Here is a 72,089-nt window from a genome sequence, read left to right as displayed (position 1 = left end):
AGGGCAAACATATCATTAGTTAGACCTAAGCTTGAGTACATCTATTGTGTCTGGAACCCTCACAACAAAAGTCAAAGCAATCAAATTGAGATGGTCCAAGGAAGAGCTGTCCGCTATACATGTAATAGATACCATAATTATTATACCAGCTGTTTCTCAAATATGCTCGAACACATATATACAGTGGCCTACATAACAATTGAGACGAATACAAACAAGACTAGTGGTTTTCTATAAAATTATACACCAACGTTAAGCAATCCACACTAAAGATTTTCTTATTAAATCAGACAGCAGAACAAGATATAAACATACGAATCGCTATAAACAAATTCAAACCAATAAAAAATTCTTACAAATTCTCATTTTATCCGCACACAATACATTTGTGTAGTACAATGGAGCCTACTTCCAACACCAGCAATCCTTTGTACAACAGTTGACGGCTTCAAAGAGCAGATTTCTATATCTGCTCTTTCAGAAATATTTTGAATTTAAAAAATGAAGATGTGGTATGATTGCCACTGATATATCTCTCCACAAGAGACCAAATGACACAGAAATTAACAACTATATGTCACCGTATGGCCTTCAACAATGAGCAAAGCCCATTCCGCATAGTCAGCTATAAAAGATCATAAAAGGCCCCGAAATGGCAAATGTAAAACAATTCAAACGAGAAAACTAATGTACAAAATAATGAACGAAAAAAAGTATGATACACAGAAATAAACGACAACCACTGAATTACAGGCTCCTGACTTGGGACTGGCACATACACAATGTGGCGGGGTTAAACATGTTAGCAGGCGCCCAACCCTCCCCTTAACCTTAAATAGTGGTGTAAAAGAGGGACGAAAGATACCAAAGGGACAGTCAAACTCATAGATCGAAAACAAACTGACAACGCCATGGCCAAAAATAAAAAGACAAACAGACAAATAATAGTACAGATGACACAACATAGAAAACCAAAGATTAAGCAACACGAACCCCACCAAAAACTGGGGTGTAACAGTACAACATAAGAACAAACTATAAAAATCATTTAAAAAAGGCTTAACTCTTACTTGTACATCCCCACAACAAAAAGACACTAAGTACAGACCTGAGAGCTCTCGCAATTACTGACAGCTAGTTCAAAGCCAATAACAACTAATAAAATCAAAGTACTGAAGTACTGAACATCGGATGACCTCAAGTTGTGTTGGATTATGAATAAATAACGGGTGTTTATATAATACCTGCCAGACAGATATGTTCACCTCTCAATATAGTACACATTATATAATTTGCTATCATATCTGAGATATGGACTTGAACTAGGAAACTTAACTATGTGAATTATCCATGAAATGTTGACGAGGTCGAATGAGAACTGTTAGACTAGCATTATGACCTTACTAGTTGCACACATACAAAAATCATTATCTTATTACTTATAATAGAGAATCAACATAGCAAATAATTCTTCTATTAGTCACTGAACTATTAAAATGAGGTCAAAACAATCATATTAAAAACAGATAAATTTTAATAGTGGGGCGAAAGATACCAGATTAACAGCAAACTCGCAAACAGCAAAATCGAAAATAAACTGACAACGCCATGGCTAATAAAATGCTCCACTGGGCGCAGCTTGATACGACCGCAGAGGTCGAACCCTGAACAGTTGGGGCAAGTATGGACACAACATTCAAGCTTGATACAGCTCTGAATTTGGATTGTGATTAAATGTTTGACACAGCATAGGTTTCTAACACAGAATGAATGTGGTCTAAGAACTTATTTTTTTTAATTTACTAATCTTTTTAATCTAAAGAATTCAATTTTTTATGAAATGAAACAAATTTTAATTTTGGACCCTTTTGACCTCAATGGGACCAATTTGATAACAGGGCCCAAAAATCAAAAATCTAAATACATGGTTAGATTCAGCATATCAAAGGATCCCATATGTTCAATTTTTGTGGAAATCAAACAAAGTTTAATTTTGGACCCCAATTTGGACCAACTTGAAAACTGGGCCCATAATCAAAAATCTAAAACATGTTTAGATTCAGCATATCAAAGAACCCCCAGAATTCAATTTTGTTAAAATCAAACTTGGTTAAATTTTGGACCCTTTGGACCTTTATGTAGACCAATTTAAAAAACAGGACCCAATATTAAAAATCTAAATACACGGTTAGATTTTGCATATCAAAGAACCCCAAAGTTAAATTTTTGACCTTTTTGACCTCAATATGAACCAATTTGCTAGCGTGGCCCACAAATAAAAAATCTAAATACATGGTTAGATTCAGCATATTAAAGAACCCCATATATTCAATTTTTGTTGAAATCAAACAAAGTTTAATTTTGAACCCCAATTTGGAACCTTGTAGTACAATTTCATAAAGATCCATACACTTACACACAAGTTATTGTCCTGAAACTAGAAAAATGCTTGTCTTTTTCCCCTTTTTGGCCCCTTATTCCTAAAATTTTGAGGCAAATACCCCAAAATACCCCAAAAATCAATCCCAGCCTTCCCTTTGAGGTACGGTACCTTGCAGTACAATTTCAGACAGATCCATACACTTGAACACAAGTGATTAGATATAAGAAGATGTGGTATGAGTGCCAATGAGACAACAAAATTTATAAAAGTAAACCATTATAGGTCACAGTACGGTCTTCAACACGGAGCCATGGCTCACACCGAACAGTAAGCTATAAAGGGCCCCAAAAAGTTACTAGTGTAAAACCATTCAAACGGGAAAACCAACGGTCTAATCTATATAAAAAACGAGAAACGAGAAACACTTATGAACCACATCAACAAACGACAACTACTGAACATCAGATTCCGGACTTAGGACATGTGCAAAATTTTGATTGTCTGGAAACTAGAAAAATGCTCATATTTTTTGCCCCTTTTTGGTCCCTTATTCCTTAACGTTTTGCAGTGGACAGAAGTATAATTTTTTTTATATTATACCTGCTTTAAGATACAGTGGCGGATCCCAGGGGGTGGTCCGGGGATAGGAACCCTCCTTTTTGGACGATCAATGCATTTGAATATGGACATATAGTTGGAACCCCCCCCCCCCCCTCTTTTATCCTGGGTTGGGAACACCCCCTCCCCCTTACATACATTTGGTTTTTTTAAACATCTATATACTATTCATTAGGGAACTTATTAATTTTGCACAAGACACTCCGATAGCAGTTCACAATTACAGTGGTCTTTATAAATATAATGACACAATTTTATTGTTGACTGGCTTTAAAACCAATGTATTAGTTACATTATTTCTATCATGTTTTGAAAAGTTTTATGAATACATTTCTTTCAAAAGAATATTCGTGATATCAATAATTTCATCTGTTTCTTCCGCAGTACGAATGTCCAACTCTTTACCTCTTATACTTGATTTTCTAGCAATAAACACAATGCTGCTGAATTCATTTCCCTTATCACTTTTCGCATAGTAGTATTGATACATATTCATGTTTTGATAAACGTATTATTTTCATAAATAAATAGCCAATAACATCATTGTCAAATAGCCACTCGTCTACGAGACATTGTTGCAATTTCATTCGGGTGATTGTTTTCTGTACATTTTATTTCATTCCATTTGCTTTCGCAAAATGTCCTAAACTTGTAGACATTCTGTAAAGAAAGAGAAATAGATTGGCTTGCCATCCCGGGGATGACGTTTACAGTTTTTGACCTATTGAAGATGTGTGCAAGTTGCCAACTGGAGTGGAAATCAGACTTGTAAACGCATTATGTTCGTAATATTCAAAATGAAAGCAAATCAAATAAACCCAAATCAAAACTTTATTGATATAAATGTACCGGTTTGAAACTAATAATGCTAGATTATAAGAGAGTTTTGTTTATTTCCGTCATCATGGTATTGATATATGCACCACTGCACGTGTTAGTGGTTCAAAATATCTTGTGTCCGCATTTCGGCTATCATATTTTTTTCGGTGGTGAAAATGCGGACACTTGCTTATTCCTGTTTTGTAATCAAAATTTAGACAAATCAGTAAAAATAATTAAAAGAAATGTTTCCTTGCATAAAATACGCAATGCCTATCGCTTTTCAACACATAAATTGCCATTCTTACATGAGCAACTGTGTATTGAATGTGACACGCTGACTTTGGACCTTTTTCAAAATTTTCCGGTTTTCAAACTTGTTGACATAAGCTATTTATAGCATGCAATTTCAATCACATGACATAAAAGTAAATCGTAAGCAATAGACATAATAACTTTATTGCAACAAAAAAGAGATTCAATATTGTAAACAAAACACCTTATTTCTTATATCTATTTTATTTCAATTTTTCATAATTTTATTGAAAAGTGAGATATTCGTTTTCCGTCCGCATATCGGTGCTGTCCGCAATTAGGCGATTTTCCCCTATGCCTTACCCGCCGGGACGGTATATTACAAACAATTCTATTGGGTAACACGTTATCACGTGACATGGAATAATTCAGTTAATTTTCATTTAATTGCAAGGAAGGAAGAATTTTTAACCAAAAAATGTACACCCGCGGTAAATAACCCTATTACTCACCGGCGAATAACCTTTTGAGTTTCTTAATTTGTACACGAGTTATCTCCCATGAAAATGACGTCACAGACGTAAATTTATACACAATATGGCAACGTTTACGTTACAGGAAGCCCATCGAGAGACGAGGAAATAAGGCTTTGGACATGCATCTAGTGCCTATCTCTTAAAAACGATCCTTTTCAGGGCCATCAATATTTTACAAAAAGATTCTACCTTTATTGAAATTCTAAGACACAAATGTATTTCCGAACGTCAACTTGAATGTGTTTGTTTCTAAAGTAAGGTAAGTGCTTTTTCAATGATTCAAAAGGCCCTTCCACTGTTAGTTCGGTATAATAAGACAATTGTGGCCCCTTAGAAGCGATGAATATCCAAAATTGTCAACCCTTTTCTACGTATAACAATGTGAGGACGTCTCCCGCGATTAATGTAGCAGATAAAGAATCCTTGAAATAAGGATTTAGATTTTGTAGCCGTTCCTTTTCCATAACGGTCGCGTATATTATTCCGAACAACATTCAAAATACATGCTGGTATTTGGGTCATTTTCAAAAAATGTCGAATTTTGAAATTGAAAAATTTATTAAAAATTACTTATTCAAACAACCCTCTACATAAGCAAATCAAAACAAACAGTACTTAAAGAACAACATGTTAAAAGATGCAATCTTAATAATGTCATACAAGAATATCTTGAAACATTTTTTGATAGGTGGTACAATATTTTGTCTCTCCTGTTACCATTTTCAAAAGAAATTTTGGGTTATTAAGAAAAGGTTTAGATAAAATTTTAAGCTTGTTTTACGTAGCCAATTAGATGGTTTTCAAGAGAATAAACTTCTATGTATATTCATTCTGTAAAATAATAGATTATTTGCCAATTTTCCAGGTTGTACTGAAAAATGCCTCTAAAAATTTGTTTTCAAAGGTTGTAAAAATTACCACCATTAATGCAAGTCTAAGATAGCAATTCATATTGTTCGGCTTTTTTTTCTCTCTTTCAAATAAACCCAACATCAAGTAAATCCCTCATAAGTTAGTTTACTTTTCTCTTTATTTCATTGGTAACAGGAACGTACGTTTATGATATGTCACTATATAAAAGTCTATCCTGTTACCTTTTTGTCTATCCTGTTACCGATATCAGTATTGCACCTGCAAATGCTTAATTGGAAAGAATAAGACGTTATAACTTTAAGATGAGTTCAAACAACGAAATATTTCATTCGTTTTGCAACTAGGGGAAATTCGCCTAATTGCGGACAGCGCCGATATGCGGACGGAAAACGAATATCTCACTTTTCAATGAAATTATGAAAAATTCAAATAAAATAGATATAAGAAATAAGGTGTTTTGTTTTCTATTGACACTCTATTTTGTTGCAATAAGGATATCACGTTTATTACTTTCGATTTACTTTTATGTCATGTGATTGAAAGTGCATGCTATAAATAGCTTATGTCAACAAGTTTGAAACCCGGGAAATTTTGAAAAAGATCTAAAGTCAACGTGTCAGTCTATACACAGTTATTCATGTAAGTATGGTCATTTATGTGTTGAAAAGCAATAGGCATTGTGTATTATATGCAAGGAAACATTTCTTTTAATTATTTTTACTGATTTGTCTAAATTTTGATTACAAAATAGGAAAAAGCAAGTGTCCGCATTTACACTACCAAAAATAATATGATAGCCAAAATGCGGACACAAGATATTTTGAACACGTGTAGTGGTGCAATGTCAATACTATGATGTGGAAAATAAGCAAAATTCTCTTAGAATCTCCTAGTATTAATGCGAATCCTATACATTTCAGTATATCAATAAAGTGTTGATTTGGGTTTATTTGTTTTCCTTTCATTTTGCATATTACGAATATAATGCGTTTACCAGTCTGATTTTCACTCCAGTTGCACCCATCTTCACTAGGTCAAAAACTGAAAAACATCTTTCTCAAAGCCGGGTTTTGAAGTCAATCTATTTCTCTCTCTTTACAGAATGTCTACATGTTTAGGACTTTTTGCAAGAGAAAATGGAATGAAATCAAATGTACCTAAAACCGTCGCCAAAATGAAATTGCAACAATGTCTCGTAGACGAGTGGCTATTTGACAATGATGCTGTTTGCTGTTTATTTATGAAATTATTATGTTTATCAAAACATGTATATGTATCAACACTACTATGTGAAATTATTGAAAGTGATAAGGAAAATGAATTCAGCAGCATTGTGTTTATTGCTAGAAAATTAAGTAAAAGAGGTAAAGAGTTGGACATTCTTACTGCAGAAGAGGCAGACGAACTCATTGATATCACGGATATTCTTTTGAAGAAATGATTTAATAAAACTTTTTTAAAATATGATAGAAATAAAATAACCATACATCGGTTTTAAAGATCTCTTTAGATTTTCTGCGAGCGTCCAACAGTAATGACCTTGTACATCCAGTCGTCTGTCTGTCTGTCCGTCTGTCTAATGAAAACAAAAAAATCCGGTAAATCGGAAAACAAACGTTAACTAGAAAACTGACAACGTCATGAAAGGCATCACCAGTAATTTTCAAAAAACGAAAAATCGGAAATGCTCCACATGAAAATCGGAATGGAGCTTCCTCCATTGGTATTAAATGTCATGTGTATCCATCTAGGCACATTTAAGATAAATTGGTGAATGAATCTCAGATTTTTGTCTCTTGTCTTGAAATTAAATCTATTACCGACAATCAGAAAGACAGACGAAAAGAAATCTATCGTACTTGCTGCCATTTTAAACAATGTAAATTGCTATCAATATCTGTATATACCTATCTTCTATATAAAAATAAGGAGATGAGGTATGATTGCCAATGAGACAACTATCCACCAAAGTTAAAATAAAGTGGATGTAAATAATTATAGGCAACCGTACAGTCTTCAACAATGAGAAAAACCCATACCGTATAGTAAATAGTGGGTTCCTATAACATTGAGCAAAATATTAATAAATCTTCTGATATTTTTTTCAGAATGTTAAGAGCAAAAAATAAATCACATATATTGAAATATAACCTGAAATCGCTCGAGAATGCTGTCGAGACCGTTAAGACTGGCCAAATGTCCGTGAGAAAGGCAATGGAGCATTTCAACGTTCCTAAGTCAACCGTTGGGGATAGAGTTACCGGAAAAAGAAATATACAAGTTGGTAGGGGCCGCAAACCAGCCCTGCCCCTAGAATTGGAAAATTCAATAGTTAAATCTGTAAAACGGGCATCACAGTTAGGAGTTGGTATATCACGCAGGCAACTTCTTGTGAGAACTGGGACATTAGTTAAAAGGCTAAAGATCAAAACGCCTTTCAAAAACTCTATACCAGGAAAAGATTGGTGGCAGAATTTGAAAGAACGCCACAATGACCTAGTTATTAGAAAGCCTGAAAAAACAAGGCTCCCTTAGATGCAGGATGATGAACAGACAGAAAGTAGAAGAGTATTTTCAGGAATTGGAGAAAATTCTGATTGAAAAGGATATTACAAATAAACCTAAAGTTATTTGGAACATGGACGAGACGGGTAAATCATTTGAGCATGACCCAGTTAAAGTATTGGCAGAGAAGGGTGCTAGAAATGTCCCAGGTCGCACTAGTGCTATGAGCACGCACGTAACAATCGTAGCTTGTGTGAACGCGGAGGGGCAGAAAATTAGTCCACTGTTAATTGTACAGATCAAAACAGAGAGGTCTGTATTTGGATTTAATACCACAGAGGCCCCGAGTGGCACTATGTGGGATTATCAAGACAGTGGTTGGATGAACGACAGAATCGGTGAGAAATGGTTTAAGGACATTTTCCTGAAACAATGTGGAGGGGATCGACCCCAGCTGTTGATCCTCGACGGACACTCGTCACATGAATCACTGGCTTTGATCCAAGAAGGAATCAAGGAAGACATAGTAATTTTGTCTTTGCCACCACATACCACTCATTATTTACAACCACTGGATCGATCAGTATTTGGCCCATTCAATAAACAATATGATAGAGCCTGCTCGGAGTTCTTGCAGGAGAATATGCTCCACAAAATTGACAAATGGACATTCCCAAGTTTGTTTAAAACTGCATGGAATGAGGCTCTAAGCAAAGAAAACATCAAAAGTGGATTCAGAGCATGTGGTATATATCCCTTTAACACTCATGCCATACCGTCGGAGGCCTATCTCCCTAGTGAAGCATCGGAAAACAAAGATAAAGCCCCTACATCTGACCAATCATCTGACAAATCCAACGCCCACTGTAGTACCACAGCACAAGTGTATAGCGCAACAGCAATTCCAACGGCATCTGGCGATGAAATGGTATCAATTGAAAATGGAGGGCAAGCGTCAACCATGTCAGAAGCGGGTGATTTCGTACAACCAGAAATTGATGACCCCGAAGCTTTACTTCAACTTATCTTTGATAACAAGATACATTTAGTCGGTACCGCGGATGATGATGGTACGATGGAATTGTTTGAGAGTTGGAACACCGAAGTACATTCATTGTTTCTCCCATTTGAATCAAATGCCCAAGAAAATAACAAAGTCGCCCCAGAGACTAAAACAAAAAAGTATAAAAACGTTTCAAAACAATCACACCGTCTTCTAACAAGAGAAGAAGTAGTAAAGGAAAAACTCTTAATGCAGCAAAAGAAAGAGGAAAGAGAAAAGAAAAAGGCAGAAAATAAACTTAAAAAAGTTGAGAGAGAAATGAAGAAAGCTGAAGTGGAGTCAAAAAAGGCTACTAAATGTAAAAGTAGAAAGGACAAAAAAGTGAAAACAGAAAATTAAGTGAGGTCTATTAATACTATTTTAAATTATTTGTATGGACATAAAAGCGAAATCAATTAGCGTTGTATGGACAAAATAAATTATCCCTGTGTTGACCGTTTGATACTTTTTTGGTCATATCAATTTTGGGTTTCTCTATGGACAATAAAAGCACTGTATAATATATCATTGTCTCTGACTTGGTACAGACATTTTCAAAGACAAATAATGCATCGATCTTTATATATATATATATATATATAAGTACGTCTGAACCAGTGACAACTCAACGACGAATTATATACATATATTGGCAAACCATTGCACAACAATCTTAAAGTCATCGTCCCATAATTTATCCGAAGTCCTTGTCTAATTCCACGTAAAACATGAAAGAGAAAAGACATCATAGTATGAGAAACAGCCTGAGGTACGACATATGTTCTTAATACACCATTTGAATATTTTTGATCTGAAAAACGGCAAGTGAAAAAAATCAAAGAAACTGAAAATGAAAAACAAAAACAAAAAAAATTAGAAATAAAGATACAACAATCACAGTAATCTGAAAAAAAAATTGAAATAATGAGCAATGAGGAATAGCTCTACAACTTTCAATCCAAAATCCATTGTACTCGCAGTACATGTCTTTATGAACGATATGTCTCTCCCTTCTGCAGCACTTGAGTACATTCTTCCATATTTGGTTCTGTAATTTTCTCATGTGAACGTCATATACCTCACGTTTTCTTCCCTGCTTGGACAGATGAATATTGGTATTTAGGGCCCCGCCGAATAGCGGGTCGCCCTATATAGTGATCAGCCTGTCCGTCCGTAACAAATCGTGTCCGCTCTATATCTGGAGAACCGCTATGATTTCATACTTTATACTTGACATGTATATTAACCAACATCAGATGGTGTGTGATAATGTATGTACAACTTCCTTGGTCAAAGGTCAAGGTTAAAAACTTTGGTTTCAGATGACAACCCCATGTCCTTTGGTAAAGATACAATTTTTTCACCACACGTTATTCACAGTGGGGATGGCTCCCATCTCAACGATGTCTAGTTAATCATACTATGCACCTATCGTTAACCTGTTGTGTTTTAGACATTTTATTTAAGGCACCGAACTTGGTATGCATATTCTGCATACATTGGTATCCTGTCGCCAGCCGGTTAAAATCCGATGCCATTTTTGGTCAGAGATCGGGTATTATGTAGAAAAGTATATATATGTGTGACGAAATAACGGTAAAAATTCTTGCCAAATGACGTTAACGGTAATTTTTGGTGCATGACGATAAAATGTACACTTTCTTTTAGACGATAAAAATAAATCGACGGATTTTGACGAATCACGTTAATTTTTCCCCCAGATTAACGGTAACGACAATTATTTGAGACCTTCTAACGAATCACGATATAAAGGATATTTTGACAAATCACGGTAAAATTTTAACCAATTTAACGCTAACGGTAGCCGAAAATGACCGTTTGACGCCTAACGGTAAAGGGCATTCCTACCCTCTTATATTTGTACCTGTAATATATATGTAAGAAGAAAAAATAGATAAATATGAAAAAATGTCAATACCAGTATATTATTTAAACAATGCAATTGTTTTGTTTTGGTTTAAGTGCAGAGATTGTCAGCGATACAATAGTGCAGGGTTGTGTATATATTTGCAATATTCTGTGCGTGTTTGTCTAAATGGCACTATCCTTAGTACACATCATTTTTGCTGGCACCGTCATAGAAAAGGATTTAGCACATGCTTCTATTCTGAAATATATGAGCGTTTGTTTTTTTCTACATTGGCTAGAGGTATAGGGGGAGGGTTGAGATCTCAAAAAACATGTTTAACCCCGCCGCATTTTTGCGCCTGTCCCAAGTCAGGAGCCTCTGGCCTTAGTTAGTCTTGTATCATTTTTAATTTTAGTTTCTTGTGTATAATTTGGAGTTTTGTATGACGTCCATTATCACTGAACTAGTATACATATTTGTTTAGGGGCCAGCTGAAGGACGCCTCCGGGTGCGGGAGTTTCTCGCTGCATTGAAGACCCATTGGTGGCCTTCGGCTGTTGTCTGCTCTATGGTTCGGGTTGTTGTCTCTTTGACACATTCCCCATTTCCATTCTCAATTTTATTAATGTGTTTTTTGTTTGTTTATTAATTTCTAACAATAAGACCGTAAATGTTGGTTTGTGAGACTCTGAAAGTAATATTGTATTTTCATTTGTTCTTAATTTTCTCTTGTTTTATATAGATACAAGAAGATGTGGTATGAGTGCCAATGAGACAACTCTCCATCCAAGTCAAAATTTATAAAAGTAAACCATTATAGGTCAAAGTACGGTCTTCATGTCCGTTTACGAGACGTATTATGGTATACCGCTGTCTGTCCGTCCGTCTGTCCGCCCGTCGTCAACATTTCGGACAATAACTCAAAAACACTTTAACCAATTTGCATGAAACTTTGGTGAATTGTTTATATCTATTGACGTGAGCTCCCTTTCGATTTTTATGAATTTTTAGATTTTACGTTTCAGCGTTATGGGGTATAATTCATTAAACAAGGGGGGTTTTACAGTTTTCGGACAATAACTCAAAAGTGCTTTGAGCAGTTTTCATGAAACTTTGGTGAATTGTTTATATCTATTGACGTGAGCTCACTTTCGACTGTTATGAATTTTAGATTTTATGTTTCAGCGTTATGGGGTTTTATTCTTTTAAAAAAAAAGGGGGTTCCAGTTTTCGAACAATAACTCAGAAGTGCTTGAAGTAGTTCCAATGAACTTTGGTGAAGGTTTATATTTATTAAAATAACCTCCATGAAGTTTTTTGTTATAAATTTCTGAAATGAAATTGAGGAGTTAGGTAACTTTATTCTTTGAAAAAGCGGCGGGCGTATCGTGCGCTCATGGCGCATCTCTTTATTAACATATACTGCTAAATAATTAAGACAAATTTAAGTGACACCGTCATAGAAGGTGTAGCAAATATATGAGCTTCATGTGTGTTTTTTTTGGTGTTTTTTTTCTCTAATTTCTAATAATATATGACCGTAATTGTCTGTTTGTGAGACTCGAAAAGTTATATTGTATTGTATTTTCTTTCTTTCTTTCTTTTTCTTTTTTAACATATAGTATATACATTTATATAATGTAAGTATATAAGTTTCAGAGTTTATTTCTAATTTACAATATAGTGATTTACTTGAATGTTTGAGGCTTGTTGATTGCGTGCATTGCGTGGTCAGTTACTTACAGGTGTTTAAATCAAAGTCAGAAAAATATAAACTTTTTTGAATGAGGCTGAGAAACTGGGGAAGGGCTCTGTAAAACCTCGCCCTTCCCCAGTTTTGTGCAGAATACAAAAAAAAGTTATATTTTTATAAAATTGACCTAAATAAATATTGTTCTTATACTGCAACTTAAATTAATACATTGATAGCTATTTGAATTGTAACACAAATTTCTAACTTATTTTCATCCCTTAATGAACCCCAGATTGTGGAAAAAGTGTTCCATGATGAAATTGACATTACACAAAATATAGCTGTGTTACTATATTTAGTAAATGAACACAACTACGTAGTTGCTGTATAAAAGATGATTGATTCACTGAAGTACAACACAACGGTGAAGTGTGCTATGCAATTGTGGCTTGCTTCAAATGAAAAAAAAATTGTGGCTTGCTTATAATAATTCTATGGATGTTAAAAAAAACAGATTTGGGTAAGTTTTTTTCTTTTATCGTGCTTGTTTTGTAATGGAGAAATAATTGAACTTGAAAGACCACCTTAGAAATACATCATGTACACATGGGTCACACATACATAATTATTTTATCTAAAGAATATATTCATTTGAATAGATGGAATATATTGATGATACATATTTGAAAGCCTTCTTTATTTTCTTATAAGTATATTAGTTTCCCGTAAAAAGTAAAGCCCGTGTGTATCCGGAAAGAAGGTGTTTCAGTGCAAAATCTATGACTCCTTGCTTTCCTGTTTTCTTTGCGTTTCATATTTTGAGCAGACTAAAAGAAAGTGTAAAACATCGTCTGTGACTTTAAAATGTTCACAAATTTCACTGGGATTTTCCCCTTTTTTGTAAAGATATTTATAAACATTAAGGATTGTGTTACACTGTGCCCTTTTGTTGTTTCAATGCTAAACATGTTATAATTTTATAGAAAGTCCACAGCCTTTCCCCTTGTACTCTAATATTTGACAATTCGGCGCTTGATAGAGGATTAGTGCATGCAGTGCTAGCAATGATTTCATTAAAACAAGTTCATTAATTAGGATATTGGTTATAACAAATATAAATATAAACCAATTCTGAAGTATACACCTTCCATGCAGGGTGCGCTCGAATTTAGTGACTCCGCATGAGTTTTTCATACGACCGCAAATATTTTTTTAAGCCGTATAAGGTAGCAATAAACAGTTAGGAAAAAATATTAAAATTTTCCCTCATAAATTTTACCATCCCCTTTTCATTGCCTTCTTGCAATATTAAGCTTACTGTTTGTGTCATATATGTGCATATGTATGTAATCAGAATCTTCCATAGATTTCATATCCAGTATATGAAATGGTAAAATATAATTTCTTTTTGGTGTATCCATGGCAACAATCTGCATTTTTTTGTTATAAAATATAGCAAAAAGGTGGGAGAAGATGTCACATATTTCCCCAAAATTTGGCCAAAAGTAGAATTTCAATCACTTCAAGTAATACCTTTTCTGAAACTGTTTACATATATCTTTCAATAAATCCAATGAAAATCATATGTCTTTCGTCTCATTTTTTTTGTAAAATTACGTCAAAAACTTTTGTGTAGAAAAAAAGTGTTTGTAAACATTACATTAATTTCTGGACCGATAACCGGTCTAGCTATGAAAATACGGAGAGTCAAACAGAAAATAGCCCATAAAACATGTAAAAAATAATCTTGATGTTCTTATAAACCACCTTTGAAGGCTAAATTAGTACTCAGCTGTCTAAAAATGAATTTTATTACACAATAACTTTCATATTTGAAAAATCCACAGGGGCCAAAATGCGAAACCAAACTCCTAACTGTGTATTGCTACCTTAATGCTATGTTGTCGGCGTCGTCAGTGTCGTCGTCCGAAGACACATTTGGTTTCCGGACAATAACTTTAGTTTAAGTGAATGGATCTCTAAAAATTTTTACCAGAAGGTACAATACCACAAAAGGAAGGTTGGGATTGATTTTTTTTTGGGGGGGGGGGGGGGGGGTTATGGTACCAACAGTTAAGGAATTAGAGGCCAAAAACAACCATTTTTGTAGTTCCCGGATAATAACTTGTGTGTAAGTGTATGGATCTCTCTGAATTTGTAGCACAAGGTTCCATATCACAAAGGGAAGGCTGGGATTAAGTGAAGGGGTAATTGCCCCAAACGTTCAGGAATTGTGGGCAAAAAAGGGGTCAAAAACAAGTATTTTTCTAGTTTCCAGACAATAACTTGTGTTTAAGTGTATGGATCTCTCTAAAATTTTACTACAAGGTTCCATACCACAAAGGGAAGGCTGGGATTAAGTTTGGGGGTAATTACTCTAAGGGGGGGGGGGGGGGGGGGGAAATTTTGGGGGATTTTTTTTCCAATTTTTTTTTGGGGGTTCCAGGGGCGTAGCTAGGTAACCAATAAACTGTAGGCACAAATTGCGGCAGGGGGTTTTGGGGCCGCTTAAGGCCCTCAGCAGGTCTAGGGCAGAGCCCTGATAGGGGGTTCAGGGGGTCGAAACCCCAGACGGAAAACGGTTTTCAGCATTTTTAGTTGCAAAATTTTGTGTACAAAATATATAAAATTTTCTGGTCATGTTATCATGATAATATACATGAAGAAAAATTCGAAGAATTATAGATAATTTTACAGTAACATCTGACTGATGAATTGACACAGTACAATCGGAAATCTAAAAAAAAATAATTTACAATATGCATTGCCCATGCATCATAGATCAGCGTAGCCCTTAAATAAGCAGTATATCCTGTTAAGTATTTCATATCTATTCCTTTCTGATAGAGAATAATTGATATATATGTCAATTGATAGTACATATTGACGATCCTTCATTAAAATAATACTGAGACTACATGTACTATATACATACTATCATTTGGGCTAGGTATCAACCATTCATCTGTTGATTCTTAAACCTTCACCTTCCCCCGGCCACACAAACAGTCGATGCCTAATCCAGAAGTTCGGTTCTGTTCTGTTCATACTATCTAACAAAATTCAAGAAATTCATATTTTCTGATATCCTGTACTGTAAAACTACTACCTGCTAAGGAATATGAATAATCATGGTCATTACAAGTAGATCCGAGAGTCCTTGAAGTTACTGAAAGCTTGTTGATTGATTGATTGATTGCTAAACATCCAGTGGCAAATAGTTCATGCATTCTGACCAGACATAACTGCGTATTCATACATCCCGTGACAAATGAACACCTAACTTTGGCAAGGGTTTTATTGTAGGTCAAATGAAGACCAAGTGAAAGCTTGTTGAAAGCCAAAAACAACTAAAACATCATGTATCTAAGAATAAAATGTCAGGGTTTTGAGCATGTTTATGTTCTTTCAAGCATTTGTTGATTTAAGTGAAATGATCTGAACCAAAGTGCGAGTTTTTAGTTTCAATATGAGGTGGAATATAATGTACCTACATGATACAATTCTATACAATACTCCATTCACTAGGGATGATAAACTAGTGTACAAATGACATTTGATACTTAAATAGTTTTGACGACTTCACGTGCATCTACAGATGAAGTTGTCATTATTTTTTCTTATTTTTTTTTTCAATGAAAAAAAATATATTTGTGAAAAAATTATTTGTAGGCACGTGCCTAAAGTGCATAACGGCAGCTACGCCCCTGGGTTCATATTCTTTTCTTGAAAATTTTTGAAATTTCAAATAATTGCACAATATTGGACAATAGCAAGAAATCTTCAAATGCACAGTTTAGTGAATAGCAAGGATGCACAGTATTGCGCAATAGCAAGAAATCTTCAATTGCACAGTATTGCACAATAGCAAAAATTTCAATTGCACAATAGCAAGAAATCTTCAATTGCACATTATTGCGCAATAGCAAGAAATCTTCAATTGCTCAATATTGCACAATAGCACAGTATTGTGCAATAGCAAGAAATCTTTAATTGCACAGTATTGCCCAATAGCAAGAAATCTTCAATTGCACAGTATTGCGCAATAGCACAGTATTGCACAATGAAAAGAAATCTTCAATTGCACCGTATTGCGCAATAGCAAGAAATCTTCACTTGAAAATAAATACAAATCTCTTTACCAATTTCAATGGGATTAATTTAAAGTCTTTAATTTTTGGGGGTTCTAACCTTGTATTACTTTTTGAGATATTGGGCCCATCTTTAAATTGGTCTACATTGATGTCAAAAGGGTCCAAAATTAAACTTTGTTTGACTTTATCAAAAACTGAACTATTGCGGCTGTATAATATGCTGAATGTTATTGTGCATTTATATTTTTTATTTTGGGCCCTGTTTTCAAATTAGTCCATATTAAGGTTTGAAGGGTCCCAAATTAAACTTGGTTTGATTTCGACTAAATTAAATTTTTGGTTTTTATGCCCCTGCCATAGCGGTGGGGGCATTAAGTTTTACCCTTGTCCGTCTGTACGTACGTCCCAAAATTGGTTTCCGTTCTCTAACTTAAGTTTGTCTCAACCAAGTGTTATGAAACTTGTACACAATGCTTATTACCACAAAACACAGATCAAGTTTGAATTTTGGTGGCGTCACTTTAACCGTTCTAGAGTTATGCCCCTTTATAAATGGAAAAATTGCAAAAATTTTTCCTTTTAGATGTCGAGAAATTTTTAAAATTGGAGTTATCTTCCTTTGTCCATCATTATAGTTGAATCAACTACAATCAATGCTTTATACAATGCAATGTTTAATTTTGACTTCCACTGATAAAACACTGATCAAGTTGAATTTGGGTAGTGTCACTTTAACCATTATTGAGTTATGCCCCTTTATAAATCGAAAGATTGCTAAATTTTTAGTTTCCATTCTGTAACTTAAGTTTGCCCTAACCAAACATTATGAAACCTATACACAATATTCATTACCACAAAACTAAGATCAAGTACAAATTTTTTGTTTTCGTTTTCTAACTTTAGTTTACTTCAACCAAATGTTATGAAACTTATACACAATGCCTATTACTACATAATACAGATAAAGTACGAAATTTGGTGGTGACACTTTTACCATTCTTGAGTTATGTCCCTTTATAAACATAAAAATTGCTGAATTTTTCGTTTCCGTTCTCTAACTTTAGTTTGTCTCAACCAAATGTTATTAAACTTATACACAACCGTTCTACAGTTATGCGTGTTTACAAATAGAAAAATTGCTGAATTTTTAATTTCTGTTCTCTACTTAAGTTAGCCTCAACCAAATGTTATGAGACTTGCACACAATGCTTATTACCACAAAACTCAGAACAATTTCAAATTTGGGTAGTGTCATTTTTACCGTTCTTCAGTTATGTCCCTTTATAACTATATGATATGCAAGGGGGCATAATCTGTGTCCACATGTGGACACTATCCACATTTATTTTTTTATATGCTGAATCTAACCATGTTGTTAGATTTTAGATATCAGACCATTCTAGGTAAATTAAATGTCCCATTTCAAATTTTAAGATCTTTGACCACATTTATTTTGTGTCAGAAACCTATATTATGTCAAAAATTTGATCACAATCCAAGTTCAGACAGTATCAAGCTTGAATATTGTGTCCAAACTTACCCCAACTGTTCAGGGTTCGACCTCTGCGGTCGTATCAGGCTGTGCTCAGCAAAGCATTGTATTTGTAAATATAAAAATAAGGAGAATTTCAACTGAGAAAACTTAAACAGCCTAATTAATTACAAAACAATTTACGAAAAAAAATATGAGACATGAACCAATGACAACCACTGACTGAACTACAGACTCCTGACCAGGGACAGGCACACACATAATGGTGGTGGTTGTGGTGTGGGGGGAGGGGGGGAGGGGTTGTAAACATGTTTATGGGCGCTCAACCCTCCCTTAACCTGGGACAGTGGTGTAACGGCACAATATAAGAAACTATTAAATTCAGTTGAAAAAAGCTTAACTCATCAGATTGATACAAAGAAAAACACAAACTGGAAGTGGCAGGGTATTTAGGACTTTTTGTAAACAATAAACGCTAGCACATCATGGATAAACAAGTGAGTAATTTATGTTAGATTTTATAACGAAAATCTCTGTATTAAAGTCTGGAATTTCTGCAAAAATCTTGGCTTCATTTGCAACAAAATCCCCATTTTCTATAAAATGCAATAAAACAATAAATAAAACTGCTTTGAACGAAGTTTCCTTTTGGTATATGTACAAAATGGCACATCTCTATTATTCATTATCTTTGCTGTTTTGATATTGTTGCACTTTGAAAATTTCGTAATACACATGGCTACTGTAAATAAATGAGGGGTCATGAACCTTAATGAACCAGATCTTAATCTGAATATGATTGTTCATCTTCTCTTTTCATTTGCGGAATATTAATTTTAAAAGTTATCCAGTGTACATTTATTAAGAGCCACTTTGGCTGTCTTGTCTGCAATTTCATTTCCTAAAATCCCAAGTGGCTTGGGATCCAATCAAATACTATGTTACTATCTAGTTTGATTAACTGGTTGTATAAACAAATATTATTTCTTATTTAGGAAGAATCTTTCATTTAAATAGTTAACTATCCGGGTGTAAATAACACCCCATCCCAGTTCACCCGGGGATAAAAAAAGTATTCAACTACTCTTATTCCAGTTTTAATAGAATTTCTGACTACACCAAGATAACTATGTTACAAGATAAACTATGTTATTTCTTATGAAGGAAGAATCTTGCATTCTCATCCCTAACCTAAAATGGTCTTTGACTGCAAACTTTGCATTTGTCGTCTGTAACTTAAAATGGTCTTTACCGCACACTTTGCATTTGTCGTCCCTAACCTAAAATGGTCTTGACTGCACACGTCTTCCGTATTTTAAAATGGCCTTGACTGCACACTTTACATTCTTTGTCCCTTTCTTCAAATGGTCTTGACTGCAAACGTCCTTTGTAATTTAAAATGGTCTTGACTGCACACTTGACATTCGTCGTCCCTAACCTTAAATGGTCTTGACTGCACATGTCCTCCATAATTTTAAATGGTCTTGGCTGCACACTTTGCATTTGTTGTCCCTAACCTAAAATGGTCTTGACTGCACACTTTACATTCGTCAACCCTAACTTGAAATGGTCTTGACTGCACACGTCCTCTGTAATTTGAAATGGTCTTGACTGCACACTTTGCATTCGTCGTCCCTAACCTAAAATGGTCTTGACTGCACACGTCCCCCGTAATTTAAAATGGTCTTGGCTGCACATTTAACATTCGTCGTCTGTAACCTAAAATGGTCTTGGCTGCATACGTCCTCCGTTATTTAAAATGGTTTTGACTGCACACTTTGCATTCGTCGTTCCTAACCTAAAATGGATGGTCTTTACTGCACAATTTATATTCGTCGTTCCTTACCTAAAATGGTCTTGACTGCACACGTCCTCCGTAATTTAAATTGGTCTTGGCTGCACATTTAACATTTGTCGTCTGTAACCTAAAATGGTCTTGGCTGCACACGTCCTCCTTAATTTAAAATGGTTTTGAACGCACACTTAACATTCGTTGTCTGTAACCTAAAATTGTCTTGGCCGCACTTTGCTTTCGTCGTCTGTAACCTAAAATGGTCTTGGTTGCACACTTTGCTTTTGTCGTCTGTAACCTAAAATGGTCTTGGCTGTTCACTTTGATTACATCGTCTATAACCTAAAATGGTCATATCAGCACACTTTGCTTTCGTCGTCTTTTACCAAACATTTTGTGAGACACGCTTAGCTTTTGTCATCTTCGAACCCTTTTACAACCCAGTATAAAAATGAGTAAAGGAATGTTTCAAAAGAAATAAATTTGTTTTCTTGTCGTACTCAGGGGTGTACAGAATTTTGCACAGTTGTTGAAAATTCTGTACACCCTTGACTACACCAAAACAACTAATTAAATATCATTAGATATTTTTTTTTTTTTTTACCTTAAATAAATTGCTCTATAGGCATGGAGAGCTGATAAAAGAGACGACAAATATAATCACATTATTTGGTTTAAATTCTTCTACCCATATAAGAGACAGAAATATTGCCATTAGCTCAAAAACTATAAGTAAAAATTGACATTTTTTTAGGCAGTTTGAAATCATTATTTATTCCCATTTCGGGAATAGCAAATGCACATGAGGTGTTATTATAATTTGGATCTTTTTCGAGATGTGCTTTGATAGTTGTTAACATATATGAGGTTTAAACAAATGGCAAGGGGGTGGTGAAAATTGCTTAAGTCTACATCATTTTGATTAATCATATCTTTTGCAACAGAAAAGTAAGGTTTTCTAGCTGTTTTATTTCCCTGGAGTTATTTAGAGGCAAAGAAAGGTTTGATTTTTTTTGCTAGACTTTCCTTAGTTGGATGATTATTATCATGACTATATATATTCTAGAAGAATTTTTTAATTAGAAACTTCCTACATTCTCTTCGAAGGGTGAGTCACCCATTTCTACTTGCAGTCCACTAGTGGCTTCATTTTTATATGCTCCTGTGCTTGACTTTGCACCCAGTCCAGAACTTTTTATACAGAATGTGAGGCAGAGTTTGTATACTTCACATTCGTAGTCTATTTTAGATCTTATTAGTGCAATAGATATGTTTCATTTTGCCTCAATATATTGCATATGATTAAACCAAGTCGACTTACTTATATAATGCCTACCCATGTTAAAATTAGCATAAAGGTCAATTGAACATGCAGGTCGAAATGGATAGTTTTGTCGGTGTTGCTCGCTAGGAAATTAAATAAAATCATTCTAAAAGTAAGTTTACGTTTATATATTAATTTTTTGATCGTTCAACTGTTGATTTTCTATAACCTTTTTGGATCAGTCCCCGAGGGTATCATCAGTTCAGTAGTCAGTACTTCGGTACTGACATGATTTATAACAAACCTTTCTAAAATTGTCCGTTTATAAATTTTGAAATTATAAAGAAACTAAGGTTTCAACTCCCTCAGGCAAAGTCGACCTTAGATGAATTAAGCTATTTGTTTTTTGTATTTTTATATAGCTCTTCAACTGTTTAGGTACTTATACATCCCTCGGATTTCAAATGTTGGCTTTGAGCGTTCCTGATGAAGGTAAATCCAGAAAAGCGCTTCAGACGCATGAAATTATTAAACATGTTGTTTTCAATTTTTTACATCACTGGTGGACTATCAGTCCCTGAGGGTATCATCAGCTCAGTAGTCAGTACTTCGGTACTGACATGATTTATAACAAACCTTTCTAAAATTGTCCGTTATAAATTTTGAAATTATAAAGAAACTAAGGTTTCAACCATCTCAGGCAAAGTTGACCTTAGATGAATTTGGCTATTTGTATTTTTATATAGCTCTTCAACTGTTTCGGTACTTATACATCCCTCGGATTTCAAATGTTTGGCTTTGAGCGTTCCTGATGAAGGTAAATCCAGAAAAGCGCTTCGGACGCATGAAATTATTAAACGTGTTGTTTTCAATTTTTGGTTCATCAAATCAAAATGGCTGCCTTTTGGATGTGTATTTTAGGTCCGCTTCGAAGTGCAAAAGTTCTAAATATTCCTATCAGAATCGAAATAATTCTATCATGCCATGCTTTATGCTAATTTGAACATGGGTAGGCATTATATTGTGTTTAGTAGAAAGAAAAGTCTGAGAGGTTATTATTAAAGTTGGGTAACAATTTAATAGAACTAGAAATCCCAATTTATTACACCATGTTTTAAAAATGTCAAGATCTTTACTTCTGTATTCGTCTTTGAATATAACCAAAATTTATTCCATACAACCATATATCACTGTCGTCTGCAAATTGGAAAATAGAACAATTATTAAAGCATGTGGGGAGATCATTTACCCCAATGTTGAATAATGTTGGGCTGGTACAACTTCCTTGAGGGGTACCATTTTGAATCATGAGAGTTTCAGATAGTGTGTATGATATGTATGGTTCTGTTGGTAAGAAAACAATAACCCCCCCCCTAGCATGTTACCCTTTATCCCATTTACGACCAATTTGTTTTTAAGTCCAAATTCCCATATCATATCGAAAGCTTTCTGGAAGTCAATAAATAGTCCCTCTAAATATTCTTTTTTTTAAATGATTTTTGTATCGTTATCAAGTCTAATTATTTGTACCATGGTCCCTTTATTTTGACAGAATCCACTCTCAGATTAGGTGAGTAAATATGAATTTTTCTCAAGATATCAATGCAGTCTGTTATTGATAATCTTTTTTTCCTAATTTTTACAAATTTAGATGTTTATATATGCATGTGGGTCACTTGCATCTTTCCCCTTTTAAAACTTAGAATTATTATTGATTGAATGTTTCCAAGTCAGAGGAAGATCTTGTAAGAACCTAAATCTGTTATATAAAAGAAACACACCAAGTAATGTATCATTAAAGCTTTTAAACATACTATAGGTAACCTTTTCTTCACCAGGAGATGTATGATCTGATGTATATGGTTCATTATTGGGAGTTTTCAGAAAAGTATTCGTTCAAGTTTTCAGCTTCTTTAGACTCAATATGTTCTTTATGTGATATAAATGCTTCTGAATAGTTATTTTTTTCAAGATAAAAGAATCAAAGTTTTATTATCCTCAGACACAACAGTGTACAAGAGGTCAATATTCATACATAGTACATACATAAACGATATATTTATACAGTAAACTATATATAATACAATTATGAACAAAATTACATTTACGACAACAGGAGCTAACACACACTTAACAATCACATAAATTCTCTTGGCACTTTCATTTGAGTTAAAAAGTAGAACTATTATTTGGATTTTACGCAAATGTCAGGAAATTGTGTGAGACGTCGCAAAATACTAACTGGTGTTACTTCGAAAAAAACGTCCTCTCCCTATTCTAAAACATGTTTCGGTATTCAAATAAAAATGTACTGCCAACATGCGGTATATCAAAATCTTGCTTATTTTAAAGGGGCACAAGCTGTCAAATTCATGTTCACCGATTTGACTCAAATTCTCATTTGTTATATAACAATGTAAAACATTTATCCAAATGATAAAAAATCTAAAATAAACAATTTACAGGGCATAGGGTCGATAATATGTAGCTTCGTTTTGGTTTTGTGTGTATTTTAGTCTAGATGCCATCTAGTTAACTGTCGTTGACCTCCTCCAAACCATCGACGCCCATAGAAGGGATATAAACATAAATAAAGATATAAATAGATAGCGCAACTCGTGTAATTGGATTCTTCTAGGTCTATTCAGTTTCATTTATAGATTAAAAATATATGTTAATCATCATTTTTACCTGTATAAGAATGATTTTTGTTTAGGATTGAATCAGTCAATTAAATGAATTACCTTTGTTTACTTTCAATGTTGACATTCTTTTACTTTAGATAATCAAACATGCACACAATTCATGCGTTATCCAACTCTACCTAAGGGGTTAAATTGAAGTTCACGTGAATACGGATTCAATGAGGTCGAATTATTCACTTGCAAGTGAATAATTCATCATCAATATTTATTTGCTTATTTTTACAAAATTAGACAATACTGGCTGCTAAAAGCGAATTATTATTTCATTATTCCACTTTCATTAATGATTGAACAAAATAATCATATAATTTTTTTATATCTCGTAGCTAGTGCCCCTTTAATATTGCAAGTATTATACAGTCTGATGATAAATTTATGAGAAATGATAGTCCAAAGCTCGTAAAATTGTAATTTGTGTCCTGTACCGCATTACATTTTGCATGAAACTGTTTGACATAAAACGAATGTAGTGGATTGTTTTTTCTGCGAAATAGCTCCAAGTGGCGGATCCAGAACTTTTGATAAGGGGCCACTGACTTACCTAAGGCGGAGCTGCTCCAGTCATGCTTCAGTGATTTCCTATATAATCAACCAAATTTTTTCCCACCAAAAAGGGGGGGGGGGGGGGGGGGGGCTGGATCTGCCTATGGCTCCATTTTGTTTCCCCATTCATAATGCAATATCAGATTTAAATTTGATTTTTTGATTTTTGGTGTTTTAACGCCACTTTTAAGCACCGTTTTTGGGCTATTTCGTGGCGGCCAGTTTTTATTGGTGGAGGAAGCTGGAGTGCTCGGAGAAAATCACAACCTTCGATTGGAAAACTGACAATCCTAGTCAATTAAGATTGGAGTCGAGTGCACCCGCATGAGTGGGGTTCGAACTCACAACCTCAGTAATGACTGGCTAGTGATTACAGTAGTAACTACTTCGACCACTCGGCCATCGAGGCCCCCTCAGATTTAAAGGTAATATTTTATGCTATATCGAAAATTATCGCAAGTATGATGTTTTTATAAAAACAAAATGTACATTTACTGTACTTTTTCTCACTGAAAATTCGGACACAACTCGTGTTATGATATCTGTATGAAATATATATACACAGTACCCAAATTACGCCTATTTAGCAAAAATAGCAGCGAAAATCTTAGAAGTTTTCTAAGGGACTAAACAATTTGTATTTTTTGTATTATTTGACATTATGCTCGTCTTTCAAATAGGTAAATATATTTAAAATTCACAAAACTTCCACAGTATATATCAACAGCTGAAGTATTCACTGGAAAAAGTAAAATCTATGGAAACATCGCCATGCGACGTCCACAAAAAGTCATCTTTTAAAAATGAGCAAATAAAATATGTTAAGAGCATCCATTTCTTAAAAAATGAATAGTAAGCGTGGACAAATGTCAAATTGCTCTAAATATTTGAAGAAATATAACAAAACATCTATTATTCGATTTTTAAGGATGTGATATAGGCATGGATGCAATTTGGCTACTCCTCATTACAGAATCATGGATTGTTTGGAGGTCGGTTCAAACCAATTTTTCTATGATTCAATATGGATTCAAAATTAAATTGGTGGAAATATATAGTAAATAAGGATACGTTTACAAAAAAGGTTACGTTTACAAAATAAACACAGAATGGAAACTTTTGTCTGGGTCATATATGAACGTAGGTGAAAAAACTCAAAAAGGTGCAATCTGGGTACCCTCACGTTAGATGTCAAAGGAAATATTACATTTGGTGTTGCATTCTACTGATTTCATTGGATATTACGATCACATGTTTCAAAGGTTATTTTACGTATCCGAAGCCTTGTTACTATTTTTAAGTATATTGATGCTATGTTTCTATTTATATGTATATTTAAGGAATGACGGTAATATTTTTTCTGTCTGAAGAAATAACATCAAAAATGTGGTGCACACTGAATAACTTGCATAGCGGGTTATTTTAAAATGTGCACCACATTTTTAGCTCACCGGGGCCCAAAGGGCCCCATGTGAGCTTATGCCATCACTTGGCGTCCTTCGTCGTCCGTCGTCTGTCGTCGTCGTCGTCTGTCGTCGTAAACTACTTCAAAAATCTTCTCCTCTGAAACTATTGGGCCAAATACCTTCAAACTTCAACTAAATGTTCCTGAGGGGATCTAGTTTATAAATTGTATCCGAAGTTTTGATCCATCGACAAACATGGCCGCCATGGCTAAAAATAGAACATAGGGGTCAAATGCAGTTTTTGGCTTATATCTCGAAAACAAGCTTTTAGAGCAAATCTGACATGGGGTCATTTTGTTCAATTGGTCAAGATCTTTTGGCCCTAAAATTTTCAGACAAATCGAACAACACAATGTTGGGTTGCTGCCACTAAATTGGTAGTTTTAAGGAAATTTTGCAGTTTTTTGTTATTATCTTGAATATTATTATAGATAGATATAAACTGTAAAACAGCAATAATGTTCAGCAAAGTAAGATCTACAAAAAAGTTTATATGACCAAAATTGTCAATTGACCCCTTAAGGAGTTATTGCCCTTTAAAGACAATTTCACACAATTTGTTCATCAAGTTTGCTAACATTTAAAAATCTTCTCCTCTGAAACTACTGGGCCAAATACCTTCAAACTTCATCTAAATGTTTCTTAGGATATCTAGTTTATAAATTGTATCCGAAGTTTTAATCCATCGACAAACATGGCTGCCATGGCTAAAAATAGAACATAGGGGTCAAATGCAGTTTTTGGCTTATATCTCCAAAACTAAAGCTTTTAGAGCAAATCTGACTCGGGTAAAATTGTTAAAATGGTTTAGATCTATCAGCCCTGAAATTTTCAGACAAATCGAACAACCAATTGTTGGGTTGCTGCCACTAAATTGGTAGTTTTGAGGAAATTTTGCAGTTTTTTGTTATTATCTTGAATATTATTATAGATAGATATAAACTGTAAACAGCAATAATGTTCAGCAAAGTAAGATCTACAGAAAAATTAAATGACCAAATTTGTCAATTGACCCCTTAAGGAGTTATTGCCCTTTAAATACAATTTAACACAATGTGTTCATCAAGTTTGCTAACATTTAAAAATCTTCTCTTCTAAAACTATTGTGCCTAATACTTCTTAACTTTGAATGAATGTTCCTTTAGGAATCTAGTTTATGAATTGTATCCGAAATTTTGATCCATCAACAAACATGGCCGCCATGGCTAAAAATAGAACATAGGGGTGAAATGCAGTTTTTGGCTTATATCTCAGAAACTAAAGCATTTAGAGCAAATCTGACATGGGGTAAAAATGTTCCAAAGGTCAAGATCTATCAGCCCTTTTAGCAGTTTTTGGTTATTATCTTGAATATTATTGAAGATAAAGATAAACTGTAAACAGCTAAAAAGTTTTTATATGACCAAAATGGTCAATTGACCCATTTAGGAGTTATTGCGCTTTAAGGACCATTTTACACAAGTTGTTTTATGTTTTTTAACTTTAAAAATCTTCTCAAATGAATCTAGTATAAATTTTGTACTTCATTTCATTGTACGTCAAGAAACATAGACACTATGGCTAAAATGGAACATATGGGTAAAAGCAAAAATAATCATTGATGAAAGATTTAAGCTAAAAAAATAACAGGTGAACTATTCAGGCTCTTGAGAGCCTCTTGTTTATGTTATTTCGAAAATAGACAGAAAAAATATTACAGTCATTTCTTAATAATTTAATTCTAAATTCCATTTTAAACCATAGTAAACCATGAAAAACCGTTGATGACGTCACAGTCACATGACTAAACTATGGCTGACATTGTTTTGTTTATCAGCTCAATCAGAAGATGCGTTACATCCAAAATTAAATTATTGACGGTTAATATAAAAAAATCTTGCAAAATTTAGATTCATGATGTCACACACAACAACCTAGGAGGAAGTGTCGCAGCAGAAAAGAAAATTTGCAAGTTTATCAGGAGATTTCAAGATTTTTATGTTAAATGCAGACTGTAAGAATACAAGAAAGCTTACGCAACAAGCTATGAAGTTGTTAAAAAAAAATGATATTTTCAACATGTTAAAATTCTTTCAAAATACAATTTTAAAAATATACAGAACATTGAACACAAATTTTCTTAATACATAATACATATGTAATATATAAATCAAGGACTTTAACTCAGTCAATACATTATATCGACCTGTTAGATTATATTGACACTCAGACTTTGTCCTCAGTCAATATAATCTAAACAGGTCCATATATAACATGTTGAACTCGTCAAACGTCCATAATTGATAAATATTCCCTAAGGCATGGACCATTTAGGTTTTTGGGAGGGGGGTTATATCAAGCCAGATGTTTTTTTAACTTGCAAACCGAGCAAGAATATTTTTTTTCAGTCAATCCAAAGCAAGAATATTTTTTTCAACATTTGTAAAGACAAAGGAATAGGACATGAAGCCAGAATATTGTTTTAGCAACTGAATAGGCCAGATTGTTTTTTTAGCAAAAAAACCCAGGCCCCCAGAAAGTCAAATGGTCCATGCCTCAACACAAAATGTACGTTGCTGTGTTACATGTGTATTTTCAGTGCCAGAATTTGAAATTGTTCACCAGTTCTATCTGGATCTTTTGTGGGTTCGTGTTGCTCAATGTATACAAGGTAATTTTAGGTGTAGTGCTATGTGGGCTTTTAATTTCTTTTGTTATGCCCTCCGCCGTAGCAGAGGGGCATTGAGTTTTACCCTTGTCCGTCTGTACGTCCCAAAGTCAGTTTCCGTTCTCTTTACTTTAGTTTGCCTCAACCAAATGTTATGAAACTTATTACAATACTTATTACCACAAAACACAGATCAAGTTTGAATTTTGGTGGTGTCATTTGAATTGTTGTAGAGTTATGCCCCTTAATAAATGGAAAAAATTGATGAATTTTTCGTTTCTGTTCTCTAACTTTAATTTGCCTCAACCAAGCGTTATGAAACTTATACAAAATGCTAATTATTACTACAAAATACAGATCATGTTTGAATTTTGGTGGTTGTCACTTTAACCGTTCTAGAGTTAGGGAGCTGCCATTTGATTTTTATGGGGGGGGGGGGCTAGGATGAAAAATTTTGTCCTGCATTTTTTTAGTTGTAATCTGTGTCCTGCCTTTTTATTTTTCACTCTATTAAGTCCTGCCTTTTTTTTTAAAATCAAATAGTAGCTTCCTTATGCCCTTTAATTTTGTACAAAAGGAAAAATTGCTGAATTTTTTGTTTCCATTCTCAAACTTAAGTTTGCCTAAACTAAATGTTATGAAACTTATACACATAACTTATTACTACAAATTACTTATTTCTACAAATTTGGGTAGCGTCACTTTTACCGTTCTTCAGTTATGTCCCTTTATAAATTTATATGATATGCAATTGCAAGCGGGGGCATCATCTGTGTCCCTTGGAAACATTTCCCATTTATTTTGTTATTTTTATGCCCCCGCTGTAGCAAAGGGGCGTACATACGTCCCAATATTGGTTTCTGTTCTCTAACTTTAGTTTGCCTCAACCAAATGTTATGAAACTTATATGCAATGTGTAGTTCCACAAAACACAGATCAAGTTTGAATTTTGGTGGCATCACTTTTACCATTCTAGAGTTATGTCCCTTTACAAATGGAATAAAATGCTCGCTGGGCACAGCTTGATACGACGGCAGAGGTCGAACCCTGAACAGTAGGGGCAAGTATGGACACAACATTCAAGCTTGATACAGCTCTGAATTTGGATTGTGATTAAATATTTGACACAGCATAGGTTTCTGACACAGAATGAATGTTGTCCAAGAACTTAAAATTTTTAATTTACCTATTCAAACCATATCATTATTATTTGCTTTTATATATAAATCAGAAATAACCAATTTAAAACGGAAAATTTTAAAGAAAAAAAAAAGAAACCCCCCCCCCCCCCCCCCCATTTTTTGAACCCCCTTATGATTCATCACCCCCAAACTCAATCCCAGACTTCCCTTAGTGGTATGGTACCTTGCAGTACAATTTCAGAGAGATCCATACACTTGAACACAAGTTATTGTCTGGAAACTAGAAAAATGCTTGTTTTTTGGCCCCTTATTCCTAAACGTTTTGGGCAATTACCCCCAAACTCAATTCCAGCTTTTCCTTTGTGATATGTAACCTTGTAGTACAATTTCAGAAAGATCCATACACTTACACACAAGTTATTGTCATGAAACTAGAAAAATGCTTGTTTTTTGCCCCTTTTTTGGCCCCTAATTCCTAAAATTTTGAGGCTTTTACCCCCAAAATCAATCCCAGCATTCCCTTTGTGATATGGAACCTTGTGGTACAATGTCAGAGAGATCCATACACTAACACACAAGTTATGTGTGGAAGTTACAAAAATGCTTATTTCTAGCCCCTTTTTGGCCCCTAATTCCTTAAAGACCAAACAGCCTATTGTTGATGCGCATCAACTAATGCAACTTGGTAGTGACATAAAAGCTCTATGACGTTGTTTCTAGCCATGAAAAAAAATGTCAAATTATAACGTCCTATTTCGCGTTTTTCACGGATTCCAACATGGTGTACGCTTAAAACTACGTCTTCCAAGAAAAGTGGAATTAAGCGTCGCACTGATACCTAGTGGAAATTAAACACAAATGGACACAAAAGATACTACACTATCTGTAACCTCCGTTCTAATAAAAATAATAATAAAAATATAAATTTTGAACTCGGCCTTTTGCATTTGCGCCGATCTGCATTTCACTTTTTTTCTTTCACTTGCGCCGATTTTGTCTTTCATTTGCACCGATTGTGTACAGGTAAATTATAGGTGAAAGTAATTTTTTTAATTAAGTCTCCCAAACGAAGTTTGGGAAGACTTATTGTTTTTGCTCAGTTCTTATTATTATTATTATTCTTCTTCTTCTTCTTCTTCTTCTTCTTCTTCTTCTTCTTCTTCCGCCGCTTTTAAATTTGAACTTGTCCGCACCTGTTCTCCAAAACCGCTTGTCAGATTAACTTAGGGTTTCACAATATGTTAGACTAACATGTCTAGTGGTGCAATCAGGGTTTTGTTTGTGCAATGGGGTTTATAAAGGGGTACTTTGAGGGGCAAAAAGAAAAGAGGGTTTTACTATAGAACCCTATGGGATTTTATTTTTTTTAATTTTCAAATGATTATAAATTGAAAACCGTTTGTGATAGACACAATCTTTTTAATTGAAAATGTTCTAAATGATAAAGCCCATTAAATGAAATACAGGGTTAGTCCCCAGGGGTCACCCCCACCCCCTGCCATTTAAGAAAGTTCTAATACCTTGTAAGTGGTCAAGATCCCCACCCCTAAACCATATATATTTTGGTTTGTTATGCTAAGATGGTTTGAATGATATACAGGGTAAGTCCCCAGGGGTCACCCCGACCCCCTGCCATTTGAGAAAGTTCTAATATCTTGTAAATGGTCGAGATCCCCACCCCTAAACCATATATATTCTGGTTTGTCATGACAAAGCACATCAAATGAAATACAGGGTTAGTCCCCAGGGGTCACCCCCACCCCCTGCCATTTAAGAAAGTTCTAATATCTTCTAAGTGGTCAAGATCCCCACCCCTAAACCATATATATTCTGGTTTGTCATGCTAAGATGGTTTGAATGATATACAGGGTTAGTCCCCAGGGGTTATCCCGACCCCCTGCCATTTGAGAAAGTTCTAATATCTTGTAAATGGTCGAGATCCCCACCCCTAAACCATATATATTCTGGTTTGTCATGATAAAGCACATCATATGAAATACAGGGTTAGTCCCCAGGGGTCACCCCCACCCCCTGCCATTAAGAAAGTTCTAATATCTTGTAAGTGGTCAAGATCCCCACCCCTAAACCATATATATTCTGGTTTGTCATGCTAAGATGGTTTGAATGATATACAGGGTTAGTCCCCAGGGGTCATCCCGACCCCCTGCCATTTGAGAAAGTTCTAATATCTTGTAAATGGTCGAGATCCCCACCCCTAAACCATATATATTCTGGTTTGTCATGATAAAGCACATCATATGAAATACAGGGTTAGTCCCCAGGGGTCACCCCACCCCCTACCATTTAAGAAAGTTCTTATATCTTGTAAGTGGTCAAGATCCCCACCCCTAAACCATATATATTCCTATTTGTCATGTCTCGAACATTTGAATGACGTATACGGTCAGTCCCCAGGGGTCCCCCCCACCCCCAATGTTCTAATATCTTGTAAATGGTTGAGATCCCCACCCCTAAACCATATATATTCCTGTTCGTCATGTAATGAACATTTGAATGACGTATAGGGCCAGTCCCCAGGGGTTCCTCCCCACCCCCAATGTTCTAATATCTTGTAAATGGTCGAGATCCCCACCCCTAAACCATATATATTCTGGTTTGTCATGCCAAGATGATTTGAATGATATACAGGGTTAGTCCCCAGGGGTCATCCCGACCCCCTGCCATTTGAGAAAGTTCTAATATCTTGTAAATGGTCGAGATCCCCACCCCTAAACCATATATATTCTGGTTTGTCATGATAAAGCACATCATATGAAATACAGGGTTAGTCCCCAGGGGTCACCCCCACCCCCTACCATTTAAGAAAGTTCTTATATCTTGTAAGTGGTCAAGATCCCCACCCCTAAACCATATATATTCCTATTTGTCATGTCTCGAACATTTGAATGACGTATACGGTCAGTCCCCAGGGGTCCCCCCCACCCCCAATGTTCTAATATCTTGTAAATGGTTGAGATCCCCACCCCTAAACCATATATATTCCTGTTCGTCATGTAATGAACATTTGAATGACGTATAGGGCCAGTCCCCAGGGGTTCCTCCCCACCCCCAATGTTCTAGTATCTTGTAAATGGTCGAGATCCCCACCCCTAAACCATATATATTCTGGTTTGTCATGCCAAGATGATTTGAATGATATACAGGGTTAGTCCCCAGGGGTCATCCCGACCCCCTGCCATTTGAGAAAGTTCTAATATCTTGTAAATGGTCGAGATCCCCACCCCTAAACCATATATATTCTGGTTTGTCATGATAAAGCACTTCATATGAAATACAGGGTTAGTCCCCAGGGGTCACCCCCACCCCCTGCCATTTAAGAAAGTTCTAATATCTTCTAAGTGGTCAAGATCTCCACCCCTAAACCATATATATTCTGGTTTGTCATGCTAAGATGGTTTGAGTGATATACAGGGTTAGTCCCCAGGGGTCATCCCGACCCCCTGCCATTTGAGAAAGTTCTAATATCTTGTAAATGGTCGAGATCCCCACCCCTAAACCATATATATTCTGGTTTGTCATGATAAAGCACATCAAATGAAATACAGGGTTAGTCCCCAGGGGTCACCCTCACCCCCTGCCATTTGAGAAAGTTCTCATATCTTGTAAATGGTTGAGATCCCCACCCCTAAACCATATATATTCCTATTTGTCATGTCTCGAACATTTGAATGACGTATACGGTCAGTCCCCAGGGGTCCCCCCCCACCCCCAATGTTCTAATATCTTGTAAATGGTTGAGATCCCCACCCCTAAACCATATATATTCCTGTTCGTCATGTAATGAACATTTGAATGATGTATAGGGCCAGTCCCCAGGGGTTCCTCCCCACCCCCAATGTTCTAGTATCTTGTAAATGGTCGAGATCCCCACCCCTAAACCATATATATTCTGGTTTGTCATGCCAAGATGATTTGAATGATATACAAGGTTAGTCCCCAGGCATCACTAATGCATATAACTTTACTGGACCAAACCAATTTTCACTGGAAGTCGCCCAATGTCAGGCGACCCTGGGAATTACGAATTATGGGAGCTTCGTTTGGGAGACTTCGTAACAGCATCCTGTTACATTCATTTCTTGTTATCATATAAACCTCTTCCGTTAGCCAGTTGTACATATGTTATGAATTGTCAATTATAACATGTATATAACAGTTGTCCCCTGCTCACAAAGGGGAGGTGGGAGTAGAATTCGAGCAGGATAAATCAATTTAAAAGATATTTGTGCACTCTGTTTACATCCACTAAAATCACGGAGTACAATTGTATTTACAGCATTTCAAAGCACCACAATAAAATCCATAAAAATGTTATACTAGTACAATGAATTATTATCTTGCCGAGAATTTATATGCCACACCTCTGATATATTCCTTTCTTGTCATTTTATCTTTTCTATACTTGTTGTACTTGCCAATAACGAAGTCCATCTTTTCTTTCTCGTGTCAAAACGAAGTTCTCGAACAATATGACCAAAATTATCTTAAACATAAGGGAACACTATTTATATCCATATATTACCATGCAATATACATTCTAGGTTTACTACATGTACATGTATTTACTTGTATAGCAAATAAAGTATTGAGCTAGTAATAAAAAAAATAAAATAGGCGCTAATGAAAGGATCAAATCTGCGCATTGAATTAAAGATCGAAATTTTTTTTAAATCGGCGCAAATCTCGTACGCCCGTGTAACTTTACACTGGTAAATTTATATGACTTACGCTTAGAATTTTTACTTAATATGTGATTTTCAAAACTGAGTTTTCAGAAGGTTAGACCGATAAACAATACTTTCTAGAAGTTTCGATATACTGGCAACGTATGCATGTTGAGATTAACTTATTTCTTTAAGATTCTCGAAAAATGATAGTGATCTTGCAATGAAGTTAAATTTTATCTATACTGCTTAATTGACAAAATCTTATAGTAAAAATAAAAATGATAAAGGTTCATTGTCTTTTGTCATTTGTTTCATTTCAAATTGTCTCAAGGAGAAATGATAAAGATTTCACCTGATCTCACAGAAGCTTAAGGCAAAAAATATAAGAAATTAATATACTCAGTGAATCTGAATTAAAATAAAAATTTACGGTTTTTAAAACTAAACTTGTAAATTTAACTTATGACAAAAACAATTGCTTCAAGAATAAGATCCAACATAAAATTTCTCACTTTCAAAAAGCTACAATAACCGGAAAGATTGAAAACAAATTTCTATTTTCAATGCCAGCAATCTATACATACAACCTTGTCTTTGTTTTAATTTCCAAAATGAGCTATTTAGATTCATAATATTTCATCCTGTTTTGAGAAATACTTTATAGTTTTCAACGGTAAATTATTTCTTAGATTCTAATCAATTTTTGAATTAAAAACTTATTTGTATCCTATATTTACTGTCTCGTTTATTCAAAACACGTGAGGTAGTAATAACGGGGATCGTATTTTATGATAGGTTATATGGATGTAAAACGTTTTAGAATCAAAAACTTTAATTCATATATTATACCTATAATTTTAATTTTCTTATATTTTTTAACTATTCAGAAATAATGAATCCACAAACTAGATGGAATAATTTGTATACGCTCGTCTTAGTCGGGACACATAATGGTATAAAGAAGTCCGTCCGTGCTAATGTCTGTTCGTCTGTCAACAGTAGCAAAAGAATGCGCTAGGGCGAAGTTCTGAAATTGACGCGACAAAAAAACCCACACATCTAGTCTAATATAGTCAAATAGTCTGTAAGTTAGCCATTGTCATCTTTCATTTCTCGTTTTATTTTCAATGATTTTGCTAATGAGAGGGAGAGGACAAAAACAGACTTTCCTTTCTAAAGCGTCGTAAAAGGTTATTTCGAACAATTTTTCATTCCGACGGATGGGGTTTCTGAAGGTTAATTTTGTGCAGCAACAACATCATGAGATCTGATACTGATACATACATGTGATCTCTTGTATTACCAGATAATAAAGTAGATGAATATAGTTGTTATTCTGGAAAATTTAAATGTGGGTTTCAAACGTCCAATTTGCAATTTTTTCAAACAGTGCGCCAGCAAGGAAAACTTGTACTATGACGTCAGATTCAATGTTCACAAGAAAGACAACTCTTTTCTTCAAAACGAACGAGAAAAAAACATGAAAATTAATCATAACTTTTTTGAAAGGTCGGTGACATATACATTTTTTTGCTTTATTTTGAAGAGTACACATGGCACTTTCCTTCTTGAAATTTTTATGAAAAAATCACTGGTAGATATTTTTTAATACTTGAAACGTTTTTCATTCTTGCGTTTTATTTTTGGCGGGAATGAAATAAATCATATTTTTTAAGATCAAAACAATAAGAGTCTTAAACTCTTGAACCTGTATTTGATAGACACAAATCTACTGTTTAACATGAAACAAGAATTATGATTGTAGATTTGATATAATGGGATTTTTTGAGAGTTTAAATAACAAGCAAATATCATGTTAATATTCGAGAAAACACGAAACTGAGGTTGCTATAGTGACATAACTAAGTCGGTGACCCCCAATTTTTTTTATCATATTTTGTTCCTCAAATCATGAAATACCTTCACAAAAAATTTTACGGAAACATCACTGGTAGAACTGAATAGGCTGTTTGGTCTTTAACTGTTTGTACCATAACCCCCAAAATCAATCCCATTCTTCCTTTTGTGGTATTGCACCTTGTGGTAAAATTTCATAGAGATCCATTCACTTAAACTAAAGTTAGAGTGCTAAAACCAATGTGTCTTCGGACGACGACGCCAATGTCATACCAATATACGACCACAAAAATTTTTTGCGGTCGTATAAAAATTGCTGAATTTATCGTTTCCATTTTCTAACTTTAATTTGCCTCAACCAAATGTTATGAAACTTATTCACAATGCTTATTACCACAAAACACAGATCAAGTTTGAATTTAGGTGGCGTCACTTTTACAAATGGAAAAATTGCTGAATTTTTCGTTTCCTTTCTCCAACTTTAGTTTGCCTCAACCAAATGTTATGAAACTTATACACAATGCTTATTACCACAAAACACAGATCAAGTTTGAATTTTGGTGGAGTCACTTCAACCGTTCTAGAGTTATGCCCCTTTATAAATGGAAAAATTGCAAAATTTTTATTTTCTTCTAAATATCAAGTAATTTTTATACACCTGCAAATTTTTGACGGGACGTATTATGGTATACAAATGTCGTCTGTCCGTCTGTCTGTCCAGCGTAAACATGTCGCACTGTAACTTGAGAACGACTTATCCAAATTTCATAAAACTTAATATAGTTGTTTCTTATGATGGTCAAACGATCTGTATACTTTTTTGTGAAAATAAGATTAAAACTTTTTGAGTTACAGGACTTAGTAACTAAAACAGGTGTGTGTTTTTTTTCACATGTCGCGCCGTATCTCAAATACAATTTATAACTATTGCTTTAAACTTTACACACTTCTTAGTTATATTAATCTTAAGATCTGTATACTTTTTGGTGATGATTCAAAATTTTATTTTTGAGTAAATGAGTATTTGTAAAAAAAAGGGGGGTTTTCACATGTTGCGCCGTATCTCAAAAACGATATATGATTATTGCTTAAAATTTTACACACTTCTTAGTTATATTAATCTAAAGATCTGTATACTTTTTAGTTTTGATTCAAAATTTTATTTTAGAGATATAGAGTTTTTTTTTTTTTTTTAAAAAGGGGGGTTTTCACATGGTGCGCCGTATCTCAAAAACGATTTATGATTATTGCTTGAAATTTTACACACTTCTTAGTTATATTAATCTTAAGATCTGTATACTGTTTGGTTTTGATTCAAAATTTTATTTTAGAGATATTGAGTTTTTTGTAAAAAAAGGGGGGTTTTCGCATGTCACGCCATATGTCAGAAACTATTTATGATTATTGCATAAAAATTCACACACAAGACGACGGGCATATCATGCGCTCATGGCACAGCTGTTTATTTAAAATTGGGAGTTATCTTCCTTCGTCCATGATTACAGTTGAAACAACTACAATCCAATGCTTTATACATTGCAATGTTTAATTTTGACTTCCACTGATAAAACACAGATCAAGTTGAATTTGGGTAGTGTCACTTTAACCATTATTGAGTTATGCCCTTTTATAAATCGAAAGATTGCAAAATTTTTAGTTTCCATTCTGTAACTTAAGTTTGCCCCAACCAAACATTATGAAACCTATACACAATATTCATTACCACAAAACTTAGAACAAGTACAAATTTTTTGTTTCCGTTTTCTAACATTAGTTTGCCTCAACCAAATGTTATGAAACTTATACACAATGCTTATTACTACATAATACAGATTAAGTAAGAAATTTGGTGGGGACACTTTTACTATTCTTGAGTTATATTCCTTTATAAACATAAAAATTGCTGACTTTTTTCGTTTCCGTTCTCTAACTTTAGTTTGTCTCAACCAAATGTTATAAAACTTACACAACTGTTCTAGAGTTATGCATGTTTACAAATAGAAAATTTGCAGAATTTTAAGTTTCTGTTCTCTACTTAAGTTTGCCTTAACCAAATGTTATGAGACTTATACACAATGCTTATTACCACAAAACTCAGATCAAGTTCAAATTTGGGTAGCGTCACTTTTACTGTTCTTCAGTTATGTCCCTTTATAACTTTATATGATATGCACGCTGAAATGTCTCGCCTTCTTTACTAATCATTGATATTATGTTGATAGTCCTAAATATAAAGCTTTATTACAACAAATATAGTTGACCTATTGCTTATAGTTTAAGAAAAACAGACCAAAACACAAAAACTTAACACTGAGCAATGAACATTGAAAATGAGGTCAAGGTAAAAAAAAAACCTGTGTGACTGATAAATAGATCATAAAATATTTCCATACATCAAATATAGTTGAACTATTGTATATAGTATTAGAAAAAACTTAACTTTGACCACTGCACCATGAAAATGAGGTCAAGGTCAGATGACACCTGCCAGCTAGACATGTACACCTTACAATCATTCCATACACCAAATATAGTAGACCTATTGCATACAGTATAGGAAAAACAGACCAAAACACAAAAACTTAACTATAACCATGAAAATGAGGTCAAGGTCAGATGACACCTGCCAGTTGGACATGTACACCTTACAGTCCTTCCATACACCGAATATACTAGACCTATTGCTTATAGTATCTGAGATATGGACTTGACCACCAAAACTTAACCTTGTTCACTGATCCATGAAATGAGGTCGAGGTCAAGTGAAAACTGTCTGACGGGCATGAGGACTTTGCAAGGTACGCACATACCAAATATAGTTATCTTATCCTATTACTTATAATAAGAGAGAATTTAACATTACAAAAAATCTTAACTTTTTTTTCAAGTAGTCACTGAACCATGAAAATGAGATCAAGGACATTGGACATGTGACTGACAGAAACTTCGTAACATGAGGCATCCATATACAAAGTATGAAGCATCCAGACCTTCCACCTTCTAAAATATAAAGCTTTTAAGAAGTTAGCTAATGCCGACGCCGCTGCCAGATCACTATCCCTATGTCGAGCTTTCTGCGACAAAAGTCGCAGGCTCGACAAAAAACCTTAACCACTATACTTATGGCTTGTTTTATTAGCGTCTCATTCCCTGAATTTGTTATGCAGGAATTCATTTTAATATCCGTCTATATATGCAAATAAACTTGGGCTTTGGGCTCTTCACACAACTAAATATTAGGACGGAATGTATCAATATGTTCATACATGTATCAAGTCACTGATATATATTATGTGCCATTGTACTACACAAGAATACATATCCAAATTGACAATCAGAAACTGTACTGTCCTTTACTGAAAATATCTTAAACAGTTTCAGTTATTATTTATCAAGGAATCATTGTACAATTTTCAATATACAGGCTATGTCACAATGGCGGATCCAGAAATTTTCATAAGAGGGGGCTCACTGACTGCCTAAGAGGGGGCCCGCTCCAGTCATGCTTCGGTGATTCCCTATATAATCAACCAAATTTTTCCCACAAACCCCCCCCCCCCCCCCCCCTCTAAATCCGCCACTGTGTCAAATATATTTTCTGGTTATCAGATAATGACTTCTAAAAAAAAGATGGAGGCAGGTCAATAATTTTTGTTTTTTTTGTATTTAATATTTTGCTGACTGTTTTCCTATGATTTTGTCATACAGAAAAATAACATTTTCAAAATTTTGCTGTGGATTCTTCTAATGTACAATTACTTCCAAAGTTTGACTAAGTTATTGATGTTTAGAAACTTTTTGAACACAAAATCTGAACCTAAATTTTGACAACCTAATGTCGGATAAAATTGAGAATGGAAATGGGGAATGTGTCAAAGAGACAACAACCCGACCATAGAACAGACAACAGCAGGAGGTCACCAACAGGTCTTCAATGCAGCGAGAAATTCCCGCACCCGGAGGCGTCCTTCAGCTGGCCCCTAAACAAATATATATATTAGTTCAGTGATAAGGATGTCTATGCCTGGCTTTTTGTGACTTAAATGTCACAGGCTTGACAAAATTCAAAGGCGATTACATAATCTTTAGTCACCAAGTTTATAAATCTATTCAATGATCTGCAATGGTTCTTACCTAAAAAGTCAGCTCTGATGTCCGTTTTAAACATCAATCCATACTGACAAGCAGTAGTTAATGCTAGCTTGAAAATAAAATGCTTAGTCAATCAAAATAGTTCAAAACAGAGGCTCCAAAGAGCCAGTGTCTCTCACCTGCATCTTCAAAAATAACCACTTCTTGGGTATAATCATCACCAGAGGGTAATAACTCTTATAAAGAGTTAACTGACAATTTCAGTCATGTTGACATATTTGTAGATTTTGTCCTGCTGATCATGTTTGCTTTTTATACGGCCGCAAAAAAATTTGCAGTCCTATATTGGTATGACGTTGGCGTCGTCGTCGTCATCCGAAGACACATTAGTTTTCACACTCTAACTTTAGTTTAAGTAAATGGATCTCTATGAAATTTTACCTTAAGGTTCAATACCACAAAAGGAAGGTTGGGATTGATTTTGGGGGTTATAATGTACCAACAGTTAAGGAATTAGGGGGCAAAAAGGGGCCAAAAATAAGCATTTTTGTAACTTCCAGACATAACTTGTGTGTTAGTGTATGGATCTCTCTGAAATTGTACCACAAGTTTCCATATCACAAAGGGAATGCTGGGATTGATTTTGGGGGTAATTGCCTCCAAATTTTAGGAATTAGGGGCCAAAAAACAAGCATTTTTCTAGTTTCATGACAATAACTTGTGTGCAAGTGTATGGATCTTTCTGAAATTGTACTACAAGGTTCCATATCACAAAAGGGAAAGCTGGAATTGAGTTTGGGGGTAATTGCCCAAATTGTTTAGGAAAAAGGGTCCAAAAATAAGCATTTTTCTAGTTTCCAGAGAATAACTTGTGTTCAAGTGTTTGGATCTCTCTGAAATTGTACTGCAAGGTACCATACCACTAAGGGAAGGCTGGGACTGATTTTGGGGGTAATTGCCTCAAAATTTTAGGAATTAGGGGCCAAAAAGGGGAAAAAAACAAGCATTTTTCTAGTTTCAGGACAATACTTGTGTGTAAGTGTATGGATCATTATGAAATTGTACTACAAGGTTCCATATCACAAAGGAAAAGCTGGGTTTGAGTTTGGGGGTAATTGCCCTAAACGTTTAGGAATTTGGGGCCAAGAAACAACCATTTTTCTAGTTTTCAGACAATAACTTATGTTCAAGTGTACGGATCTCTCTGAAATTGTACTGCAAGGTACCATACCACAAAGGGAAGGCTGGGATTGAGTTTGGGGGTGATGTATCATTAGGGGGTTCAAAAAATTTGAGGGGGGAATTTTTTTCCTTTTTTCTTTAAAATTCCCCATTTTAAATTGGTTATTTCTGATTTATATATAAAAGCAAATAATAATGATATGGTTTGAATTGGTAAATTAAAAATTTTTAAGTTCTTGGACCACAATCATTCTGTGTCAGAAAACTATGGTGTGTCAAATATTTAATCACAATCCAAATTCAGTGCTGTATCAAGCTTGAATGTTGTGTCCATACTTGCCCCAACTGTTCAGGGTTCAACCTCTGCGGTCGTATCAAGCTGCGCCCAGCGGAACATTTTATTAAAGTTTCTATCTATATTTGTATATGTTTATAACAGACTGTTACTCTGCCTACCCATTGAATTTAGGTGTCAATCTTAATTACAATGTCTGAGCAAACAACCAAACAAAGTTTGCAAACATTTGTATGATTGTTCACTCGGCATTAACAGCCACAATGAATCTAAAATTAAAACTATATGATGGTTCACTCTGCATTAAAAGCCACAATAAATCCATGATTTAAATATATGTTAAAAAGTTTTAAAATTTGTATCCCCCTTTTTCTTACTAGTATGACACATAATGTACAACTAGAATGTACAATTTGTTTCAGAATTTTTTTGTTTACTGGAGCACATGTATATGGGAAACACCTGCAATTAAGTTGTGAAAGCAATTAATTAAGGGTTTGTATATTGAGACTTTCAAAAAGGGTAGGTACATGTCACTAAACATGCTATAGAAAAACAATAAGCACACGTTTTCTATATTGACCTATTGAAAGGAAATGAAAAAATATGAGTAACATGCATATATACTATTAATGGCAAAAAAGTTGTAAACAGTCCTGTTTAAACTAACTATATTCTTGATATTTAATGTGGCTCTTTATTCCAGGCTTGTGACTGGCAAGTTGTACTGTATTCATAATAATACGCACCTTGGTTTTATTTAGAAATTAAAAATGGGGTATCTTATATCAATGAAAATGGTAAAAGACGTAAATATTGGTCTGCTCTAGATGATGAAAGATAATTTCAAAAATAGATTTCCTGCATAATGAGGTTATATTATTTAATCACAAATTTTTGAGGCCAATCTAAGAGTACTATCACGATTGTGGGTGTTATGGTGCATGAAAATTGGTGAATACAGTATTACTTGGCTGCATTACCCACCTCCCTCCTCAATTTTTTTTTTTTCTTTTTCTTTTCTTTTTTCTTTCTTTTCTTTTCTTTTCTTTTTTTTTAATTTTCTTTCTTTATTTTAATTTTCTTTCTTTCTTTTATTAATTTTCTTTCTTTTCTTTTCTTTTTTTTTCTTTTTTTTTTTTTCTTTTTATTATGTTTTCCTTTTTTTTTCTTTCCTTTTTTCTATTCATTACATGTATGTACACAAGTTTCAAGGACATGCATTATTTTTTTTCTTATATAAATATATATATATATATATATACATGTATGTACAGTCTTCTTAACAATTGTTTTTAGTATCAGAACTCAGTACTGATGCCCCAACTTTCCAGTAGTTGTTTTGTTTGTTGATGCAGTGCATTGTTTGTCTTCATTTGGTTGTATTTTCCAAGCATTCTAAATCCAACAATCATCTTGGCTCTCTCATACTGTTCAGTAAAATATTTTCTGTTGCAAGTCTTCAGTATATTGTAAAACTTTTAACTTCTTCACCGGTTCCTAGAATTGTATCAACCAGTGTTGTTATTTTGTCTGGAAAAAAGGATTATTGATTTATAACATTAAAGAAGACTAATGATTTGTAGATCAAATAGAGGTTGTTTTTTATATATTTTATTGTTTAACGTTGATCATCTGGATATGGAATCATTTATATTGGGATATTATGACCAAATGGCTAGTTTAGCTAGTGCATTCTCAGATAGTAGCCTGGGCCTGTATGCATAATTTATAAAGCTACTTAAGTTAAGATTTGTTCCGAATGGACAGATTTTTCTACATGTCCTACAATAAATTAGTACTACAATTGGATTTCTTAAGTCGTTTATGCATACAGGCCCTTGAGACTCATTACCAATTTGACAAAAAAATGTTTTGTGGAACAATGCTTCATTCCAAACTCAATTCACATGCAGCTGTGCATATATTTGTGTACATGTACTTTAATATAGGGCACACATGGACACTCGACTAGGATGTAATTGGGCTTGCATGTATTTTCTTGCAATCTCTTGAAAATTCATACATAAACATTTTTTTTTGCCAAGTTGCACCTGCTCATCCTGCCTTTTTTTTTTTTTTTTTTTTTTTTTTTTTTTTACTCAAAACTCCTGTCCTGCCTTTTTTTTCAAATTTCATCCTAGCACCCCCCCCCCCCCCCCCCCCCCCCCAAAATGGTAGCTCCCTAAGTAGGGGTAAGTGGGCAAAATTGTAATGGCACTTCATGGATAAAACAAGAGGATTCTGAATATCTGACAAAAAGTTAAAAAAAAAAGTTAAAAAAAAAGAGCAACCATCCTTATAAGTATTAATGTGTTTACGACACTTGGACAAAGACCATAACCATATATCCCCTGTGGTGCAAAGTAGACAAAAAGAACTTCTGACCAATCTCTTAAAACTATCAAGCTTAATGCACATTATATTCCTCTCAATTTTTATTTTAAGATTTCGCATAGCATCAAAACCAGTTTAATATCTATAAAACCGAAAAAAAAACCATGTTTTGATTTTGTTTTAACATTAATTTTTTTCTCAATAATCTATGAGTTATCTCCCATTGAATGACATATTCTTGCTGTTTGTTGTACTAGCCTCCCCCTGAAGGTGAAATCTATCTCAGAATTTAATTTTCAAATGATATATTATTTTAATTATATATTATTTTATTCATGTTACTGGAAACATAATATCAAACTGATAAAATAACTGTTTTTTGTCGTATTTTCATATTTTCATTAAATTCTATGAAGGTTTGACGTTTGACGTATTCCTTCAATTTGAATTTCAAAATTTTGCTGTGGATTCTTCTGATGTACAATTACTTTATAGTTTGATAAAGTTTTTGATGTTTGAAAACTTTTTAACCATAATACTGAACATAAATTTGGACATCTAAAACAAAATAATGTGAATTGCTATGCCTGGCTTCTGCGACAAAATGTCACAGGCAAAATGCAAGTGCATTTTCATAATCCTTAATCAACAAGTTTATAAATCTATGCAATGGTTCTTACCTTAAAAGACAGCTCCAATGACCATTCTAAACAATCCATACTGACAAGCAGTAATTAATGCTAGCCTGAAAGTAAAATTCTTAGTCAATCAAAATTGTTCAAAACAGAGGCTCTTAAGAGCCTGTGTCACTCATCTGCATCTTCAACAATAACCACTTCATGGTAAAAATCATCACAAAAGGGCAATAACTCTATAAAGAGTAAACTGACGATTTCAGTCATGTTGACATATTTGCAGGTCTTGTCCTGTTGATCATTTTTGCTTTTCAAAGTTTCTATCTACATTTGTATCTATTTTACTTTTTTCAAGATAATAGGCAAAAACTAAAAAAATGTGGTAAAAAAACGGCATAAACTCCATGAACAGGTCTACTTAAGATTTAATCCAAGGCAGCTTTTTTGTAAATCTTGACTTGCTGATCAATGGTAAAAATCTACATTGAAGATCAATAACTCGAATAACTAGTCCTCAGAAGATTTCAGTCATTTGACTTTTGTGCATATCTTTTCTTGCTTTTTTTGTATTAAAATTTCTCTCCATCTATTTTTATTTTCAAAATGATAATGGATAAAAAATGAAAAAAAATTGGTAAAACTTTACATTTAAGGGCAATAACTCCTTTAAGAATGTCCGACAGTTTTGACATAATTGTACAGCAGGTAGATCTCAACATTCTGAACATTTCTTCATTTTTGTGGATTGAGGAACAATTGTATTTTTGTGGGTTTGCTAAAGTTGGCATACCAGCCTATAGAAAATTTGTACTACATTGAACATTTATATATGTTGGTCACTTATATATCCACGAAAATTGGTATCCAAAGAATAATAAATCCAGAGTATATGGAAATAGGTCATATATGACATAACTGTTAACACAGAGATAATTGTCTCGCCTATTTGTTATTTTGATAATGCAAATGTTGAAATTAAAAAAGCAATACTTTAACATGTAAGTTATGCAAATATTCAAAGTCAATGAACCATGACTGAAGGTACAGGGCTAAACAATCTCCATGGAAATGAGATGTGCCAGTGTTACTACAACTGCAAACCAAATACCATTGACTTTTCATAAGTTGTTCCCTTTAAACAAACCTTAACACAAACATTAACTAAAATGTAAACTATGTTAAAGTTTCAAAGTCAATGAACCATAATTAGGGGTTGGGGTTATATAATCTCCATGGAAATGAAACTTGCAGAATGCCTAAATGAGGCACGCAGTAATTAAACCAAAAGGATGAAAATTAATTATCTCTGCCGATTGGATAATTTGAAATAAGGGCCTTGTTCTGATTGGTTCCCTTCCCACATCTCAAAGCAATTAGAGAGCTAGATGTCAAGAGTGGCCAGTAGGGAATTCCTTACATCATTGGTTGTTATTAATAGATATAAGCTGAACTAAAATACCCAATCGGCAATAAAGGACAGGTAATGCATGTGCGATGATACATGTCAACACGCTGTGTATTAATAATCCATTTTTCTTGTAAATAAAAATATCACAATGCCAATACATTTGCATACCGAATATCATTGACTTAACATAAGTGGTTAATCTTAAACTGACCTAATCACAAACTAATACATGTAAACTAAGCAAAAGTTTCAAAGTCAATAGACCATGACTGAGGGGTAGGGACCAAATATTCTCCATGGAAATGAGATATGCCAATGCTTATACAACTGCATACCAAATATCATTGACCTACCACTAGTGGTTCCCCATAAACTGACCTAATCACAAACTAAGCAAAAGTTTCAAAGTCAATAGGCCATGAGTGAGGGGCGGGGCCAAATAATCTCCATGGAAATGAGATGTGCCAATGCTTATACAACTGCATACCAAATATCATTGACCTACCACTAGTGGTTCACCATGAACTAGACCTAATCACAAACTAATACATTGTTGACGCCGCCGCCACTGGAAATAGCATACCTATGTCTCACATTTTGACTCCGTCAAGGCGAGACAAAAATGAGTAACAGAAGATGTGTTGTATACATTAATGTGACAACATCCCAACAACACAAAAATATGACATCCACAGAATTAATTAAAATCTTTAAAACATTTGGTCCAATTTTGGTACTGATATGAAAAAAACAAACTTCTGACCTCTTACATCTTCAAGGATAGAGCATATTTTATTTCCTATAAACTTATTTTATGATTAAAATAAAACTTGTTTAAATAGAGGAATTATATACCTACTTAAATATTAGACATATTATAGCACCAAGTCTTACTCCCATCCATGAAAACACTGAAATCACCTAAAAAGGAATTAAAATTGACATAAATTATACATTTTACAAATCTTGTTGAAATTGCCAGCCTAATATTTTCAATGAGTAATCTCCAAATGAATGAAACAGTCTAGCCGTTTGTTGTACTAGTCTCCCCTTGAAGGAAAAATTCTCTCTGAATTTTACTTTTTGTGATTTGAAAGCTTTATTCATGTTCCTGGAAACCATATATTGAATTGGTAAATTATTTTTTTTGTGTGTTGTAAGTGTGGAAAATAAGAAAACGGATGTTGCCTTCTGTATTTTATCACATATTTTTAGAGAATATACAGAAATTGTATTGCCTAATTGTACTTACATTATTTCTTTAATGGCCACTCATCAGACTTGGAAGATGATCAATGTAATAATCTTCCTTGGAGCTGCTGTCCTTGCTTCTTTATTTTTTTCATGGCAGAGCCTCTGAGTTAGCAATGAGATCTATGTTACCATCTTGCTTGGAACTGCTATCCCTGATGCTTTATTTTTTTTTTCACTCTGCATGTAGATGGAAATCAGATAGTTATTGTATATATGTACCGTTCAGAAATAACCTAAAAAGGAATTAAAATTGACATAAATTATACATTTTACAAATCTTGTTGAAATTGCCAGCCTAATATTTTCAATGAGTAATCTCCAAATGAATGAAACAGTCTTGTCGTTTGTTGTACTAGTCTCCCCTTGAATGAAAAATTCTCTCTGAATTTTAGTTTTTGTGATTTGAAAGCTTTATTCATGTTCCTGGAAATCATATATTGAATTGATAAATTATTTTTTTTGTGTGTTGTCAGTGTGAAAAATAAGAAAACGGATGTTGCCGTCTGTATTTTTATCACATATTTTTAGAGAATATACAGAAATTGTATTGCCTAATTGTACTTACATTATTTCTTTAATGGCCACTTATCAGACTTGGAAGATGATCAATGTAATAATCTTCCTTGGAGCTGCTGTCCTTGCTTCTTTATTTTTTTCATGGCAGAGCCTCTGAGTTAGCAATGAAGATCTATGTTACCATCTTGCTTGGAACTGCTATCCCTGATGCTTTATTTTTTTTTCACTCTGCATGCAGACGGAAATCAGATAGTTATTGTATATATGTACCGCTCAGAAATAACCTAAAAAGGAATTAAAATTGACATAAAATATACATTTTACAAATCTTGTTGAAATTGCCAGCCTAATATTTTCAACGAGTAATCTCCAAATGAATGAAACAGTTTTGCCTTTTGTTGTACTATTCTCCCCTTGAAGGAAAAATTCTCTCTGAATTTTAGTTTTTGTGATTTGAAAGCTTTATTCATGTTCCTGGAAACCATATATTGAATTGATAAATTATTTTTTTTGTGTGTTGTAAGTGTGGAAAATAAGAAAACGGATGTTGCCTTCTGTATTTTTATCACATATTTTTAGAGAATATACAGAAATTGTATTGCCTAATTGTACTTACATTATTTCTTTAATGGCCACTCATCAGACTTGGAAGATGATCAATGTAATAATCTTCCTTGGAGCTGCTGTCCTTGCTTCTTTATTTTTTTCATGGCAGAGCCTCTGAGTTAGCAATGAAGATCTATGTTACCATCTTGCTTGGAACTGCTATCCCTGATGCTTTATGTTTTTTTTCACTCTGCATGCAGACGGAAATCAGATAGTTATTGTATATATGTACCGCTCAGAAATAACCTAAAAAGGAATTAAAATTGACATAAATTATACATTTTACAAATCTTGTTGAAATTGCCAGCCTAATATTTTCAACGAGTAATCTCCAAATGAATGAAACAGTTTTGCCGTTTGTTGTACTAGTCTCCCCTTGAAGGGAAAATTCTCTCTGAATTTTAGTTTTTGTGATTTGAAAGCTTTATTCATGTTCCTGGAAACCATATATTGAATTGATAAATTATTTTTTTTGTGTGTTGTAAGTGTTGTAAGTGTGGAAAATAAGAAAATGGATGTTGCCTTCTGTATTTTTATCACATATTTTTAGAGAATATACAGAAATTGTATTGCCTAATTGTACTTACATTATTTCTTTAATGGCCACTCATCAGACTTGGAAGATGATCAATGTAATAATCTTCCTTGGAGCTGCTGTCCTTGCTTTTTTATTTTTTTCATGGCAGAGCCTCTGAGTTAACAATGAAGATCTATGTTACCATCTTGCTTGGAACTGCTATCTCTGCTGCTTTATTTTTTTTTTCACTCTGCATGCAGATGGAAATCAGATAGTTATTGTATATATGTACCGCTCAGAAATAACCTAAAAAGGAATTAAAATTGACATAAATTATACATTTTACAAATCTTGTTGAAATTGCCAGCCTAATATTTTCAATAAGTTATCTCCAAATGAATGAAACAGTCTTGCCGTTTGTTGTACTATTTTCCCCTTGAAGGAAAAATTCTCTCTGAATTTTAGTTTTTGTGATTTGAAAGCTTTATTCTTGTTCCTTGAAACCATATATTGAATTGATAAATTATTTTTTTTTGTGTGTTGTAAGTGTGGAAAATAAGAAGACGGAAGTTGCCTTCTGTATTTTTATCACATATTTTTAGAGAATATACAGAAATTGTATTGCCTAATTGTACTTACATTATTTCTTTAATGGCCACACATCAGACTTGGAAGATGATCAATGTAATAATCTTCCTTGGAGCTGCTGTCCTTGCTTCTTTATTTTTTTCATGGCAGAGCCTCTGAGTTAGTAATGAAGATCTATGTTACCATCTTGCTTGGAACTGTTATCCCTGATGCTTTATTTTTTTTTTTCACTCTGCATGTAGATTGAAATCAGATAGTTATTGTATATATGTACCACTCAGAAACGTGTCCATCCCCCCAAACGTGTCCATATGAAGTCAATGAACTGCAAAATATGACTTGTTGCTTAAGGGCATCAAAACGTGTTCTGTTTATGAATGCCCCAACATATCCAGTCTATATGGAACCAAAGGTTTCTTTTAAAAAGCCCAGAAACAACTTCTGCAGGAAGCCTGTCGTGCAATACCCTCATACATTATACAGATATTTAGGCATCACTGGAGTATATTAGTACAAAATAATTCACTAAGTAAACGATGATTTACACTGTACAAAACTAGTTAATTGCGTTTTCTGTGCAATTGTTTGCTCTAAATATGCTTGAAATATTTGCCACTGGCATTAAGCAATCAACAGTCAATAGTTAAATTAAGCTTGCAATAATGCTTAATATAAACAACGGGCATTGAACAAATTAATGCTAATAAATGACCACTGTATTAACAGTGAAGCACTGGGAAAACATGCAATATAAATTGTATGAGATTTCTTAATTATGAAGTACCTCCATCTGTTATTTAAAACAATGACAATTCTATTGATAAAAAATTAATAAAACCGCTGTAAGTAAAAATAGCTTTTCATTTTGTCATCCTTTTTCTTACACTGTGTCTGTTTATTTGAAAGCAGAAGTCCCTGTGCACATTGTACCATATCTTGGATATTTGTCTATGCGGATTACTATATCTTTCCTCCAGATGTCCTTTGATAGCTGCTTAGATTTATTTTTAGAATCCAACCCAAACCCGACGTCTTCTATCGTGTCCCCCATCATTGTATTGCCGTAAAATTCACAGGAGACATATATAGTTTTGAGACGTTTTGGCGCTTTAAACTGGACACGTTTTGGCGAATAACATTATTGGACACGTTTGGGGGAGTGAAATCAGTCATGTTTGGGCAATTTAAGATTCTTAGGCCGCGTTTGGGCGAAATAGACACGTTTGGGGTAATCTGACATGTTTTGGGGGAATGGACACATTTGGGAGTGTTACATATATATTATGATTTCTTCAACTACTCTTAAATATGTTCACCAAAGTTAAACTTAATCTTGAACAGTTTGTACATTTACAATTTAACTTTTTTAAATATTAATTTTGCACATATGCAGTTTTAGTTGTTAATTAGTCCCCTACTGACGAAGTCAAATGGGACTTTAGGTTTGCACTCTGTCCGTCTGTCCATCCGTCAGTCCGGCAAATCAGCTTTCCACACTTTTTTTCTTCGTTCTTGAAGATATTGATTTGATATTTGGTATATAGTTTTATCATGACAAGTTATAGATCAAGTTCGAATTTTGTTCCGGTCTGATGATTTAGTCCAGAGTTATGGACCATAACTCTGGACCATATCTAATGTTGGAGTACTATGTTAAACCATATTTCTGTACAAAGGGAGATAATTCATTTTTTAAAAGACATTCTTTTTTAAATTATTTGAAGAATTTTTTGACAGTTTTGTTTGTTATTTAGTGTAAACTAATTTTCTGAATGCTATATATATCCAAAAAAAATTATGAAGAGAAATCCTATAATTAGATAATAATCTATTTTTTATTAATGTATATATATTTCAATACATTACATTGTGTAGATAAAAGTTGTTGACATTTTATAGATAAGTTACAAATCTATATTAGTTGGTGACAAATGAAAGAAAAAAATATTTGGAACTATTAATTATATCTGATTATAATTTGAAATAGATATACACTGTATTACATCATATCTAATTCTAGAGAACTATTAATCATAATATCTAATGTTTTTTTCATCATGCTTATAAGATATTGATTGATAATTGGTATATAGTTTTATCATGACAAGTTACAGATCAAGTTCAAATTTTTCTTTCGGTCTAATAATTTTGTGCAGAGTTATGGTCCTTGTACTTGAAAAATTCACTCATATAATCAGTTTTCAACACTGTTTTTAGTCATGCTTGAAGATATTGACATGCTATTTACTTTTTGTTTACACCATGACAAGTTATAGAACAAGTTAGCATTTTGTTCCAGTATAATGAATTTTTACCCGGTAGGGGACTATGTATTGTCATGCAATACTCTCAGAATGCTTGTTCTACAGGTCTTAGAAGCATTTCATATTAGTGTTGATATATCAAAGGACAGATGGGCATCTCACATCATCCTTTGGGCTCTCAGTTAATTCTCATCTGTGTTTTTGGACATTTAAGAAATTTAATTGTCTGGATTTATAAACCAAATTATTTTTATTCCCCCAAGTATTCTGTTGTCTGGTTACTATCTTCAGTTCCAACTTGTTTGGCTGCCATATATAAAGCTATAGGGAGCCATACTGTGTTCCTTTGAATTGAAAGGTGTGTCACGGTCTTTGAAGTTTGCTCCTTATGAATGGCTAATAAACTTTTAGGCCACAAACGGTCAAAATTTTTACACAGATGAGATGACTCTCTCTCAAAAAAAATAAAACTTTTTCGACTGTAAGCTTACATGATTTTACTTCTTTCAGTCTTTCTTACATCACAGAGTACTAGAATGTCCTACCACAGAGTAGGTTACCTATTGAAAAGTTCTATACTCTGGAGTCAATTCGGTAACATGAAAATAGATTATAACAATACATTTTTATTAAAGAATGTATCATTAGAATATTAATTTGAAAGCTATAAATATTAAACCCAGTTGTAATTAAAAAACCAAGCAATTTTCCCAGGGGAAACTGATTTTATCATTACCTAACAAGGTTTAACCTAACTCATCTTCATCTTCTATGTACAATGGAACCATCTTCAAGCTGTACCACTGAAACTTCTCAGGCCTGCATTTGTAACAAAAACAAAAATTATAGATGAGTTATGTGTTGGATAACTTCTTGCACAAATAATTTACCGTTAATTCAGAAACACTTTTGCAAGGTTTTATTAATCTAAATAATGTGACAGGTTGAGTATTGCAATAATAAGAAACTCCAATTCTGATATCTGTATGAAGAATTTCCTGAAATTCAATAAAATAATCTTACTTTTAGTCCATTATGTAAAAATAGCAATAATAAATGCACACATGATGTACAGTAGTTCTCTCGTTTTTACATAGATAAGACCGTTGGTTTTCCCGTTTGAAAGGTTTTACACTAGTAATTTTTGGGGCCCTTTATAGCTTGCTGTTTGGTGTGAGCCGATGCTCCGTGTTGAAGGCCGTACCTTGACCTATAATGGTTTACTTTGATAAATTGTTACTTGGATGGAGAGTTGTCTCATTGGCACTCATACCACATCTTCCTACATCTATACACAATAATTTCTGAATTTACAGTAGTTTGCTTTGGTAAGAGAAACACAAAAGTATGAATTTGTGATGTGTATAGATTGTAGGATATCTTAATATATATAACTGCTGGTACATCCTTATTTGACTTCAGTATTGAAGACTTTTTAATAATATAATCATTATATCGAAATTAATGTGCGTGTCAAATTATCAGAAGTTGGTGGCTAACCAAAACATCTGATGTATACATTTATGTAGATATCCAAATTGACAATCGGAAACTTTACTTTCGTTCAGGTGAGACTTTTAGAGAAAGGATTTCCAAATTGTCAATGTTAAGAGACTATTTGCTGTAATAATTAATTCAGAAATTAATGTGATGCATGTTTTAATTCAAATCCTAAATTGGAATACAAGTATACTTTTTTATTAAAATATATTTCATTAGAGTATAAATTTGCAAAAGAAATGTTGGACTAATTTGTAATAAATTTTCAAGCTGTTTCTCCAGGGAAAACTGATTTTATTACCTTACAACTTATTAACAGTTTAAGTACAATTGTAATGACAAAATACCTACATCATCATCAAGTCATTTTCAATTTAATCGTCTCCAGGACTAGGACTGTACTTTTTCTTCTTCTCTCTGGGCTGCCGTCTATCTGTAATACATATTCAAATTATTTTAATATCTATAGGACAACTATTAATAAATAAAAAAAAAATATACTTACTTTCCGATTCATACTTTACCTGTTCCGATGTAGATATCCTGGGGCTGGTATCTGAAACAAAAACAAAATAAGTTCAAAAATATTGAACCAAATATAAAACTTAAAAAATTTGCTACTTTAATTTTTTTTTCTTTCAAAATATCTATGAAGAAAAACTGGCATTAATGGCAGCCATCATCATTGGTCAATTGCTCTTTTTGACTATATATATTTCACTTATTTTCATTTTTAATCTATATTTCAATCAGTAATGAAGACGGTTTTAAGATATAATCATTATTTCCGAAATTAATGTTCCTGTCAAATTATCAGAAGTTGGTGGCTAACCAAAACAATCTGATGTATACATTTTGAACAGAAATGATTAAAATTCAACTGAATTTCAAACAATCTAAATCAAGTCATATTTTCCAAATTACTTTAAAGAAATCGACTAAATATGTAGATATCCAAATTGAAAATAGGAAACTTTACTTTCCTTCAGGTGAGACTATTAGAGAAAGGGTTTCCAAATTGTCAATGTTAAGAGACTATTTGCTGTTATAATTTATTCAGAAATTAATGTGATGCATGTTTTAATTCAAATCCTAAATTGGAATACAAGTATACTTTTTTATTAAAATATATTTCATTGGAGTATAAATTTGCAAAAGAAATGTTGGACTAATTTGTAATAAATTTTCAAGCTGTTTCTCCAGAGAAAACTGACAACTTATTAACAGTTTAAGTACAATTGTAATGACAAAATACCTACATCATCATCTAGGCATCCTCAATTTTATCGTCTCCAGGTCTAGGACTGTATTTTCTTCTTTTCTCTGGGCTGCCGTCTATCTGCAATACATATTCAAATTATTTTAATATCTATAGTACAACTATTAATAAATAAAAAAAAAATATACTTACATTCTGATTCATACTTTACCTGTTCCGACGTAAATATCCTGGGGCTGGTATCTGAAACAAAAACAAAATAAGTTCAAAAATATTGAACCAGCAATTTAATATAAAACTTAAAAAATTTGCTACTTAAATTTTTTTTTCTTTCAAAATATCTATATAGAGAAACTGGCATTAATGGCAGCCATCATCATTGGTCAATTGCTCTTTTTCACTATATATCATTCACTTATTTTCATTTTAAATCTATATTTCAATCAGTAATGAAGATGGTTAAATGATATAATCATTATTTCCGAAATTAATGTTCCTGTCAAATTATCAGAAGTTGGTGGCTAACCAAAACAATCTGATGTATACATTTTGAACAGAAATGATTAAAATTCAACTGAATTTCAAACAATCTAAATCAAGTCATATTTTCCAAATTACTTTAAAAAAATCGACTAAATATGTAGATATCCAAATTGACAATAGGAAACTTTACTTTCGTTCAGGTGAGACTATTAGAGAAAGGGTTTCCAAATTGTCAATGTTAAGAGACTATTTACTGTTATAATTAATTCAGAAATTAATGTGATGCATGTTTTAATTCAAATCCTAAATTGGAATACAAGTATACTTTTTTATTAAAATATATTTCATTAGAGTATAAATTTGAAAAAGAAATGTTGGACTAATTTGTAATAAATTTTCAAGCTGTTTCTCCAGGGAAAACTGATTTTATTACCTTACAACTTATTAACAGTTTAAGTACAATTGTAATGACAAAATACCTACATCATCATCAAGTCATTTTCAATTTAATCGTCTCCAGGACTAGGACTGTACTTTTTCTTCTTCTCTCTGGGCTGCCGTCTATCTGTAATACATATTCAAATTATTTTAATATCTATAGGACAACTATTAATAAATAAAAAAAAAAATATACTTACTTTCCGATTCATACTTTACCTGTTCCGATGTAGATATCCTGGGGCTGGTATCTGAAACAAAAACAAAATAAGTTCAAAAATATTGAACCAAATATAAAACTTAAAAAATTTGCTACTTTAATTTTTTTTTCTTTCAAAATATCTATGAAGAAAAACTGGCATTAATGGCAGCCATCATCATTGGTCAATTGCTCTTTTTGACTATATATATTTCACTTATTTTCATTTTTAATCTATATTTCAATCAGTAATGAAGACGGTTTTAAGATATAATCATTATTTCCGAAATTAATGTTCCTGTCAAATTATCAGAAGTTGGTGGCTAACCAAAACAATCTGATGTATACATTTTGAACAGAAATGATTAAAATTCAACTGAATTTCAAACAATCTAAATCAAGTCATATTTTCCAAATTACTTTAAAGAAATCGACTAAATATGTAGATATCCAAATTGACAATAGGAAACTTTACTTTCCTTCAGGTGAGACTATTAGAGAAAGGGTTTCCAAATTGTCAATGTTAAGAGACTATTTGCTGTTATAATTTATTCAGAAATTAATGTGATGCATGTTTTAATTCAAATCCTAAATTGGAATACAAGTATACTTTTTTATTAAAATATATTTCATTGGAGTATAAATTTGCAAAAGAAATGTTGGACTAATTTGTAATAAATTTTCAAGCTGTTTCTCCAGAGAAAACTGACAACTTATTAACAGTTTAAGTACAATTGTAATGACAAAATACCTACATCATCATCTAGGCATCCTCAATTTTATCGTCTCCAGGTCTAGGACTGTATTTTCTTCTTTTCTCTGGGCTGCCGTCTATCTGCAATACATATTCAAATTATTTTAATATCTATAGTACAACTATTAATAAATAAAAAAAAAATATACTTACATTCTGATTCATACTTTACCTGTTCCGACGTAAATATCCTGGGGCTGGTATCTGAAACAAAAACAAAATAAGTTCAAAAATATTGAACCAGCAATTTAATATAAAACTTAAAAAATTTGCTACTTAAATTTTTTTTTCTTTCAAAATATCTATATAGAGAAACTGGCATTAATGGCAGCCATCATCATTGGTCAATTGCTCTTTTTCACTATATATCATTCACTTATTTTCATTTTAAATCTATATTTCAATCAGTAATGAAGATGGTTAAATGATATAATCATTATTTCCGAAATTAATGTTCCTGTCAAATTATCAGAAGTTGGTGGCTAACCAAAACAATCTGATGTATACATTTTGAACAGAAATGATTAAAATTCAACTGAATTTCAAACAATCTAAATCAAGTCATATTTTCCAAATTACTTTAAAAAAATCGACTAAATATGTAGATATCCAAATTGACAATAGGAAACTTTACTTTCGTTCAGGTGAGACTATTAGAGAAAGGGTTTCCAAATTGTCAATGTTAAGAGACTATTTACTGTTATAATTAATTCAGAAATTAATGTGATGCATGTTTTAATTCAAATCCTAAATTGGAATACAAGTATACTTTTTTATTAAAATATATTTCATTAGAGTATAAATTTGAAAAAGAAATGTTGGACTAATTTGTAATAAATTTTCAAGCTGTTTCTCCAGGGAAAACTGACAACTTCTTAACAGTTTAAGTACAATTGTAATGACAAAATACCTACATCATCATCAAGGCATCTTCAATTTAATCGTCTCCATGTCTAGGACTGTACTTTTTCTTCTTCTCTCTGGGCTGCCGTCTATCTGTAATACATATTCAAATTATTTTAATATCTATAGTACAACTATTAATAAATAAAAAAAAAATATACTTACATTCTGATTCATACTTTACCTGTTCCGACGTAAATATCCTGGGGCTGGTATCTGAAACAAAAACAAAATAAGTTCAAAAATATTGAACCAAATATAAAACTTAAAAAATTTGCTACTTTAATTTTTTTTTCTTTCAAAATATCTATGAAGAAAAACTGGCATTAATGGCAGCCATCATCATTGGTCAATTGCTCTTTTTGACTATATATCATTCACTTATTTTCATTTTTAATCTATATTTCAATCAGTAATGAAGACGGTTTTAAGATATAATCATTATTTCCGAAATTAATGTTCCTGTCAAATTATCAGAAGTTGGTGGCTAACCAAAACAATCTGATGTATACATTTTGAACAGAAATGATTAAAATTCAACTGAATTTCAAACAATCTAAATCAAGTCATATTTTCCAAATTACTTTAAAAAAATCGACTAAATATGTAGATATCCAAATTGACAATAGGAAACTTTACTTTCCTTCAGGTGAGACTATTAGAGAAAGGGTTTCCAAATTGTCAATGTTAAGAGACTATTTGCTGTTATAATTTATTCAGAAATTAATGTGATGCATGTTTTAATTCAAATCCTAAATTGGAATACAAGTATACTTTTTTATTAAAATATATTTCATTAGAGTATAAATTTGCAAAAGAAATGTTGGACTAATTTGTAATAAATTTTCAAGCTGTTTCTCCAGGGAAAACTGACAACTTATTAACAGTTTAAGTACAATTGTAATGACAAAATACCTACATCATCATCTAGGCATCCTCAATTTTATCTTCTCCAGGTCTAGGACTGTATTTTCTTCTTTTCTCTGGGCTGCCGTCTATCTGCAATACATATTCAAATTATTTTAATATCTATAGTACAACTATTAATAAATAAAAAAAAAATATACTTACATTCTGATTCATACTTTACCTGTTCCGACGTAAATATCCTGGGGCTGGTATCTGAAACAAAAACAAAATAAGTTCAAAAATATTGAACCAGCAATTTAATATAAAACTTAAAAAATTTGCTACTTTAATTTTTTTTTCTTTCAAAATATCTATATAGAGAAACTGGCATTAATGGCAGCCATCATCATTGGTCAATTGCTCTTTTTCACTATATATCATTCACTTATTTTCATTTTAAATCTATATTTCAATCAGTAATGAAGATGGTTAAATGATATAATCATTATTTCCGAAATTAATGTTCCTGTCAAATTATCAGAAGTTGGTGGCTAACCAAAACAATCTGATGTATACATTTTGAACAGAAATGATTAAAATTCAACTGAATTTCAAACAATCTAAATCAAGTCATATTTTCCAAATTACTTTAAAAAAATCGACTAAATATGTAGATATCCAAATTGACAATAGGAAACTTTACTTTCGTTCAGGTGAGACTATTAGAGAAAGGGTTTCCAAATTGTCAATGTTAAGAGACTATTTACTGTTATAATTAATTCAGAAATTAATGTGATGCATGTTTTAATTCAAATCCTAAATTGGAATACAAGTATACTTTTTTATTAAAATATATTTCATTTAGAGTATAAATTTGAAAAAGAAATGTTGGACTAATTTGTAATAAATTTTCAAGCTGTTTCTCCAGGGAAAACTGACAACTTATTAACAGTTTAAGTACAATTGTAATGACAAAATACCTACATCATCATCAAGGCATCTTCAATTTAATCGTCTCCATGTCTAGGACTGTACTTTTTCTTCTTCTCTCTGGGCTGCCGTCTATCTGTAATACATATTCAAATTATTTTAATATCTATAGTACAACTATTAATAAATAAAAAAAAAATATACTTACATTCTGATTCATACTTTACCTGTTCCGACGTAAATATCCTGGGGCTGGTATCTGAAACAAAAACAAAATAAGTTCAAAAATATTGAACCAAATATAAAACTTAAAAAATTTGCTACTTTAATTTTTTTTTCTTTCAAAATATCTATGAAGAAAAACTGGCATTAATGGCAGCCATCATCATTGGTCAATTGCTCTTTTTGACTATATATCATTCACTTATTTTCATTTTTAATCTATATTTCAATCAGTAATGAAGACGGTTTTAAGATATAATCATTATTTCCGAAATTAATGTTCCTGTCAAATTATCAGAAGTTGGTGGCTAACCAAAACAATCTGATGTATACATTTTGAACAGAAATGATTAAAATTCAACTGAATTTCAAACAATCTAAATCAAGTCATATTTTCCAAATTACTTTAAAAAAATCGACTAAATATGTAGATATCCAAATTGACAATAGGAAACTTTACTTTCCTTCAGGTGAGACTATTAGAGAAAGGGTTTCCAAATTGTCAATGTTAAGAGACTATTTGCTGTTATAATTTATTCAGAAATTAATGTGATGCATGTTTTAATTCAAATCCTAAATTGGAATACAAGTATACTTTTTTATTAAAATATATTTCATTAGAGTATAAATTTGCAAAAGAAATGTTGGACTAATTTGTAATAAATTTTCAAGCTGTTTCTCCAGGGAAAACTGACAACTTATTAACAGTTTAAGTACAATTGTAATGACAAAATACCTACATCATCATCTAGGCATCCTCAATTTTATCTTCTCCAGGTCTAGGACTGTATTTTCTTCTTTTCTCTGGGCTGCCGTCTATCTGCAATACATATTCAAATTATTTTAATATCTATAGTACAACTATTAATAAATAAAAAAAAAATATACTTACATTCTGATTCATACTTTACCTGTTCCGACGTAAATATCCTGGGGCTGGTATCTGAAACAAAAACAAAATAAGTTCAAAAATATTGAACCAGCAATTTAATATAAAACTTAAAAAATTTGCTACTTAAATTTTTTTTTCTTTCAAAATATCTATATAGAAAAACTGGCATTAATGGCAGCCATCATCATTGGTCAATTGCTCTTTTTGACTATATATCATTCACTTATTTTCATTTTAAATCTATATTTCAATCAGTAATGAAGATGGTTAAATGATATAATCATTATTTCTGAAATTAATGTTCCTGTCAAATTATCAGAAGTTGGTGGCTAACCAAAACAATCTGATGTATACATTTTGAACAGAAATGATTAAAATTCAACTGAATTTCAAACAATCTAAATCAAGTCATATTTTCCAAATTACTTTAAAAAAATCGACTAAATATGTAGATATCCAAATTGACAATTGGAAACTTTTGTTTCGTTCAGGTGAGACTATTAGAGAAAGGGTTTCCAAATTGTCAATGTTAAGAGACTATTTACTGTTATATTTTATTCAGAAATTAATGTGATGCATGTTTTAATTCAAATCCTAAATTGGAATACAAGTATACTTTTTTATTAAAATATATTTCATTAGAGTATAAATTTGAAAAAGAAATGTTGGACTAATTTGTAATAAATTTTCAAGCTGTTTCTCCAGGGAAAACTGACAACTTATTAACAGTTTAAGTACAATTGTAATGACAAAATACCTACATCATCATCAAGGCATCTTGAATTTAATCGTCTCCATGTCTAGGACTGTACTTTTTCTTCTTCTCTCTGGGCTGCCGTCTATCTGTAATACATATTCAAATTATTTTAATATCTATAGTACAACTATTAATAAATAAAAAAAAAATATACTTACATTCTGATTCATACTTTACCTGTTCCGACGTAAATATCCTGGGGCTGGTATCTGAAACAAAAACAAAATAAGTTCAAAAATATTGAACCAAATATAAAACTTAAAAAATTTGCTACTTTAATTTTTTTTTCTTTCAAAATATCTATGAAGAAAAACTGGCATTAATGGCAGCCATCATCATTGGTCAATTGCTCTTTTTGACTATATATCATTCACTTATTTTCATTTTTAATCTATATTTCAATCAGTAATGAAGACGGTTTTAAGATATAATCATTATTTCCGAAATTAATGTTCCTGTCAAATTATCAGAAGTTGGTGGCTAACCAAAACAATCTGATGTATACATTTTGAACAGAAATGATTAAAATTCAACTGAATTTCAAACAATCTAAATCAAGTCATATTTTCCAAATTACTTTAAAAAAATCGACTAAATATGTAGATATCCAAATTGACAATAGGAAACTTTACTTTCCTTCAGGTGAGACTATTAGAGAAAGGGTTTCCAAATTGTCAATGTTAAGAGACTATTTGCTGTTATAATTTATTCAGAAATTAATGTGATGCATGTTTTAATTCAAATCCTAAATTGGAATACAAGTATACTTTTTTATTAAAATATATTTCATTAGAGTATAAATTTGCAAAAGAAATGTTGGACTAATTTGTAATAAATTTTCAAGCTGTTTCTCCAGGGAAAACTGACAACTTATTAACAGTTTAAGTACAATTGTAATGACAAAATACCTACATCATCATCTAGGCATCCTCAATTTTATCTTCTCCAGGTCTAGGACTGTATTTTCTTCTTTTCTCTGGGCTGCCGTCTATCTGCAATACATATTCAAATTATTTTAATATCTATAGTACAACTATTAATAAATAAAAAAAAAATATACTTACATTCTGATTCATACTTTACCTGTTCCGACGTAAATATCCTGGGGCTGGTATCTGAAACAAAAACAAAATAAGTTCAAAAATATTGAACCAGCAATTTAATATAAAACTTAAAAAATTTGCTACTTAAATTTTTTTTTCTTTCAAAATATCTATATAGAAAAACTGGCATTAATGGCAGCCATCATCATTGGTCAATTGCTCTTTTTGACTATATATCATTCACTTATTTTCATTTTAAATCTATATTTCAATCAGTAATGAAGATGGTTAAATGATATAATCATTATTTCTGAAATTAATGTTCCTGTCAAATTATCAGAAGTTGGTGGCTAACCAAAACAATCTGATGTATACATTTTGAACAGAAATGATTAAAATTCAACTGAATTTCAAACAATCTAAATCAAGTCATATTTTCCAAATTACTTTAAAAAAATCGACTAAATATGTAGATATCCAAATTGACAATTGGAAACTTTTGTTTCGTTCAGGTGAGACTATTAGAGAAAGGGTTTCCAAATTGTCAATGTTAAGAGACTATTTACTGTTATAATTTATTCAGAAATTAATGTGATGCATGTTTTAATTCAAATCCTAAATTGGAATACAAGTATACTTTTTTATTAAAATATATTTCATTAGAGTATAAATTTGAAAAAGAAATGTTGGACTAATTTGTAATAAATTTTCAAGCTGTTTCTCCAGGGAAAACTGACAACTTATTAACAGTTTAAGTACAATTGTAATGACAAAATACCTACATCATCATCAAGGCATCTTCAATTTAATCGTCTCCATGTCTAGGACTGTACTTTTTCTTCTTCTCTCTGGGCTGCCGTCTATCTGTAATAAATATTCAAATTATTTTAATATCTATAGGACAACTATTAATAATTAAAAAAAAAAATATACTTACTTTCCGATTCATACTTTACCTGTTCCGATGTAGATATCCTGGGGCTGGTATCTGAAAAAAAAACAAAATAAGTTCAAAAATATTGAACCAAATATAAAACTTAAAAAATTTGCTACTTTAATTTTTTTTTCTTTCAAAATATCTATGAAGAAAAACTGGCATTAATGGCAGCCATCATCATTGGTCAATTGCTCTTTTTGACTATATATATTTCACTTATTTTCATTTTTAATCTATATTTCAATCAGTAATAGACCGTTTTAAGATATAATCATTATTTCCGAAATTAATGTTCCTGTCAAATTATCAGAAGTTGGTGGCTAACCAAAACAATCTGATGTATACATTTTGAACAGAAATGATTAAAATTCAACTGAATTTCAAACAATCTAAATCAAGTCATATTTTCCAAATTACTTTAAAAAAATCGACTAAATATGTAGATATCCAAATTGACAAACGGAAACTTTACTTTCGTTCAGGTGAGACTATTAGAGAAAGGGTTTCCAAATTGTCAATGTTAAGAGACTATTTGCTGTTATAATTTATTCAGAAATTAATGTGATGCATGTTTTAATTCAAATCCTAAATTGGAATACAAGTATACTTTTTTATTAAAATATATTTCATTAGAGTATAAATTTGCAAAAGAAATGTTGGACTAATTTGTAATAAATTTTCAAGCTGTTTCTCCAGGGAAAACTGATTTTATTACCTTACAACTTATTAACAGTTTAAGTACAATTGTAATGAGAAAATACCTACATCATCATCTAGGCATCCTCAGTTTTATTATATCCAGGTCTAGGACTGTACTTTCTTCTTTTCTCTGGGCTGCCGTCTATCTGCAATACATATTCAAATTATTTTAATATCTATAGTACAACTATTAATAAATAAAAAAAAAATATACTTACATTCTGATTCATACTTTACCTGTTCCGACGTAAATATCCTGGGGCTGGTATCTGAAACAAAAACAAAATAAGTTCAAAAATATTGAACCAGCAATTTAATATAAAACTTAAAAAATTTGCTACTTTAATTTTTTTTTCTTTCAAAATATCTATATAGAGAAACTGGCATTAATGGCAGCCATCATCATTGGTCAATTGCTCTTTTTCACTATATATCATTCACTTATTTTCATTTTAAATCTATATTTCAATCAGTAATGAAGATGGTTAAATGATATAATCATTATTTCCGAAATTAATGTTCCTGTCAAATTATCAGAAGTTGGTGGCTAACCAAAACAATCTGATGTATACATTTTGAACAGAAATGATTAAAATTCAACTGAATTTCAAACAATCTAAATCAAGTCATATTTTCCAAATTACTTTAAAAAAATCGACTAAATATGTAGATATCCAAATTGACAATCGGAAACTTTACTTTCGTTCAGGTGAGACTATTAGAGAAAGGGTTTCCAAATTGTCAATGTTAAGAGACTATTTACTGTTATAATTAATTCAGAAATTAATGTGATGCATGTTTTAATTCAAATCCTAAATTGGAATACAAGTATACTTTTTTATTAAAATATATTTCATTTAGAGTATAAATTTGAAAAAGAAATGTTGGACTAATTTGTAATAAATTTTCAAGCTGTTTCTCCAGGGAAAACTGACAACTTATTAACAGTTTAAGTACAATTGTAATGACAAAATACCTACATCATCATCAAGGCATCTTCAATTTAATCGTCTCCATGTCTAGGACTGTACTTTTTCTTCTTCTCTCTGGGCTGCCGTCTATCTGTAATACATATTCAAATTATTTTAATATCTATAGTACAACTATTAATAAATAAAAAAAAAATATACTTACATTCTGATTCATACTTTACCTGTTCCGACGTAAATATCCTGGGGCTGGTATCTGAAACAAAAACAAAATAAGTTCAAAAATATTGAACCAAATATAAAACTTAAAAAATTTGCTACTTTAATTTTTTTTTCTTTCAAAATATCTATGAAGAAAAACTGGCATTAATGGCAGCCATCATCATTGGTCAATTGCTCTTTTTGACTATATATCATTCACTTATTTTCATTTTAAATCTATATTTCAATCAGTAATGAAGACGGTTTTAAGATATAATCATTATTTCTGAAATTAATGTTCCTGTCAAATTATCAGAAGTTGGTGGCTAACCAAAACAATCTGATGTATACATTTTGAACAGAAATGATTAAAATTCAACTGAATTTCAAACAATCTAAATCAAGTCATATTTTCCAAATTACTTTAAAAAAATCGACTAAACATGTAGATACCCAAATTGACAAACGGAAACTTTACTTTCGTTCAGGTTAGACTATTAGAGAAAGGGTTTCCAAATTGTCAATGTAAAGAGACTATTTGCTGTTATGATTTATTCAGAAATTAATGTGATGCATGTTTTAATTCAAATCCTAAATTGGAATACAAGTATACTTTTTTATTAAAATATATTTCATTGGAGTATAAATTTGCAAAAGAAATGTTGGACTAATTTGTAATAAATTTTCAAGCTGTTTCTCCAGGGAAAACTGACAACTTATTAACAGTTTAAGTACAATTGTAATGACAAAATACCTACATCATCACTTAGGCATCTTCAATTTAATCGTCTCCAGGTCTAGGACTGTACTTTTTTCTTCTCTCTCACCTCCCGTCTATCTGTAATACATATTCAAATTATTTTAATATCTATCAGACAACTATTAATAAATAAAAAAAAATATACCTACTTTCCGATTCATACGTTACCTGTTCTGAATTAAATATCCTGGGGCTGGTATCTGAAACAAAAACAAAATAAGTTCAAAAATATTGAACCAAATATAAAGCTTAATTCAAATCCTAAATTTGAGTACAATGTACAAGTATTCTTTCTTATTAAAATATATTTCATTGGAGTATAAATTTGAAATTTTTCAAGCTGTTTCTCCAGGGAAAACTGATTTTATTACCTTACAACTATTCACAGTTTTAGTACAATTGTAATGATAAAATACCTACATCATCATCTAGGCATCTACAATTAAATCATCTCCAGGTCTAGGACTGTACTTTCTTCTCTGGGCTTCCATCTATCTGTTATATATATTCAAATTATTTTAATATTGATGAGACATTTAGTAAATTCAAATACAGAGTCCTAATTTCTATGACAAAATTATGAAGATAGTGGAAGATTTTGTTAATAATTTTAGGAAATCGTAGACCAGGAATCGCTTGTAGATCCTTTATCCAGAGTTAAAAAAATAAACCTGAGGTCAAGGTTAGATTGAAAGTGACAGATTGTGATTGTTTTAATATGAGGGAGACATTCTACTCTATCCCATGGCGTTATATATAGTCTAATGCCAATCAAGTAGACGCTTGATCATTTGTGTATTTTTTTCAAATGGATGGTTTTTATGTACATGACACCATAGTTTATTTCTTTCAATTTAAAATTTAGACTATGCATTGCAATAACAGAACATTATTTTTGTTTTTTCTCACTGTAACAATCTTCTCTATCCCCCCTCAGCTCTGTGTTATTTTTATATTGGTTTTAGAGTAAGAGTTTTATCCTGTGGTGCACTGGTAAAGGATTGTGTTAGTTCAACAATTCCTTAATATATGACATAGAATCTGTTAATATTGTGAAAGAATTGTAAACAGTATGGTGCATAATAGCTATTATGTTGAAAGTTATCCATGACTTATTGTAATTATGATCTCCATTTCACTATAAACAGCCAGCTGTTTGAGCCTCTTTTGTTACAAATTTAGAATTAAACTATCTCTTATTTACTTTTATAAGAGAAATCAAAGAGAAAAGAAAAAAAACTTTTACCTGAAAATAATAACATAACATGTATGTTTCTGACACTAGAATCCGTAATTTTGATTACTGACAGTAATCATGAGGCACCCAAACTCTGTATAAAATACAACAGCTATGACTCCACAGGCTATCCATGACATTGTTAAAATAATGCATTAAAAAAAACCTATATAACCCTTGATTTCATAAAAAGTCATTATAATTATGTGACACTAAGGTTTACATTTTTTTTTAGAGGTGACAATCTCTCTCACCCTCTCAGCTATATAACTAGGGTTGTAAAAGGGTTGATCTTGCACACATTTTTAATCTGAAGTGCTTACAAAATGTGCTTCCATCAACGCTTTTACACCCCAATAAAATTATATAAGAGTGCACATGCTGAAATGTCTCTCCTGCTTTACTGACAATTGATTTTATGTTGAAAATCTTAAAGATAACGATTTTACTACAAGTATCACATAAACTTAACATTTTTAAAGATCCATGAATACCAGACCAAAACACAAAAACTTAACATTGACCAATGAACCATAAAAATGAGGTCAAGGTCATATGATACCTGCAAGACAGACATGTACACCTTACAATAATTCCATACATCAAATGTAGTTGACCTATTGTTTATGGTAATTGAATACCAGACCAAAACACAAAAACTTAACATTGACCAATGAACCATAAAAATGAGGTCAAGGTCAGATGATACCTGCCAGACAGACATATACACCTAACAATCATTCCATACACCAAATATATTTGACCTATTGCTTATATTTAAAAAAAACCAGACCAAAAACATAAAAACTGAACACTGAGCAATTAACCGTGAAAATGAGGTCAAGATCAAATAAAACCTACCAGACTGACATGTACATGTACATGTACATCGTAAAATATTTCCATACACCAAATAAAGTTGTCCTATTGCATATAGTATTAGAAAAAAAACACAAAAACTTTAATTTTAACCACTGAACCATGAAAATGAGGTCAGGGTCAGATGACACCTGTCAATTGGACATGCACACCTTACAATCATTCCATACACCAAATATAGTAGACCTATTGCTTATAGTATCTGAGATATGAACTTGACCTGTAAACTTAACCTTGTTTACTGATTCATGAAATGAGGTCGAGGTCAGATGAACTGTCTGACAGGCATGAGGACTTGCAAGGTACGCACATACTAAATATAATTATCCTATTACTCATAATAAGAGAAATTAACATTATTAAAAAATTAAACTTTTTTTTCAAGTATTCACTGAACCATGAAAATCAAGGACAATGGTCATATGACAGACAGAAACTTCATAACATAAGGCATCTATTTACAAAGTATGAAGCATCCAGGTCTTCCACCTTCTAGAGTAATGGACTTATTTACAACCATAATTGTCTAGAAGGGTATCTTCATGCATTTGTTTCTACAGAATCATTTATTTTGCTTCTGATTAAATTCCTTCTAGCAATGTTTAGATATCCAATTTAATTTTTTTTCATCAATTTCAAGATGCACAATAAGTCCAAACTTAACATTGAGTTTAATGGCAAAATGTCCTGATCAGACAATTATTTTTTTCCCTTCTGCTTGGTCACAATATTTATTTCTTGGAAAGAGGTGAAAGATACCAAAGGGATATTCAAACTCACAAGCCAAAAATAAACTTAAAACGCCATGGCAAAAAAGGAAAAGAGACCAAAAGACATTAAACATGTTAAAGGAAAACCCTAACACCTCCTCAGAGTTTAACAACTGTTCCCTTACTGGACATTTAGACCATTGAATTGCCAATATTTCTCTACCCAACGTCAGACAGTCCTTTTAAAGACATTAACTACAAATTTGTTTATATAAATGCAATGAATATATATTGGTCAATTTGTGAACAAAGGTAAAAACAAAACAAAGACAAAAAAGACTAAAATTATAGACATTGAAATCCAATGTTTGTTACCCAGTGTTTGTTGAAAGGTTGAAGTCAGTTTATGTGTCAAAATGAGAGGCACGGTCAGCTCTTGGCATATATATTGTGGAAGTAGTAACTAAAACTAGATTAGCACTGAATATTTGTGATAGCTTACTTTGTATTCTAGTAGAAACATTTTTTTATATTTTTTTCAGGATCGCCATGGAGTTTGGTAACAATCCGTTGTAAATTATTCAAGTTATCATGATTATATCCAGTATTACAAAGTATATCACTGAATTGAGTTTTCTGTCTAAGTGTAGTTTTAAAGTCCTTTGCATTAAGCTCAGTTTATTGCTATGCATATACATTACATGTATGTATGGAATTCAGATTTGAAAACAGACAACCCATATATAAAAGTGCATGTGAACTGCAAGGTAAGACGGTTGAAACATTTGTATAATCTATCAGAACTCTTTAACAACTGTCGACAGCACATGGTACTATTGAAGCATAACATTAACTAATTTAGTTGAGGGGAATCATATTTAGTATTTGCATCAGAAACTAACATTCTAGGTCTGCCAGACAGTCAAATAAATAAAAACATGATTAAATACACAAAAAAATGCTTATTGCAATATATGTATGATGCCAAGTGTTTTTTACAAACATTTTTAACCATCTGTACTGCCTACTAAAGCGTCCCAAGTACAAATGGTCATTCATTTATATACCTCATCATTATGTAAGGGACAAAACTCACATGGCCTTACTCAGCCTCTCTGACTTCTAAAATTAAATTTACTAACAGCACTGCTCTGTTTTTATTTCATGATGTAAAAACTGTATGCTCCTATTTTCAAAAACATTTTCTTACATGGTTTATTATCTATATCTTTCCCCACAAAACAAACATTTTTTCTGCATTACCTTTTTCCATTTCAAATTCAGTCAAATACTATATATAGTCATGATATTAAATTCTTCACTTGTGAAATTCTTATGTTTCATATTTATTTTTTTCCTCTTAGAAACTAATAAACTGAATTTACCATTTTATTATAATCAGAGACATATAATAATATATGTCTCTGTTATAATTAATGTTATATCATGTAAAAATAAAAAAAAATTATTTATTGCGACCCAAATGAAACATTTCCACAGTCATCTCCACTTTTCTGATTGCCTTGATAATACTCCTTTTCGACAGTCACCAACATAAATTGCAAATTCATTCTGTGTAAAATCGACTATTACTGGACCATTATTATGTTATTTATAAAGAAAGAATAAAACCGACCTTGTAGAAGAAACTTTCCAACCAAAAAGATGTTAAATCTTTGTGAACACTCAGTTCAATGTAACGTGTTAGTAAACTGGACCCCTGTTGTGTTCACTTATCGGTGCGAAGGTATAGATGGAACGGCGGACCAGTTTAACGTGTTAGCTGCTCACATCAAAATTAATTCCCTCTGGCTCATGATATGAGTTGTAATTAGAACAATAGAAATAACCCGCCAAATCATAAGTAACTAATAAAAACAGAGAACATTTTGACAGTGTGGTCTAATGAACCGTGACGATCAGAGGTGTTTTGTCGCAAAATAAAACAACCGGATTCGTCAAACAATTGAGAAACTTTGCAAGCATGCTTTAATATTTACGTAATGCAGAGTTTTGCAATTGTTTGTTAAACTGCATGGGCATGCATTGTTTTACAATTTTCATACATACTGTACACAATGAGCAATAAATAAAATTGAGAATGGAAATGGGGAATGTGTCAAAGAGACAACAACCCGACCATAGAACAGACAACAGCAGAAGGTCACCAACAGGTCTTCAATGCAGCGAGAAATTCCCGCACCCGGAGGCGTCCTTCAGCTGGCCCCTAAACAAATATATATACTAGTTCAGTGATAATGAACGCCATACTAAACTCCAAATTGTACACAAGAAACTAAAATTAAAAATAATACAAGACTAACAAAGGCTAGAGGCTCCTGACTTGGGACAGGCGCAAAAATGCGGCGGGGTTAAACATGTTTATGAGATCTCAACCCTCCCCCTATACCTCTAGCCAATGTAGAAAAGTAAACGCATAACAATACGCACATTAAAATTCAGTTCAAGAGAAGTCCGAGTCTGATGTCAGAAGATGTAACCAAAGAAAATAAACAAAATGACAATAATACATAAATAACAACAGACTACTAGCAGTTAACTGACATGCCAGCTCCAGACTTCAATTAAACTGATTGAAAGATTATGTCTTCATCATATGAATATCAGGCACAATCCTTCCCGTTAGGGGTTTAGTATCATACCATCATAACATATATGAGAAGAACATAACCCGTGTCATGCCAACAACTGGTTTTTAGCTCACCTGACCCGAAGGGTCAAGTGAGCTTTTCTCATCACTTGGCGTCCGTCGTCCGTCGTCCGTCGTCGTCGTCGTCGTCGTCGTCCGTCGTCGTTAGCTTTTTACAAAAATCTTCTCCTCTGAAACCACTGGACCAAATTTAACCAAACTTGGCCACAATCATCATTAGGGTATCTAGTTTAAAAAATGTGTCCGATGACCCCGCCAACCAACCAAGATGGCTGCCATGGCTAAAAATAGAACATAGGGGTAAAATGTAGATTTTGGCTTATATCTCTGAAACCAAAGCATTTAGAGTAAATCTGACAAGGGGTAAAACTGATTATCAGGTCAAGATCTATCTGCCCTGAAATTTTCAGACAAATCTGACAACCTGTTGTTGGGTTGCTGCCCCTGAATTGGTAATTTTAAGGAAATTTTGCAGTTTTTGGTTATTATTTTGAATATTATTATAGATAGAGATAAACTGTAAACAGCAATAATGTTCAGCAAAGTAAGATCTACAAATAAGTTGTCATGACCAAAATTGTCAGTCGACCCCTTTAGGAGTTATTGCCCTTTATAGTCAATTTTTAACAATTTTTCGTAAATTTTTGTAATCTTTTACAAAAATCTTCTTCTCTGAAACTACTGAGACAAATTTAACCATACTTGGCCATAATCACTATTAGGGTATCTAGTTTAAAAAATTTGTCCGATGACCCCGCCTTCCAACCATCATGGCCAACTTAGTTAAAAATAGAACATAGGGGTAAAATGCAGTTTTTGGTTTATATCTCTGAAACTAAAGCATTTAGAGCAAATCTGACAGGTGGCAAAAATGTTCATCAGATTTAGATTTATCTGCC

General features: G+C 32.6%; 1 long non-coding RNA gene across 50 annotated transcripts; it reads right to left on the bottom strand.

Annotated features, from left to right (window-relative positions):
- Window positions 1-43,097: 43,097 nt before the first annotated feature.
- Window positions 43,098-70,249, bottom strand: LOC127735127 (uncharacterized). Of its 50 annotated transcripts, none has more exons than XR_007998098.1 (24): window positions 70,156-70,249; window positions 66,114-66,188; window positions 64,784-64,988; window positions 63,870-64,072; window positions 63,124-63,155; window positions 62,950-63,031; window positions 62,208-62,239; window positions 62,037-62,116; window positions 59,308-59,389; window positions 58,394-58,596; window positions 57,486-57,567; window positions 56,573-56,775; window positions 55,664-55,869; window positions 54,738-54,940; window positions 53,830-54,034; window positions 52,715-52,797; window positions 49,766-49,946; window positions 49,197-49,432; window positions 48,620-48,855; window positions 48,053-48,287; window positions 47,486-47,720; window positions 47,093-47,154; window positions 44,871-44,935; window positions 43,098-43,386 (listed from the first exon to the last, which is right to left on the bottom strand). It is a non-coding gene; the product is annotated as an uncharacterized LOC127735127 (long non-coding RNA). The 50 variants fall into 50 exon arrangements; XR_007998099.1 differs by lacking the exon at window positions 62,037-62,116 and adding an exon at window positions 60,216-60,295; XR_007998095.1 differs by lacking the exons at window positions 62,037-62,116; window positions 62,208-62,239 and adding exons at window positions 60,216-60,295; window positions 61,302-61,333.
- Window positions 70,250-72,089: the final 1,840 nt, after the last annotated feature.

Source organism: Mytilus californianus, unplaced genomic scaffold (genome assembly GCF_021869535.1).
Source record: "Mytilus californianus isolate M0D057914Y unplaced genomic scaffold, xbMytCali1.0.p SCAF_3, whole genome shotgun sequence".
Lineage (NCBI taxonomy): Eukaryota > Metazoa > Mollusca > Bivalvia > Mytilida > Mytilidae > Mytilus > Mytilus californianus.
This window is presented reverse-complemented; position numbering and strand designations above follow the sequence as displayed.